The sequence below is a fragment of the Alexandromys fortis genome, unplaced genomic scaffold (assembly GCF_014885135.2).
Source record: "Alexandromys fortis isolate MF-2015 unplaced genomic scaffold, M_Fortis_MF-2015_v1.1 scaffold_183, whole genome shotgun sequence".
Taxonomy (NCBI): Eukaryota; Metazoa; Chordata; class Mammalia; order Rodentia; family Cricetidae; genus Alexandromys; species Alexandromys fortis.
The window spans coordinates 2,534,777-2,606,196 of NW_026068079.1; the positions used below are offsets into that span (position 1 = coordinate 2,534,777).

At 47.0% G+C, this 71,420-nt stretch overlaps 3 protein-coding genes across 10 annotated transcripts in view; 1 reads left to right on the forward strand and 2 right to left on the reverse strand.

Annotated features, from left to right (window-relative positions):
* Tex48 (testis expressed 48) overlaps positions 1-14,261 on the forward strand; it is an 80,254-nt gene extending 65,993 nt beyond the window's left edge. The window contains exons 2-5 of the mRNA XM_050121843.1: positions 9,211-9,330; positions 9,974-10,093; positions 12,928-13,038; positions 14,158-14,261. Of these exons, the coding sequence (XP_049977800.1) occupies positions 9,211-9,330; positions 9,974-10,093; positions 12,928-13,038; positions 14,158-14,261 (455 nt within the window). The remainder of the gene's footprint in view (positions 1-9,210; positions 9,331-9,973; positions 10,094-12,927; positions 13,039-14,157) is intronic.
* Positions 14,262-36,530: 22,269 nt separating this feature from the next.
* Positions 36,531-58,595, reverse strand: Tmem268 (transmembrane protein 268). 8 transcript variants are annotated; one of them, XM_050121825.1, is made up of 10 exons: positions 58,218-58,595; positions 54,999-55,084; positions 53,489-53,680; positions 50,547-50,656; positions 48,173-48,280; positions 46,740-46,889; positions 42,800-42,910; positions 40,910-40,990; positions 40,456-40,635; positions 36,531-37,951 (listed from the first exon to the last, which is right to left on the reverse strand). In XM_050121825.1, the coding sequence occupies exons 3-10, from the start codon at positions 53,595-53,597 to the stop codon at positions 37,772-37,774; spliced, it is 1,029 nt and encodes a 342-aa protein (XP_049977782.1). In that variant the 5' UTR covers positions 53,598-53,680; positions 54,999-55,084; positions 58,218-58,595; the 3' UTR covers positions 36,531-37,771. The 8 variants fall into 8 exon arrangements, with proteins under 8 accessions (XP_049977782.1, XP_049977783.1, XP_049977785.1 ...); XM_050121826.1 differs by lacking the exon at positions 58,218-58,595 and adding an exon at positions 57,999-58,198; XM_050121828.1 differs by lacking the exon at positions 58,218-58,595 and adding an exon at positions 56,626-57,163.
* A 7,257-nt stretch (positions 58,596-65,852) lies between these two features.
* Atp6v1g1 (ATPase H+ transporting V1 subunit G1) overlaps positions 65,853-71,420 on the reverse strand; it is a 6,290-nt gene continuing 722 nt past the window's right edge. The window contains exons 2-3 of the mRNA XM_050121834.1: positions 68,020-68,120; positions 65,853-66,576 (exon numbers count right to left, since the gene is read on the reverse strand). Coding sequence (XP_049977791.1) covers positions 66,403-66,576; positions 68,020-68,120 — 275 coding nt within the window. The 3' untranslated portion in view covers positions 65,853-66,402. The remainder of the gene's footprint in view (positions 66,577-68,019; positions 68,121-71,420) is intronic.

Below are 71,420 nucleotides of genomic sequence, written 5' to 3' on the forward strand. Positions count from 1 at the left end.
ACAAAGCTGTTATGAACATAGTTGAGCACATACCCTTGTAGCACAATTGAGCATCGTTTGAATATACCCAAAAGTGGTATTACTGGGTCTTGAGGAAGGTTGTTTCATAATTTTCTGAGAGATCACCACACTGACATCCAAAAGGGTTGTAGCAGCTTGAATTCCTACCAGCAATGCAGGAGTGTTTCCTTTACCCCACAACCTCTCCAGTATAAGTTGTCATCAGTGTTTTTGATTTTGGCCATTATTTCAGGTATAAGATAAAATCTCAGAGTTGTTCTGATTTGCATTTCTCTAATGACTAAGGGTGTTGAACATTTCCTTAAGTGTCTTTTAGCAATTTTAGATTCCTCTATGGAGAGTTCTCTGTTTAGGTCTGTACTCCATTTTTTATTGGATTATGTGTTCTTTTGGTGTCCAATTTCTTGAGTTCTTTGTATATTTTGGAGATCAGACCTCTGTCTGATGTGGGGTTTGATGGAGGAAGGTCATTAGTTAATTAATAAAGAAACTGCTTGGCCCTGATAGGTTACAACATAGGTGGGTGGAGTAAACAGAACAGAATGCTGGGAGGAAGAGGAGGTGAGGTAAGACGCCTCAGACAGACGCCATGCAGCTCATCACCAGGGCAGATGCGATGAAGCTCCGACCCAGGATGGACATAGGCTAGAATCTTCCCAGTAAGCACACCTTGGGGTGCTACACACATTAATAGAAATGGGTAATCAAGGTGTAAGAATAGCCAGTAAGAAGCTAGAGCTAATGGGCCAGGCAGTGTTTAAATGAATACAATTTGTGTGTTGTTATTTTGGGGCATAAACTAGCCAGGTGGCCAAGAGCTGGGCTGTGGGAAGAGGCCCGCAGCTCCTACAACAAAATGGCGCCCAACATGGTAGCAGCAATTTCTCAGGTCTGCTCTGCTTGCTAGAAGCAAGCAAGCGCTCTCATCTAAGAGAGGCTTCGTGACTCAGCTTTAGCTGCAAAACCCTGTAGCTCTTTAAAAGGTCCTACCAGGAAACACTTAAACACTGTTGATGAAAAGTTGAATGCATGCTTTTCGGTTTTCAGCTGTAGCAGGAAAAAAGCTGCACTGTTTAAAAATGCCAGCTTTCTGGGCCTTCCTGCCAGGGCAAACTCTGACTGTTTGAGGCAGGAGGGCCGGCTACAGAGAAAGGACTTGAGTGTTGTCTGTGGACATACTGTTGCAGCTTGCTTGCTGACAGGGACCTTGAAATGCCATAGAGTTGTGGCTACAGTCAGAACCTCAGCTATGAGGCTGGAAAGCTAAGGAATGGGCTGGATCTAGCTGTCAAAGCCATGGCTTTAACCCTCTCCTTAAGGATTCATGTAGTCAGAAAAAGAGAGATATACAGTAAAGAAAGATTCAAAAAAAACTTTAAATGATTTACAGTGTGTTAAAAAGATATGCAGGCTAAAAGTTAAAGTTCTTAAAGTAACAAACAAAAAAAAGGATGAAAGAGAGTAGTTGGGTGTGTTAGTAAACACATTTAATCCCAACACTTGGGAGGCAGAGGGAGATTGACCTCTGTGACTTCAAGGTGTGGTCGCATACGCCTTTAATCCTAATGCCTGGGAGATGTCTGGATCTCTGAGAGTTCAAGGACAGCCTGGTCTACAGAGTTATTCCAGGACAAAGATATACAGAGAACCTGTCTCAAAAAATAAAAGTAAAATAAAAGAAATAGAGGTTAAAATAAAGCCACACAAAGATGGAAAATACACAGAGAGTTCTGTGTTTAGGTCTGTACTCTTTTTTTTATTGGATTATATGTTCTTTTGGTGACCAATTTCTTGAATTCATTGTATATTTTGGCAATCAGACCTCTGTTTGATGTGGGGTTAGTGAAGACCTTTTCCTATTCTGTAGTCTGTCATTTTGTCTTGTTGACCACATCCTTTGCTTTAAAGAAGCTTTTCTGTTTCAGGATGTCCCATTTATTAATTGTTTCTCTCAGTGTCTGTGCTGCTGGGGTTATATTTAGAAAGTGGTTCCCTGTGCCAATGCATTCAAGTGTACTTCGCACTTTCTCTTCTATAATGTTCAACATGGCTGCCTTTATATTAAGGTCTATGATCCATTTGGACTTGAGTTTTGTGCATGGTGATAGATATGGATCTATATTCATGTTGATATCCAGTTATGTCAGCACCACTTGTTAAATATTCTTTTTTCCATTTGATATTTTTTCCTTGTCAAAAATCAGCTGTTTAAAGATGTGTGGGTTGATATCTGGGTCTTCTATTTGGTTCCATTGGTCCGTCTGTCTGTTCTTATGCCAATACCAGGCTGTTTTCAGTCCTGTGGCTCTGTAGTAGAGTTTGAAGTCAGGGATTGTGATGCCTCCAGAAGTTCTTTTGTTGTTCAGGATTGTTTTGGTTATCCTAGGATTTTGCTTTTCCATATGAAGTTGAATATCATTCTTTCAGGGTCTTTGAAGAATTTTGTTGGAATTTTCACGAGTATTGTATTGTATCCGTAGATTACTTTTGTTAATATTGTCATTTTTACTATACTAATTCTGCCTACCCAAGAGCATAGCAGATCTTTCCACTTTCTGTGTCTTCAATTTCTTCCTTCAAAGTTTTAAAGTTCTTGTCATACAAGTCTTCCACTTGTTTGGTTAGAGTTACTCTGAGATATTTTATGTTATTTGTGGTTATTATAAAGGGTGTTGATTCTCTGATTTCTTCCCATCCCTTTTGTCATCTGTGTATAGGACGGCTACTGACTTTTTTGAGTAACCGATTTTTTTTAATTTGTGTCTTTTGTGTCTTAATTTTTTGAAAACCTATTTTATAACCTAGGTAATTGACAGAATCTCCTTCTGTATTTTTTAGGAGCAATCTTTAATTCCCATTTAGGTAAAACTATCTTTACTTTTTTAAACAGTCTTTTTAAGGTATCTGTTTGAATCAGATAGCAAAATATCATCCATGTAATGGTAAATTATAGAATTAGGAAATCACTTATGTATTATTTCCAATGGTTGAGTTACAAAATATTGACACAAGGTGGGGCTATTGAGCATTCCCTGTGGGAGGACAGTTCACTGGTACCTCCTAGTAGGCTGAGAATTATTATAAGTAGGCACTGTGAAGGCAAAGTTTTTTGTGTCTTTTTCTTGTAAAGGTATAGTGAAGAAAAATCCTTTAAATCAATAACTATGAGAGGCCATCCCTTTAGTAACAGAGAGGGCAGAGGAATTTTAGATTGCAGAGGGCCCATAGGTTGAATAGCCTTGTTGATAGCTCTAAGATCTGTCACCATTCTCCATTTTTAGATTTTTTTCTTAACAACAAATACAGGAGAATTTTAAGGGCTGGTAGATTTTTCTATATGTTGAACATCTAATTGCTCTTGTACCAGCTGTTTTAAAGCCTATAACTTTTCCTTAGCTAAAGGTCATTGCTTGACCCATATTGGCTTCTCAGTCAACCATTTTAAAGGCAGGGCTGTTGGTACATCTGAAAGGTTATCAATTGCTTTGTGTTCTTGTACAGCCCAAACAGCTGGTGTTTGTCTTCTGTAATATCTTCTAATTTTATTTTAGAAATATAAGCTTTAGGGGCAGCAGGAATGTTAATCTGGGAATTCCATTGATGCAATAGGTCACGACCCCATAAATTTACTGTAATATTGGCTATATATGGCCTTAGTTTTCCTATTTGCCCTTTTGACCCTATGCATTTAATCCATCTCATGCTTTGTCTTGCCCAAGATAGGGTTTTAATTTCCATGAATTGAACATCTACCTCCTGAAGAGGCCAATTTGGATGCCAAGATTCTGGAGTAATGATACTTACATCTGCACCTGTGTCCAATAAGCCTTTAATAAAAATGCCATTTATACACACTCTTAGCTTTGGTCTTTGTTCATTTATAGAAGTCTGTCAGAATATATGTTTCCTCTGTCCCACCAAATATTTTGACTCATTTTCCACATTTATCTCAACATTTAGACAGTTATATTTTTGAGAGCAGGCATGGGACCTTTTACTTTTCCTGATGAGACATGTTTTCCACAGGAACTGAGAATGACTGGACCACATTTGTCATGGGGGCCTGAGAGAGACCCCCCCATGGCATTTCCCGATGGTATCGGGTTGTCTTGTCCATCTCTGTTGACCTACATTCATTGGTCCAATGTCTACCTTTGTCACATCTCCTACATAAACCTGAAGGCTGAGTCCTCCTGCTTCTGTTATTCACAGAAGAGGCATTATCTTTGGAAATCCGTTGTCTACAAGCCCTTTTTATATGTCCCATATTACCACAATTAAAACATTTGATATTTTGATGTCTTCTCTTAGCATTGGAAATTGCTTTTCCTACCCATGCTTCAGTACCAGAGTCAAATGTCTTGACATTTATTGCATACAAGACCCATTTATCCAAGGGTGTTGATCTGATCTTTAAAGGCCCCAGGATCGTTTTGCACTCTATGTTGGCATTCTCATACGATAAATATTTAATTATTATACGTCGAGCTTCTGGATCAGTTATCCCTATTTGTACGGCCCTAGTTAGTCTTTGCAAAAAGTCACTAAAGGGTTCTCTCTGGCCCTGTTTAACCCTAGGATATGATTCCACTCTCTGTCCTGGTTTATGAACCCTGTCCCAAGCCTTTAAAGCTGCTGTGGCACATACAGACAGGATGTGGTCATCATAAAGAGCTTGGTCCTGAGGATCAGAGTAAAGTCTGTCACCTAGAATTTGATCTAGGGAAATCTCAGTTCCTTTTATTCTTTCCTGTTGTTCTACAATTCTTGCTTCCTCTTTAAAAAGGCATCTCCAGTCTAATTGTGGCCCATTTTCTAGGACAGCTGAGATTAACTGAGCCCAATCATGAGTGGCTTTGTCACTGAAAGCCCAGGTTTTAACCATCTCTCTAACAAAGGACGAATGTAGTCCATAACTCACAATTGCTTGTTTAATTTCTTTTAAATCACTCATATATACGGGCTCCCATGTATATTCCTTGAAAACCTTAGGGTATTTGGAGCCAGCTACTTTTTTTTATGTTATTACTGGAAAAGCTGGTAAAACTCTGGGGAAGCTATCCCAGAAAGTTTTACGCACTGATGAAGTTAAATTTTGTCTTCTTACCTTTTGCTCCTGGTCATCAAAGTCGGTAATTTTCTCAATCTTTTCAAATCTGTTTACCATTGCCTTCTGTAAAGTCTGGATCTCCTGTCTAGTATTCTGCTCTAATGCCTTCATTGAGGATTCTAAGGTATGAAGTCTGTCCATTAGAGATAATATCTCATCCTTGGACATAATCTTTTTGGCATGTATATTACCTTCTTGGAGAGACATTCTACCAGTCAATCTGTCATACTCCTTTGATAGAGTCTGATTAATACAATCAACAGTGTGAATCCTCTCAAATAATATTTCAGCACCCACTGTCATGGACTGGATTTTATGTGTCAAATCAGCTGTTTCCTTCTCCAGCTTGCTTTATCTCTTCTTAAATGAATTACTATTAGACTGTACCTTTCCCAAAAATAGCTCAGTTGACTGAGCTGTATTAAACAAAGACCCAGTATCCTCCTTGAGAACTGTAATCTCTTTCTTGAAGAGTTTGGCATCAGTCTGTGTTGTGTGTAAAAGTACCTCAGCTGACTGAAAATTGTTAGTTAAGATGGTCGTGTCCTTCCTTAGATTTTTAACTTCTTTTTTAAGAAGCCTGGATTCAGTCTGTAAAGACTGCATCATTTTTTATTGTCAAGCCATATTTTTATGAAAAAACTACAGAATACAAGAAAAAAAAGGTGAATCCTAGAAATAGCCATTCTTTCTTTACTCTGTATATTTAGTGTTTTGACTATTATGTGGCAAGAGGACTTTTTTTTTTGATCCAATCTATTTGGTGTTCTGTAACCTTCTTGTATCTTCATAGGCATATCTATCTTTAGGTAGGGAAAGTTTTATTCTATGATTTTGTTAAATAAATTTTCTATGCCTTTGAGTTGAACTTCTTCTCCTTCCTCTATATCTATTATTCTAAGATTTGGCCTTTTAATGATGTCCCATATTTCCTGGATATTTTGGGTTAAGCTTTTGTTAGATTTGATGTTTTCTTTAACTGGAGAGTCTATTTCCTCTATTGTATCTTCAGTGCTTGAGATTCTCTCTTCCATCTCTTGTATTCTGCTGTTCATGCTTGCATTTGTGGTTCCTGATCTTTTTCTCATGATTTCTGTTTCTTTTATTTTTCATTTATGTCTTTGTCTTCTTTCTTTCTTATTTATTTAAGATTTCTGTCTCTTCCCTGCCACCGCCTCCCATTTCCCTTCCCCTCCCCCAGTCAAGACCCCCTCCCTCATCAGCCCAAAGAGCAATCAAGGATCCCTACCCTGTGGGAAGTCCAAGGACCACCCACCTCCATCCAGGGCTAGTAAGGTGAGCATCCAAACTGCCTAGGCTCCCACAAAGCCAGTACATGCAGTAGGATCAAAAACCCATTGCCATTGTTCTTGAGAGCTCAGTAGTCCTCATTGTCCACTATGTTCAGCGAGTCCAGTTTTATCCAAAGAAAAACATATAGGCATCCTCCTGAATATTAACCTTCATCAGGTGATGAAAGGAGACAAAGACAGAGACAAAGACCCACATTGGAGCACCGGACTGAAATCTCAAGGTCCAAATCAGGAGCAGAAGGAGAGAGAGCACGAGAAAGGAACTCAGGACCGCGAGGGGTGCACCCACACACTGAGACAATGGGGATGTCCTATCGGGAACTCACCAAGGCCAGCTGGGCTGGGTCTGAAAAAGCCTGGGATAAAACCAGACTCACTGAACATAGCGGACAATGAGGACTACTGAGCTCTCAAGAACAATGATTTCTGTTTCTATAATTCCTTTGGCTTGTGTTTTCTTTTTTGTTTCTATTTTAGTTTTCAAGTCCTGAATAGTTTCCTTTATATGTTTTATTTCTTTTTCTTAATTTTCTTTAAGTGATTTGCTGATATCTTCCAATTTTTTCCTCAGTTTCTTTAAGGGACTTTCTCATTTCATCTTTAAGAATTTCAAACATTCACTTGAAGTTATTTTTTAGTTCATTTTCTTCCGGGTCATCCATTTTTGGTTGTTCAGGTCTTGCTGTCGTAGGGTCTTTAGGTTTTACTAGTGTTTTGTTGCTCTTTGTGTTGCTCTAGTGTGTGATCTTAACTTTTCTATTCATCTTTTCCTCTCATAGGTATGGTTGGAGCTGTCTGAAATTCTGTTGAATAATCTTCTAGGTACCAGTGAATCCAAAGCTCAGATGGTTGATCCTCGTGGTACAGTCAGTGTCACAGTTCTAGTTTCCCCATTGGTTACTCAGTGTTCCTGGAGATAGTTCAGTGCTCCTGTGCCTTGCTCTGCTCACTTTCAGTTTGCTGTCTCAGGCCTACTTTAGCCTAGATTGCCGGCTTTGCCCTGTTTCTGAAAATCCTGGTCTGGATCCTGTCCTGCAGAAGTCCATGGCTTGGAGTTGAACCTGTTCTAGTGGAGATGGCTGACTCTGGATCTGGTTGCTGGCTCAATCCTGATCCACCAGTGTTTTGGGACTGGATTTGCTCCTGGCTGCTGCTCCCAGTGGAGCTTGTTTGCTCTCTATCCTAGGTAGCTGTTTCTGTCCCACACTGGTTCTGGTGGAGATCACTGACTCTGAGTCAGGTCTCTGGCTCAATACTGATCCACCAGTATCCCAGGACTGGGTTGGCTTCCGGGACTGAATTTGCTCCTGGCTGGTGCTCCCAGTGGACCTTGTTTCCTCAGGCCTTCTCTGTCCTAGGCAGCTCATTCAGAGCCACCCCTGTGGAATTTGTTGCCCAAGGTGGAGTTCCTTGCCTCAGGGCAAATGTGGGTTGGAGTTGGACCTGGAAAGGTTTCTGACTCTGGTCTACTGCCTCAGAGGTCCCAGACTCAGGTTGGACCTGCAGAGGTTCCAGGTTCCTGCCTGTTCCCTTTGATGTCCCAGACCAATGCCTCTTCTCAATCTTTTAAACATTTTTTCATTCTCTACTTCTATGTGTGTAAATTCTATTGTCTTTTCTGTTCCCTCAGATTCACTATATCATCTACTGTTAAGTTTGTTGTCGATCATTCTCTACATTTTTCTTTCAGATGCTGGGTGTGTGTGTGTGTGTGTGTGTGTGTGTGTGTGTGTACACAGGTACATACAGATCAGAGGATAGCTTATGGGCATTGGTCTTCTGGGGACTGAACTCAGACTGTCAGTCTTGGAAGCAAGTGCTTTTACCCATTGATTCATCTCTTGGGCTCCAATTGCTGTTTTTTATAACTAGAATCTCTACTATTCCAGGATTAACTTTTCTTTCTTCAACACTATATTTCTTCATCTACTATATCCATTTCTTTCTACCACCAGAGATACTGAGCAAAAGTGAGACATAATACATATTAACATGGGAATCCTAGCCTTTGCATTAATCATTATTGGTTAAAGAAACAGGGAAACCAGTTAGGAGACTATTGAAATAACCCATGCAGGAGATGTTAGCAGCTAGGACCAATTCAGCAGTTAATAAAAGAAACAAGTAAATTGGTTGTGATGACAGACACCTAATCAATACTATGGTAACAATTCCTTAAAAGGAATTTTTGACACAGAACATGAATGGAACATATCTAAAGGTTTAAAAAGTTGACATATAAAAGGAGTTGGAACTAAAACAAAACTTTATACTCTTGTACCATTGACACATGAAAGGCTTTTGGAGGAATCACCCAGATTAACTTCCCCTTACCACTGAGGGACTTACCCAAAGCCATATGGCAAATGTTCACACCAAGAAGTAAGCCTACATGACTATACACTTCCTTACCATGTTCTTGTGGGGCCAGGGAGTTGGAATAACTTAGAGGTAATGAGTTATGAAGAGGAAATCAGAGGAATGGAATGGCCATGGGCTCAGCACTTCCTGTATACCTACCACCACGGAGTCAGCTTGCATATAGTTAACACTTTGCTTCTGTAAAATGAGAACCACTATTCCTGTTTTCCATGCAGTAAGAGTGAGGCTCTAGAAGGCTAAAGAAAAATCCAAGACATGTCCCTAGAAATGGAGATGACACAGAGCTATCTGAAACCTGCTCCCCAGTGGCCTGCTCCTGCAGGATTCTGCTGACCAGTGGTTTGCTCCTGCAGGATTCTGCTCCCCAGTGGTCTGCTCCTGCAGAATTCTGCTCCCCAGTGGCCTGCTCCTGCAGGATTCTGCTCCCCAGTGGTCTGCTCCTGCAGGATTCTGCTCCCCAGTGGTCTGCTCCTGCAGGAGTCCTGCAGGATTCTGCTGCAGCAGGTCCTGGCTGGAGCGCAGACACAGATGAAGGAGTAGCACTTTTCAGCTATGGTCTTGTTCATCTAGGAAACAGCCCTGCTTGGTGAACTGGGCACAAATTCAACACCAGTGATTCCACTGCAAACAAAGCTGGCAGAGTAAAGTCTTCAATTCCTCTCTATGGGTAAGGAAACTCTGTATAAAACAAGAAAAAATGTCCTTAAGAGAGGGCTTCTGGGTTGGGGGGATGGCTCAGGCAGGAAAGCACTTGCCATGGAAGCTTAAGGACCCGAATCTGGACCCCAGAACCTTCATAAAAAGTGGAGCATGGCAAGGTGTGTCTCTAGCCCCAATGCTGGGGATGCAAAGACAGAGAGATTCCTGGAGTAGCTAGCCATTCTGTCCAAGTGGCAAGTTCCAGGTCCAGAGAGACCCTATCTCAAAAAGCGGAGGTGGGGAATGGTTGACACAGATACCTGATGTTGCCCTCTGGCCTCCACATACACACATGAACACACACACACACACACACACACTAGCAGCAGCAGGAGCTTAGAAAGAACCAACATGAACTTCCTGACCACAGGGAGTCACAGACAATTTCTAACAAATCCATGAATTCAGATCCAAGAATACATTGTCCCCATTCGCTTACCTCCTACAGCAACCTACCAAAACCTGGCCTCGAAGATACTCTGTTTATGCTGCCGGGACTGTGAGGAAGCCGTCATCGAGAGCTCCAAGCCTCCCAGTCAAACCCAAGAGAATCGGCCACCATCCTACAGTAGGTATCCAACAAGAACACCCTGCCTGACTTCCCTAAGCCTCGGCTTGTCTACCGTCTTCCTCCTGAAATGACCCCAAATTTCCTTCGTCATTACTATACTTTTATCTTTTGAGATTATAATTACATCATTTTCACTTTCCCCTTTGTCACCCCAAACCCTCATGGCTCTCTCTGTTACGTGCATATAAGTATATACATACTATTCCTAAATACGTAAGTACAACCTGCTCAGTCTGTATGATGTGACCCGTATGCTTTAAGGGCTGACTATTTGGTATTGAATACCAATTGTGTGTGCTCTTTCCTGAGGAAGACTTTCTCCATCTCTCAGTACTCCTTAGTTGCCTGCTTTGTGTAGGACGAGCCTGTGGACTCTCTCCACCCACTCGCACATATCATTTTCTTCCTTGTTCAGCTCATGTTTGGGCAGACGTATTGGAGAGATTTTATGGGTGTATCTTCTGGCTGACTTATTAGGAGACATGATCACATAGTCAACTCCCTGGTCCTCTGACTCTACAGTCTTTTCTCCCTCTCTTCCACAATGTTCCCTGAGCCTTAGGTTAGGGAGTGGTTTTGTAGATATATCCTTCATCTTTTGATTGAAAAAACTCCAAGCTAAACTGAGATGGAGAATGCATGGCTATGCACAAATAGTCAGTGAGCTCAAGCTTGCTAAAGTGTGAACTGAGGTCTTGCAGCACGGATATCACCGGAGAGCTTCTTGGAACACATTTTTAGGGCTGAGGATGTTAACTCAGTTAACTTAGCATGCCTTAAGGCTTAGGTCCAATCCTAGCCCCACACATAAAACAAAAAGAGTGTGGTGGCACACATCTGGTCCCCCCAAAACTTGGGGAGATGAGAGTTTCGAGGTCACCCTCTACTACTTAGTGAGCTGGAGGTCAGCTCAAGAGATATGAGACTCTCAAAATTTAAAAAGTGCATCTCCAGACCCCGTTAAAACCTACTGAGTTAGACCTGTGTTTTAGTATGGTCTCCAGGTAAATCTGGATGTACTTTGCAATTTAAGGAACAAGGCTAAAGACTCTAAGGCAATAATTAAGGCCCCCTGCCTTCAGAGCTAACACACCCCTTTGAGTTTCAGTTCTGCCACAGAGGTTGAGCAAGTCACTGTTAGAGTCAGCTAGCCTGTTGTGTAAAATAGGAATATCAATAATACACTTGGGGAATCATGGGTGTGTGGAATAAAACAAGGTCCATAGGTGCCTAGCACAAAACAGGAGGAGAAGCAACAAAGACGGATAAGTTCAGAAAGACTCCGGCAAGGCCTCTGTTAAGAAGCCTTGGAGCTCCAATGGCCAAAGTTCAGGCCACATCACCACACCTTCTTGTCTTCCCCCTCAGCATTCTGAGACCCCTTGGGACACTGAAGGCATCCCAGCCTCCAGTTTGTATCACAGCCTTCTTGATGGCCCAGAACAGAAAAGACAGGAGTCAAAATCAGCAATTTCAGAGAGAGAAAGAGCATTATTATCAAGATCAGGCAGAGCTAAGACTCATGGGGACACAGCAGGACAGAGTGCTGGTGGAATCTGCCACCATCCCACTGACAGATGAAACTGGACAAAGAGCAGGAAAAAATCCTGGAACCGAAACCTGTAGACCAGGCTGGCCTCGAACTCACAGAGTTCTGCCTGCTTCTGCCTCTATCTCCCGGGTGCTGGGATTAAAAGCACACACCACCATTGCCTGGCTGAAGAGCAAAATATTAAAAATACAGATTCTCTTTCCCCTGATGATGCCTGCGAAGTGCGATCTACCATTCGCCAGTACACCCACACCTCTGTGTTCAGCCCTAGGTGGATCCCCACCTGCATTTCCCTATCTACACTGAAGCTCTAGTGGATCCCCCACCTGCATTTCCCTGTCTGCACTGCAGCTCTAGATGGATCCCCACCTGCATTTCCCTATCTACACTGCAGCTCTAGTGGATCCCCCACCTGCATTTCCCTATCTACACTGCAGCTCTAGTGGATCCCCCACCTGCATTTCCCTATCTACACTGAAGCTCTAGGTGGATCCCCCACCTGCATTTCCCTGTCTACACTGAAGCTCTAGGTGGATCCCCACCTGCATTTTTCTGTCTGCACTGCAGCTCTAGTGGATCCCCCACCTGCATTTCCCGTCTACACTGCAGCTCTAGGTGGACCCTACTATCCCAAGCAAAGCATGTTATTTTGTGGCAGGTATGAGCAGAGGCCATTTGTTGAGTTACACATCCAGTGTCTAAGCTGTTACCCCTGCTCCAGAGACCTTCGCCTGTCTCTGAAGTTTTTGTCATTATTCTAGACGTACATAAAGGCTTAAATACAATCCATGCCTGTCTCTGCAGTAGTAAAATTTGGAAAAAAAAAGTCTAAACACAAAATAGTCCATTGGATAAATAAATCTTGAATTATCCATAAAAGAAAATTCCATCCATTTACTACTTTTTAATGTAGTGACATGGGGAAAAAGTTTATATGAAGAAAATGAATCACATACATGGAACACGCAATCTGATGAACTGTGTTAAAATATGCTTAGGTAAAAGTAATATCTGGGAGGAGAGGAGTTGGATCGTTTTTTCTTTTGTAATGGATATGCATTGCATTTAAAAATAGAAAAACATAAAAATATAGAAAAACATTGATCCTTTAAAATATGTATTTCTAAATTCAGCACCTGCTTAAAGGAGGAAGTTTCAAACTCTGCCCATCCTATAGTATCCCTCATTCGCCTGTGTGCTGCTTCTACCGGCTTAGTGCCCTCACTTCTGTGATTGGCCAAGCTTCCCCACGTGACACCCATGGAATTCTCATTGTCAGGTTCGCAGACTCAGAAGAATGAGTTAAACAAACCAAATCACAAGTACACTAATACCCAGTTCCCCACTGGTCAAGAGAAGAGATTCTCTTCCAGCAGCAGCGAGTTTGAAGGTGAGTCCCAGACACTGGCCTCTGGGAAGGGGGGCTCCGTCCTGATGGCCAGACCCTATGGGTATGTGAGTTAGCTGTCCACACTGCAGAGGGCGCTGTGCATCCTACAGCACCTGGCCTAGCTCATTATTTTCCATGCTAGACGCTGTATTTGAAGGAGCGGCTCTGGGAGGAAAGGACGCTCCACACACACTCTCTATTCTGGGCACCACAGTGTGGTCTGGAATGTGCATTTTGTGTAACACTGTTTAATCTTTACACACTGAGCTCCAGACTGGTAGGTCCGCCCTGGGTTTGTTTTCTGATATTCCCCCAAACCCAGCCAGGTACAGGTCAAATGAGCAATATCTGAACATGCTAATGAGCTGAGCACAGCTCAGGTGGTTGATATGTCTTTGGGTCAAAGAAGAACTGATGCCCCACCTAGTTCAGTAGCACAAACCATGAAGAAGAAAGGCAGTCATGTTGAAGGAAATTTATCCTGTGCCCAGGTGGCCTCCCAAAGCTCACTATCCCCCAGGGACCACAGAGAGATAAGGATCACTTACATCTCCCCACTGTGGAATCCACCTGTCACTCAAGCCCTTGTTGCAAACAGGAGCCCATTGAAGGGTAAATTTTCCTACAATAGCCTACCTGTTCTATTTGAATCAAGAGTGAGGAGCTGAGGGTCTCACTGGCTCATCAGTCCCTCCATTTCTGATATTCCATGCCCAGGTAGGCTGAGATCCACATTGGGATAGGGACTTTGAACCAGGAAACACCATCCATGTCCAAGATCCCTGTTTCCTACAACTTGTGCTTTGCAAGACTTTCTGTTGTGACTCCACCATGCAAAACAATACCATGCCCGACTAACTAAGCTGGGGTGTGCCTGGACTCCCAGAGAGCTCATGGAATCGGGGAACCTGTCCCAGAGAGATACAGTCACAGCAGTCCGTCCCAGAGGGATACAGTCCCAGCAGTCTGCCCCAGAGGGATACAGTCCCAGCAGTCTGTCCCAGAGGGATACAGCCAACCCATCCCAGAGGGATACAGTCCCAGCAGTCCGTCCCAGAGGGATACAGTCCCAGCAACCCATCTGGGTCTTCACCCACCAGCATGCTTTCCTTCTTTCAGAGCTGACTGCATACAACATACAAACAGGATACCCTAAAAAAAATCTAAACCGCTACTGCCAGGAACACTGGGCCTTCCGGCCATGCCTCATCGGGAGACCCTGAGGATTCTAGTGGCAGTATCACACGGGCTCTGAGCTGTGCAGCTGCTGGAGGGTCTGCATGAGGATGAAGAAGGCAGTGGACAGGATTCATGAAGACTGATTCAGAAACTCCACCACAGGAGGGAAGAGGTCTGAGCCATCCCTGTGCCAACAAGAGTCCCTGCAGCTCCTGACACAGCCAGGGAAGGGAGGGGCTGCCTGCATTAAAGTCCTTGATTGCATTAGAGGACGTGTCCCTCCTCTTTGTCCCTCCCCCACACCTTATAAATATCTTATCTCTTCTTATATTGTCACTTCTAAATAGCCTATAAAAAAACTTGACTTTGTGAATAGCTTTTGAAAATATTTCAAATAAGCTGGGCGGTGGTGGCTCACGCCTTTAATCCCAGCCCTTGGGAGGCAGAGGCAGGCGGATCTCTGTGAGTTCGAGACCAGCCTGGTCTACAAGAGCTAGTTCCAGGACAGGCTCCAAAACCACAGAGAAACCCTGTCTCGAAAAACCAAAAAAAAAGAAAAGAAAAGAAAATATTTCAAATATATAGAAAAGTTGTCTTAATAGAAAAAGTAGATAAAAAAGAAAAAGAAAACTCTTTCAGATTCATCAGTGTCTTACACATCTCCACGTTCATTTTATAATTATCTTATTTTTTTTTCCTGAATGATCTGAGAGTGAGAATCCTGCCCCAATCCTAAACCTTCATGAGCAATTCTTATAGAAAGGGTATCCTCCTTTAACTCCAGCAGGGCCCAGAACAAACGCTGCTCACACACTAAGAGCACCCTATTCAAATGCCAAAATGCCTCAGAGCTCTCTCACCCAGGACCATGGATTCCATGCAGTCATCAAGAATTTCACATATTTCAAGTGCTCCGTTTAGATTTTTCTGATATTTTCACTAGATCAGAGCCAAGGTTCCCATTTGGGGAGGGAATGGCCCAAGAGAAGTATTGTGTCCTCCCTAGTGGGGTGGTATCAGGAGGTGCAGGGCACACAGAGCACCACATGAGTGAAAATATAGATTACTTGCTGAAGGGATTTAGTGTGGAGCTCACTGACAGGCCACTTGCCCAGCATGCAGAAGGCCTGAACTTGATCCTAATACTACAGAGATAAAAACAAAGTCACTTGTTAGATTCAGTTCTTACTAAACAAATTTTTCCACTTTATCGGTTTGTAATTTTTTTTCCAAAAGATTTATTAACTTGGTTTTGTTACTTTGGTTCTCTGGTGTGATTTCTGGGTTCAGTCATGGGCAAACTTTATTACTTGGTTGTATCTATCTTGATTTTCATTACATCCCATTCTTTGTTTATTGAGAGGGCACAGGACAGGTTGTGCAAGTGGCGATCAGAGCACAGCTTGCAAGAACTGGTTCTATCTTTTCATGACGTGAGTTCCAGGGACTGAACTCAGGTCATCAGGCTTGGCAGCATTTTTAGCTACTGAGCCATCTCAATAGTCATGTGCTTTTTCTTGACTCTAGACCTAGGAATTTATTTCATTCTTTTCATTTCCTGATACAAGCACTTAAAGTGTATGGTGGGCAAAACGGCCTCCAACCAAGGCCGCCTTTCCTCCATTTCCTGGAACCTGGGGGCATTTTACACTGTAAAATAACCAGACAGGGTGCTAAAGTGTTAGGGTGCTAACATGAGATGAAGTTAAACCCAGGTGTGCGACAGGCCTAGTCCTCTCAGTGTAGACAGTCTTCCACCCAGTCCCGAGCTTGTTCCTGACAGCACAGAGGCCAGGACAGAATTGAAGTGATGGCGGCAGGCAACGCAGACTTTCCCTCCAGGGAAGACCTTAGCTAGAATGCGAAACAGGGCAGTGCCTGACCCCTGAAATGCTCACCGCTGATGCTGCGCCCCACTCTCCTTGTCTCTGGCGTGCCTACGTAATACTGAGTGCGTGGAACACGGCAATGCTGAACCTGAACTCCATCCCCTTCACTGCCGTATCTTCTTGAGTGCCCTGTGCTCTGACTGGCTCAGCTGGGACGATATGTCTTTGAGTTATGGAAAGAAAGATGTCTGACCTAGGACAATGGCGGAAGCCATGAAGATGAAAGTGGCCTCACACAGGAAACTGAGGAGGTGGGACAGTAGCCGGGACCTACACCTGCGTCTACGCAGGTAGACTGTGTAGACAGGTCCAGCTGTCTCAGAAGAATACATCCTAGCTGGCCCAGTAATCCAAGGACAAGAGACATCTCTTCTAACAACCTAACACATAGTGGGCAGTGGGACAAACCCCTGCATAGGTCAGCAGCAGCCCCCTCCTCCCAGACCTGTGGTCCTGTCCAGAATCTGTTACCCCCATTCCCTGGTTCTCAGTTCTGTGACATCACAGCCTCCTATCCACTTGGCCAGCCTAAAGGTAAGACCTAAGAGTAGGAGAGGGCAATCTCTATGCACTAAAGGATGACAGTGTCCCCACTGAACACCAACAGCAGATACTACACTCCGGGCCGTCTCCATCAACTGCTTCTCCTTCTGGCTCCTGGCTCCTCTCCTGTACTAGATGGCCCCAAAGTGTTCCCTCAAATCTAGAAACCTTCTGGTTTAACATCAGTGACCTTGTCTCATCTTGCCAAGATGGTGTGGGGTCTCTAGAGACCTCAGACTTAGACTCTATTGAATATAAAACAGAAGTTCTCCTCTTCGGCTCCTACATTCATCTAAGGGGGTCACAGGTGGTGCAAAAAAAAAAGCCTCTAAGTCCCCTATGTCACTGTATTTTGGTGACATAAGCGCTTATGTATGCAAGATGCTATGCTAATCCTTTAGACCTTCACAACCTCGGACAGGTCTTATCACCCCATTGTACAGAGATGCGCTGAACTTTAAGAAGGAAAAATTGCTCTGGATTACACAGAAAGGTGTTATGGAAATTAGGACACACCCCTACATCCACTTCAGTAAAAAGTGTGCATGCTTAACCAAAGTGTCACTCTGTCCATCTGCAGGTAAAGTCTTGCTATTTAAGTCCCCCACCATCAGCTCTCAGAGTACTGGATGCTCCTGACCATGCCATCCTGGGACAGCCTTCAGGGGGTGGTAGACAGCAGCAGCGCTGGCTTCCCACAACACCACACTAACAGTACTCAGGCAGATCAGCTCTGTGGTAGAGGATCTGCCTACCGTACGCAAGGTGCAGGCTCCGTCCCCAGTAATGGAAAATAAAACAGAATCACTGAAGTCCAAGCTGTTTCTTTGCCTGTGGCACCTTGAACAAGTCGCATTTCTGAGGCTCAGCTCTCTAAGAGGTAAGAGTTCTCTAGAGGCTGCTTTGCTCAATATCTGTCTCTCAGTTTTTATTAATCATGCTACAAGTTGTTGCCAAGAGCCAGCAGCTGGCTGTTTTGCTTTTCTGGCCTCCAATATCTGTCAATCATGCTTCAAAGGTCCCTCTGACAGAGTGGGTCTCCATGCTGCATCATAGATACAGACGAGATGAAAGAAAAAGGATCCTCAGATGCCACAGGACCTGCGCTAGTTAACCAGTGAACACGAGCATGCCTCTCTCTGAGGCTGGCTCTCTTCCCGTTAACTTGAATAGTGAAGTCCCAAATGAAGCTGTTTTAAAACTAGAGAGTACAAACCCATTGGCAGAAAGTAACCTGCGGAGGGTTGAGTGTCACTCAACAGAGAAGCTCCAGGCATTAACTCTACCAACACAGAGTGGCTCCCACTCTGCCCTGAGTTAGGGTGTGGCCAGAGACCCAAAGGTGCTACTGGTGATCCATCCTGTCTCTGAGAGCAAAAATGTTGCTCCTGTCCAGGATCCTCACACAGGACTTGACACCAGTAAATCCCCCAGAAATACTTGTCCCCAGGTACCCAAGGAGGATTAGTCCCAAAGCACATGGGCTTCCAAGGCCCATAAATAGGTCATAGCATTTGCATCTAACCTACACACACACACACACACATGCGCACACACATGCACACACGTATACACATATGCACACATGCACACACATATGCATACACATGTACACACACACACCACTACCTTTTAAACCATCTCAGGCTACTTATAATGCCTAGTGCTACAGAAATGCTTGTTATGTCCTATGGCTTAGGCAACGATAGGAATCTGTATGTGCTCAGCAGAGATGTACATTTACTCAGAACTTTCTCATCCATGGCCGACTGAAACCATGGATTCAGAGTCCACAAAGGGTTAAAATACATATATGTTGACGATGTGTTTAGAACCATCTGTTTTAGCTGGGCATGTGTCATACATCTGTAACCACAGCAGTTGGGGGGACGGAGCAGCAGGATAAAACATTTGAAACCAGCTTGGACTGCATAGCCAGAACCCCTCTCTAATTGGCCAATCACAGAAATCACAGATTTCTTTCATGGGCAAGTAACCATTCAGCAAATATTGCTGGGCACTTGCTAGAGATTAGGCAGACACAGTTCAGTGGCAGGTAAAGGCCACAATCCAGGGGGGTAAAAGCAGAGGGACCACAAAGGAGAACCTGATTCACCTCAGTACAAGGATAGCTTCCTGAGGAATGTGGGGCAGAGGGAGGAGAGGACCAGGAGGGGAATCCTGGAGAGAGCAGGTTAGACCCCCTGCACAGGGAGTTCCTGTGAGCACAGCAGGTAGTGAGCCAATAGCAAGCAGAGGACAGGTGATGTCTTCAGAGCCTGAAGCAAATGCAGCTGGACAGGAAGCCCTTGTGACCTCACAAAACAGAGTGGCAGGTAGCAGATCTTCTGGCTGCAATTGAGCCCAAGTGATGGGGGGAGGGGCATCCGTGATGGTGAACCAGAGGCAGATAGGGTAACGGGGAGGGCAGTAGGCATGGGGAGGCATTGGGGGTGGGGGGAAGCAGGAGTGCGGAGCAGGAGGAGGAAGGCAGTGGGCCAGACAAGGCTGGACCAGGCAGCCTGAGAGCACAGGCTTGGAGTGCGAAGAAGGGGGGAGCACCGCCCTGAAGACATCTGGGAAAGCACTGCTGGCGGCAGATGTGCTTGGCTGCTGGAACTGAGAAAAGGGAGAAGAGGAGACAGCACTCAGGTGGACAGAGGCAAGCTGAAGGCGCTTCTGCACCTCTCCCGAAGAGGCCCAGGCCAGGGTCGGCTCTTACCCTGCATGGTAAGAAAGACTGTTTTCTTTTGCTTTTCTATTGCTATGACAAACAACCATAACCAAAGGCAACTTAGGGGAAAGAGTTTTAGTTTGCAGATTTATAGTTCATCCTCATGGGAAGCCAAAGCGGGGATTCTTCGGGGACAAATGAAGCAGACAGCCGGGAGAAATGCTGTTTACTGGGTTGCTTCCTCCTGCCTGTGTTGGGCCAGCTTTCTTACACAGCACAGGAAGGACCATGGTCGGGTAACACCACACACACTGGGCCAGGCCCTCCTTCATCAAACAGCAATCAAGAAAATGCCCTCAACAGACATGCCCACAGGCCAATCTGATGGAGGCAATTTCTTAATCAGGGTTCTGTCTTCCCAAGTATGACAAGTTGACAGTCAAAATTTGTCATCATGGTGGCTACTAGCAGGCTGTGGGCAGAAGAGATATGATTGACTCACTCAAGGAAGACCACATGGAAGGAGCAAGCGAGAATGTGCAGCCAAGGCAATAACGCGGGAAGGAAACTGGAGAGGCAGATACGAAGCTGGAGCCCAACAATGACACCATAGAGAAGACAGTCAACAACTGTGATGTGAGTTTCCAGAGTGGGGCTGTGAGATCACGGTCACTCTGAGACTCTGGTCACTCTGAGAGGCCACATCCCACAGCTTGAAATCGGGTCTGTCCACCCCCGCCCCTACCACTGTTTCTCTGGAATAGAGAGTCAATAAATCATGCTATGTCGAACATCACCTAATTTTCTAATCTTGCCCAGTACCTGGCATCTCCAGTGCTTTGTCACATAGACTGTGTTGACCTAAATCACACCAGTGCAGATCCTCCTGATACCCCCTAAAAGGATATAAAAGCCACGTATTTCCCGTAGTTCAGGGCTTTTTCTCTGAAGGTTTCTCCTCTGGGCCCCCCTGACTTATGTTGTCTAAGACAGTTATCAGTCTCTTCCTTTAAGCCATCCTCTCAATGAAGCTCCTTTCCAGGTCTGAAAGGGAAGTCTCTCTCTCCCTTTGAGTCCTTATTGTGCAGTATCTGACATAATATGCCGCCCCTGTCTGATGCTCTCCCACCTCAAGGCTCAATCATGCTCTCACAGTCTGGACCATCTCTCCTAATCGAGTCCATTCCTGAAGGGTGTTTTCATGCCAGTTCCTTTCCCGTACCAACCAACCCATCTGTCATCCCTTTTCTCTACCAAGGTCTTTGTGATAGAAAAGAGGGATCTAGAGCAGGACATGGAAGAGAGAAAGGAGACTGGAATGTGGTAGACTTAATGCCTTAGATCATCAGACCCAGTGAACCATCTGTCTTGCCGATGTGGCCAGAGACAGGCATGAGCTAGCCCACAGTCACACAGCAGTTAGCAGTGAGGGGGGGACTTGAATGAACTTCATGATCCTGCTCCCCTAGACCTAGGCCCAACTGAAATAAACTGGAGCCAATGAGGCCCATGGGAAAAGAGGACAGTGAGCAGAGGGACTTCTCGTGAGCACCCATGCCACCATCACTGCAGCAGGTGACAGGTAGACACCCGCTCCTCTGGGTTAAACTGTTCTTCCTGCTTTCCCGATGAGAAGCAGAACCTCAGGTCCTGCAGGCCCACTCAGCATCCTTGCAAGCAGAAGATAACTCACCTGAAATTTGTGCACGGGCTGCAAGTGCTGAAGATCTGTGTCGGCGAGGCTGGCAAAGAACGGATGGGCATAGGTGAGCTCTATGAATCTTGGGCTCATTTGAGAAAGAACTCAGCCAGTGAGCCATAAAGAAGGACCCCATCACCATCTGCTGGCTGAAGGAGGAGCTCCAGAGTACAGGCTTGTAACCCTTCTACTGACAGGTCAACTCTGGCCTTCAAAGTAGTAGAGCTGGATAGGTAAGTGACTTGACAGTGGGAGGGGAGTGGGCCAGTGTGACCCACCGCTTAGCCAACAATGGGCTTCTGGGATTGGGGCTACACATCCAGCTGCCCAGTACCTTTTCCTCTTTCCAACGCATGGCTTCCAAGATCTTCTGTTGCTGTTGCAAGGCCAGTGAGTCGACTGTCAACACTGCTGGCTGCCACTCTCCAAGAAATCCCCAACAGGAACACCCTCGGCACTTCAGTAAGTCCATACTTGGCACAATGGGCACAAGCCTGAGTTACTTCTTGGCAATTCAGTCTTCCCGGCCACTTCTTGCCAGGACACTTTCTTTAAGACTTTGTGGGTACAGAAAACTTATAATCCAACTGTCTACAGACTCTACTATATTAGGTATTTGATATTACTTACTGGGTCTTAGAGACGATCCCCAGCTACTATCTTACTGGGAAGCCTAGAGTCAGCCACTTAGGAACTTGGGTGTGCTGCTGACAGCCCTCCATCTCTGCAAAATGAGAGTGATATCTACTGTGCAGGTGGTTGGAAGGTGAAGTGAGACATATAAGCACTTAGACTACGACCCAAACAAAGACAACACGGAATAAGTTACATGTATGTATATAAGTCAAAATAAGTTAGGTTATGCTGTGGTAACAAACCATCAAATCTCAAGTACTTAGCATAATTTGGGGTCAATCTTAGCTCAAACCAGCAGAATCTACTGTTTTTATTTGGGGAATTATTTTATTTGAGACGGGTCTCATGTAGCCTAGCCTGGTCTCAGACTTACTATTTAGCTGAGGATTGACTATATTAGTTCGCTTCCTATTGCTGTGATTAAGACCATGTCAAAAGCACATTAGAGAGGAAAGAGATTGCCCTCAGTTTACAGCTTACAGTCTATCACTGACGGAAATCAGGGCACCTGGAAACAGGAACTGAAGCTGAGGCCATGGAGGCGTGCTGTCCACTGGCTTGCTCAGTCTGCTTTCTTATACAACCTGAGCCACCTGCCCAGTGATGGCACTGCCTACAGTTGGTTTGGTCCTCCCATATCAATCATTAACCATGAAAATGTCCTATAGATCTGCTGACAGGCCAATCTGATGGAGGCATTTTCTCTATTAAGGTACCTTCTTTCCAAATAACTGTAGCTTGTGTCAAGTGGACAGAAACTAACTAACAAGATCACCATGAACTTCTGATTGCCCTGCCCCCATCTCCATGGTGAGATTACAGACTGGCACCTTCAAACCTATTTACCATAGAGTTGGCAATTGAACCCAGGTCTTTCTCTATGCTAGGCAAGCACTCTACCAACTCAGCTATGTCTCCAGGCCTGTTTTCAGAACCATGAACAAGCATAGGAATCCTAGGTAGAGTATGATTAGACTTTTTATTCATAATAAAAAAAACTTTGTCCAAGCTGCCTTCTTCTCTGTTCTTTCAGATATGAACACAAGTGCTCATCAAAGGAGTTTTCAAAGGAAACAGTTATTCAACTGCTCCGATAACTGGCCAGTATTTAAGGCATGTAACCCTGTGAGACCCTGAAGGTTCTAGAAGGAGCATCCTGTAGGCTCTGAGCTGTGCAGCTGCTGGAGGGTCTCCAGAGAATGAAGAAGGCAGTGGCCAGGAGTCATGAAGACTGATTCAAAAACTCTACCACAGGAGTAGAAAAGGTCTGATCCATCCCTGTGCCATCAGCATGAGACACCCCAGCTCCTGACACAGCCAGGGGGAGGGGCTGCTTGCAAGTAAAGTCCTTAGTCGCATCAGATGACGTATCCCTCCTCTGCTCACTTCTCAGACTCCTTCTGATTCCCATGAATGTGGAATAAGATGTGCCTGCCATCTCTTGTAGGAGAGGTAGTTTTACTATTCTATAACATTTAAGCTTCTCTCAACCAACCCTCAAGTACCTAGGAAAGCCATGTAGTGGGGAGGCTGTGTAGATGGGCGCTACTGTAAACATCTAGAGCCAGGGGACACGATTCTGCTCACAAAGACAGTGAATAGTGATGCCGATCATGGGGCACCCTGCCATCAGCAACCCCCAGGAGCTCCCATCTCAGGCAGAAGCCTGCCACTCTGGTAGCGCAGGATAACTTTGGAAGCAAAAGAAGAAAGAGCATTTTGCACCTGACTTTGGGGTTCAGGTAAGGCTTCCTGGAGGAGTCAGTACTTGAAGGCTCTGAAGGTTGAAAGGGAACTGACCAAGAAGAAGGAGAAGCAAAATCAGAAAATCTTGGAAACAGACCTGGGGAAGTGCCAGGGTCACAAGTTTCAAACTCTGTACTAACTCAAGAAAAATTCTGCACTGGGGTGTGATATAGGGAGAAATGGGCAACAAAAACTTTGTATTTCAGGGTTCCCTGAGGGAAATGAAGGCATTCAGAAGCAGGATGACACAGCCAGATTTGTAGGTTTTGAAATACCGTGTCTTTGAGCCAGGCAGTGGTGGCGCACGCCTCGAATCCCAGCACTTGGGAGGCAGAGACAGGTGGATCTCTGTGGTTTTGAGGACAGCCTGGTCTACAAGAGCTAGTTCTAGGACAGGCACCAAAGTTACAGAGAAACCCTGTCTCAAAAAGAACGAGAAAGAAAGAAAGAAAGAAAGAAAGAAAGAAAGAAAGAAAGAAAGAAAGAAAGAAAGAAAGAAAGAAGAAAGAAAGAAGAAAGAGGGAGGGAGGGAGGGAGGGAGGGAGGGAGGGAGGGAGGGAGGGAGGGAAGGAAGGAAGGAAGGAAGGAAGGAAGGAGGGAAGGAAGGAAGGAAGGAAGGAAGGAAGGAAGGAAGGAAGGAAGGAAGGAAGGAAGGAAGGAAGAAGTTTGGGTCTCTGCCCCTGGAGTTGGCTGTGGCAATATCTAACAGTACACACCAGGAAGGGATGGTGCATAAACAACAGGAATATGTGAACTGCTCCTGCCCTGGAAACCGGAAGTGAGGCTGAGGCACCAACAGGCACAGCATCTGACAAGGAAGCACACGCTTCTCTCTGTGCCCCCACAGAAGGGATAGAGAGTCTCTGTTGAGCTTTTATAAGGGCACTCACTAGTCCTAATGCCATCCCAAGGGGTCCCCAACTCCTATGCCATTACCTCCAGAGTTAGGACTTCAACACGAAGCCTGGGGGACAGTCACAAGGTGAGTAGGTAGTCAACACCCTGTACTTGCACACCCTGTGTCTGTCCCGCCTAGAGAGAAAGAAACCCGACGCTCTGTCACCGACTGTGTTCACATCTACGCTTAAAATCACATCTCTTTCTCAATGCCATGACAAACCACCTGGCAAATGCAACTTAAAGGGTTATCTCGGTGTACAGCCCATCGGGGGCTCCACGGTGGGACCATGTCCACACTGCATCCACAGGAAGAGTGATCCTTCTTTCCCTTGTATTTAGTCTGGGATCCCAGACCCTGGGATGACGATGCCCACATTAAGAGTGTGCCCCCTCCTTATTTAAACAGGCCCAGGGTATGTTCTTTGATGGTTCTAAATCCACCCATGCAGATTAACCATCAGTGTGAATGGTGAGTTTGAGTGTATTCATGCAAACATCATGGGAAGTTTGGCTACAGCTTCCATTTCTAAGACTCCGTGAAAAGCAGTTCAACCAAAACAATAAGGCAAAAAGGTTAGCAAACCACGCAGGTTTCGCAACCTAGGAAGCTGGCACAATGTGAGGAAATTAGAATGTTTGCTAATAGTAAGAGGCAGGCTGAGACTCAGACTCGGGAAGTCTGTCCACACTCTTCACACCTCTGGTCGTGTTGCCCCTCATCAAAGACAGAATGGCATCAGGTATTGTTCTTTTCCTCAGGTTGGCTGTTCATTGCCTGCTTTTAAAAATGGAGCTGAAATGGTTAATTTTTTGTTGGCAGCTGCTCAACAACTTTGGCAATGGCTGGAGCTAAAGATATAAGGAGCAAACAGCGTCCTTTCCTGGTCCCACAATGGGTCTCGTTTTGTGGGGTGTTGCAGCTTCGCAGCTTCAGCTTAGGTGACTTTTTAGCTCAGGGTTCAGCTGCACTGAGGACTGGAGACACGTAGTATCTGTGTCTCCTTGTGTCCCTTACGAATGGAGTAGCCCCAATGAGACATCTGCCTGTAACAGCACCTTAGAAGGCATGCTTCTAGAACATTCTACAGATAAATTTCTCTGTGATCGTGAGCCATAGCCATAGCCTCAACAAAAATTTGGCTCTCAGTCCTAGGTGGGGCTCCCCTCTCTCTGCTGCTCACATGCCCACAGATCTTTCTGCCACCACTGCCTCCTTACACTATCTCTTACTAGCGTTAACAGTTATTAGCACTAGAAGTTCCTTTATCCAAACTAGTGTGTGGTTTTGGACCTGACTAATACAGAAATAAAACCAGAGCCTGCCCTAGCAGACAACAAAAACTCATGGGCATGATCGGGGCAGCAGCAGCATAGGAGACTGGAGAAGAAGCCCAGGTCACAGTGTTTCTTGGGGAAAGCTGACCTCTAGCCCAGACCATGTGGGAAAAAAATAGAGAATGAGGTTCTCATAGTGTTGGGGACACTCTGACAACACTCATTGTCCTGTTCTGGGCTGTGTCTAGGTGAAGGAGCCTATGGGGAGGGGAATAGAAGAGAGGAGAAGGATTGCTGAAGAGGAGGGGAGGGTAAGTAGAGGAAGGGAAGGAGAAAGAGCCAGGAATGCTGATGTGGGCTTATAATTCCAGACACAGGAATATGGCAATTTAAAGACCAGTTTGGGGTATACAGAAAGACCCCATGCAAAACAAGCAAGGATGTGGGGAATATTTAGAAGACCTACCAGAACAATGGCCGTAGAAAAGCAGATGGGTTTATGGCCTGGGAACAGTGTAGGGGGTGGCTAGCAGTTTAGAAGCTGACTATGGTGTAGCCCAATGCCCTGGGCCTCCCTGAGGGCCAGCTTCCTCTTCATCTCCAGTTCTCATAATCAGGCGCTCTGTACCGCCTCCCAGGCCAGTCTTCTTTCTTTCCCAGCACACTCCATGCTCTGCCTTTGACTCTGCTTCCTGCAACAGTCAGTGGGCACTCTGAGCACCAAAGAAACTTTTCGTAATTTAGAAGAGCCTCCACAGAAAGCTTGCGAAGACGTTGCCAGCCTGTGGCTGTTAAAGGGCCCTCGGGCTCGGTACAGCATGTGAAGGGTTTTCAAATAGCAGTAAAGCGATCCAACAGAAGTCAAAGAAGCCCGATTCACATGATCACAGCAAAGTAGCCTAAACTCACAACACTCCACAAAGCTGTTGAACATGTCAGAGAGATGTTCTGCCACAACCTCTGCCAGACCCTAAGCAGAGTTCACAAGGACATAAAGCTGAGAACTTTCCATACTCAGAGTGGGGTGATAGAAATGATTATTACCCTGGAGGAGTTTCAGCTCTAAATACACACACACACACACATACACATATACATATACATATACATATACATATACATATACATACATACAAACATACATATATACATACACACAAACATACATATGCATATATACATACACACATATACATATAAATACATGCATACACACAAACATACATATATACATACACACATATATATACACACTCATGCACATACACATATACATAGATACATACATACATATGTATAGTGGCATTTCATTTATATTTTAATAAATAAAGCTTGCCTGAAGATCAGAAAGTAAAACAGTCCCATTGGTCAGCCTTACAGACCAAGCAGTTGTAACACACAACTTTAATTCCAGTGGCCACACTAGTTGCCACAGAAAACAGGCAGTGCATATCTTTAATCCCAGTGGTTGCACGCCTTTAATCCCAGTCCTAGAGAGTAATATAAAATGGGAGGAGACAGTTCACACTCTCGGTCTTATTCTGAGATTCCTGGAGGCAGGATCGCCATTTCAGACTGAGGTAGAGGTAAAAGCCAGCGGCTGGCTGCTTTGCTTTTCAGATCTTCAGCTTGAACCCCAATTTCTCTCTCTGAGTTTTTATTAATTGTTTTTCACATATGTGTAAATATAAATATACATACACACACATATAACGTATACACCTATAACCCCTAAGGAAATAGAAGCAGTCATTGAAAGTCTCCCAACCAAAAAAAGGCCAAGACCAGGTACCTTCAATGCAGAATTCTACCAGAACTTCTAAGAAGAATTAATACCAATACTCCTCAAATTGTTTCACAAAATAGAAACAGGAAGGACATTGCCAAAGTCTTTTTACAAGGCGGCAGTTACCCTGGTACCCAAACCACACAAAGATGCAACTAAGAAAGAGAATTACAGACCAGTCTCCCTCATAAACATGGATGAAAAAATACTCAATAAAATACTGACAAACTGAATCAGAAAAATCATTTACCATGATCAAGTAGGTTTTATCCCAGAGATATAAGGATAGTTCAACATATGAAAATCTGTCAATGTAATCCACCATATAAACAGACTGAAAGAATAAAAGCACATGTTCATCTCATTAGATGCGGAAAAAGCCTTCAGCAAAATCCAACACCCCTTCATGATAAAGGTCTTGGAGAGAGCAGGGATACAAGGAACATACCTAAACATAAAAAAGGCAATATACAGCAAGCTGACAGCCAACATCAAACTAAATGGAGAAAAACTCAAAGCGATCCCACTGAAATCAGGAACAAGACAAGGCTGTCTACTCTTTCTATAAATATTCAATACAGTACTTGAAGTTCTAGCTAAAGCAGTAAGATAACAAAAAGAGATCAAGGGGATACAAATTGGAAAGGAAAAAGCCAAATTTCACTATTTGCAAATGATATATAGTTTACATAAAGTGACCCAAAGAATGTTACCAGGGAACTCCTACAGCTGATAAACACCTTCGGTAATGTGGCAGGACAGAAGATTAACTCAAATCAGTAGCCCTCCTACATATAGGTGATAAATGGACTGAGAAAGAAATCAGAGAAACATCATCCTTCACAATGGCCACAAGTAACATAAAATATCTTGGGGTAACTCTAACCAAACAAATGCAAGGCCTGTATGACAAGAACTTTAAGTCTTTAAAGAAAAAAAATGAAGAACATATCAGAAAATGGAAAGATCTTCCATACTTTGGATAGGTAGGATCAACATAATAAAAATGGCAATCTTACCAAAAGCAATCTACAAATTCAATGTAATCTGCATCAAAATCCAAGACCTCAAATGAACAATATTCCACTTTATATGGAAAAATTAAAAATCCAGGATAGTCAGGAAGTCCTGTACAAAAAGGAACTTCTGGAGGCATCACCATCCCTGCCTTCAAGATCTACCATAGAGCTATAGTAATGAAAACAGCTTGGTACTGGCACAAAAACAGACAGGCAGACCAATGGAATTGAATCAAAGACCCTGATATTAATCCACACACTATGAACACCTGATTTTTGATAAAGGAGCTAAAATTATACAATAAAAAAAAACATATTCAGGGGGCTGGAGAGATGGCTCAGTGGTTAAGAGCATTGCCTGCTCTTCCAAAGGTCCTGAGTTCAATTCCCGGCAACCACATGGTGGCTCACAACCATCTGTAATGGGGTCTGGTGCCCTCTTCTGGCCTGCAGGCATACACGCAGACAAAATATTGTATACATAATAAATAAATATTTAAAAAAAACATATTCAACAAATGGTGCTGGCATAACTGTATATCAACATGTAGAAGAATGCAAATAGATCCATATCTATTACCATGCACAAAACTCAAGTCCAAATGGATCAAAGACCGCAACATAAATCCAACCACACTGAACCTCATAGAAAAGAAAGTGAGAATGTATTGGCACAAGAGACTACTTCCTAAATATAACCCCTGTAGCACAGACACTGAGATCTACAATAAATAGGACCTTCTGAAACAGAAGCTTATGTAAGGCAAAGGGCACAGTTAACAAGACAAAATGGCAACCTACAGAACGGGAAAAAATCTTCACCAACCCACTTTGGACAGACAGCTGATCTCAAAAATATACAAAGAACTCAAGAAGCTAAATATCAACATATCAATCCAATTAAAAATGGGGCACAGATCTAAACAGAGGAATCTCCAATGGCGGAAGGCACTTAAGGAACTGTTCAACATCCTTAGCAATCAGGAAAATGCAAATCTGAGATTCCATCTTACACCTGTAAGAATGGCCAAGATCAAAAACACTAATGACACCTAATGTTGGAGAGGTTGTAGAATAAGGGAAATACTCCTCCAATGTTGTTGAGAGTGCTAACTTTACATCCATTTTGGATGTCAATACGGCAGTTTCTCAAAAAATTGGGAATCAATCTACCTCAAAACCTAGCAATACCATTCTTGGGCATATACCTAAACAATGTAGATCCATACCACAAAGACTTTTGCTCAGCTATGTTCATAGCTGCATTATTTGTAATAGCCAGAACCTGGAAACAACCTAGATGTCCCTCAAGTGAAGAACAGATAAAGAAAATGTGGTACATTTACGCAATGGAGTACTACTCAGTGGTGAAAAACAATGACTTCTTGAAATCTGCAGGCAAATGGAAGGAATAGAAAAAAATACCCTGAGTGAGGTAACCCAGAAACAGAAAGACAAACACAGTATGTTTTCACTCATAAGTGGATATTAGACATAAAACAAAGGATAACAGATAACCAGCTTATAGTCCACTACCCCAGAGAAGACAAGAAACAGACAACCCTAAGAGAAACTGTCAGCGGAGGCTGTTAGTTTGTTCCTGGCTGCTTGGACCTGAAATAATCACTCAGAAACTATGTTATTTGCAATACTGTTTGGACAATAGCTTAAGCAAATTGCTAGCTAGCTTTTATATCTTAAACTAACCCATCTCTATTAATCTGTGCATCACAACGAGGTCATGGCCTATCCAGTGTCAGCGGGCTCAGGCAGAGGCATCTGTTTCCTGGGGATGGCCACATGGCTTCTTCTTGACTCCACCTACTCTCTCCATAAATAACCCTTTCAGCCTAGCTATACTCTGTTAAGCCATTGGCCGAAAGCAGCTTCTTTATTAATCAATAAAAGCAACACACATACAGCATAACTTCCCACACCAAGAAACGTACATGGATTGTCCCAGGAAGGGGAGTTAGACAAGGTCTCTTTAGTAAATTGGCAGCATAGGGGGAGTTGGTAGGAGAGGGGGGAGGAGAACATGAGGGATGGGAAGATCAACTTAGGTAAAGGACAGAGAGAAAGGGGGAGGAAAGAGATACCTTGAAAGAGAGAGCCATTGTGGGGTTAGCAAGAAACCAAGTACTAGGGAAACTCCCAAGAAACCACAAGGATGACCCCAGCTAAGAATCTAAGTAATGGTGGGGAGCGTACCTTAAATGCCCTTCCCCTGTAATCAGATTGATGACTACCTTAATTGTCATCACAAAACCTTCATCCAGTAACTGATGGAAGCAGATACAAAGATCTATAGCTAAGTGCTGGGACAAACTCCTAGAGTCCAGTCATAGAGAGGGAGGAGTGATAAGCAAAGAGGCCAAGATCATGATGGTGATACCCACAGAAAGAGCTGACTTGAGCTAGTGGGAGCTCAGTGACCCTGGACTGACAGCTGGGGAACCAACAGAAAACCTAACTAGGCCCTCGGAATGTGACTAGCAGTGGGGCCAGTATTGACTTATCCCTAGTGCATGAACAGAGTCTCTGGAACCCATTCCCTATGGAGGGATACCTGCTCAGCCTAGAAACAGAGGGGGGAGGGAGTCTTGGTCCTCCCTCAAGTGATGTGACAGACAGATGTGAATGAGGGAGTTGGGGGACAGGAGGAAGAAAGAACTGGGGTTGGTATGTAAAATAAGATTGTATTAAAATTAAAAATCCTTAAAAAAATAAGAAAACTATTACAGGGAATTCTCAATATCCTACCTACACTGTACAAAGATTATGTCTAAAATCAGTGCCAGGAGGAGAAAGAAACATAAGACATAAGCTGGAAATATAAAAACAATAACTTTTAAAGGTGATAAAAAGCAATAAAAAGAAACATGGTTAAACATAAATGAATACTGACTATAGCATTTGTAATAGTATCTGTTGTACTTTCAAATACAGAGAGCTGAACCCAGAAAAGAACAGCCCCAGGGGCAGAGTGAAGGACAGTGTGGGCTTTGTCTGCCCAGCGACCAGTGCGAGTACTAACATGGCAGACCTCAGGCAGCCAGGGACAGTGCTGAAATCAGGGACAACTAAAAGAAGTGGCTCACAGAGGCTAAGTGATTTTTTATATTTACACAAATAAACAAAACTGAAGAGGAAAGCGAACAACTTGGGGAAGTCAAACCAATAGAAAAACTGTAGGATGGTGCATTTTAACCAGGTACTGTGGGGTAAGACTGTGATCCCAGCAAGCAGGAGCCTGAGGCAGGAGGATTGCAAGTTTGAGGTCAGCCTGGGCAATGCCATGAGATCCTATGTGATGGTTAATATTCATTGTTAACTTGGCCAGTTCTAGAATCACCTAAAAGGCATACCTCTGGGTGCATCCATGAGGCCTTTTCTAGGAAAAGTTAACCAGGGAGGAAAGCCTCACCCTGAATATGGGTGCCACCAACACAGGGTCCAGAATAAACAGAGGAAAGAAAGAGGCTGGATGGGTGTCAGCATCCCCCTCTCTTTGCTTCCTGAGATGCTAAGGCGTACAGAGTCCTAGCAACACACTCCAGCCACTGAGAGCTCTGCTGTGCGTGCCCCACCAGGAAGGACTGGCCCTTCAAACTAGGAGCCAAAACAAGTCCTTCTCCCCTCAAGCTGTTCCCCACCGAGTGTCCTCTCGCCAATTCACTGTCTCAAAGATGCGCAGAAAAGTAGTAACACCAAAGGTGCGCTTCCGCCAAATGCTCTAGACATAGGGTAGTAAATCATATTTTTAAGTGACCTAGTATTTCTTTAACAGTTCAAATGTTGCATGTCCAAGATGGAAGAATGCAGATAGATTGAAGCTGAAGGTTACTGAGCAATAACTAGTCAGAAGAGAATTTGTTTTGGTAAACTAGAAGTAGGAAACTTAAGCAGCTTGAGAAAGTATAATAACAACAATAACAAAAAAAGAAAAGAAAAGCACATCTTTTACTCGATATTTAGAAACCAGCAACTTTCCTAACAGGGAAACAAGACAAGGATGCTCCTTCCCATCGCTTCTCTTCCACTTCATACTGGGAATTCCCCTGGCTATAGCAATAGGAAAAATAAAGAGGAGGTATACAGATTAGGAACATATCACTTTGTTTACAGTCAGTCTGACTGTTGATGTAGAAAACCCCAAATAACCAAGAAGGAAACTCCTAGAGTGGAGAAATCCCTGTGGCAAGGTTGTACCAGAAGGCTATTCACAAACTTGGAGAAAGTATTTGCACAAGCTACACTGAGTACAAGCCTGTGGTCCAGAGGAAATGGAGAACTACTAGCACATTAGGAAAACAAGCCAGCGTTCTTCACAGGCGTTCTACTAAAGAGGACATGCAGGTGGAGAGTAAGCCAGGGGGAATGGAAGTTAAAACAGGAAGTCACCACACACCTGTCAGCATGGCCGAGACTCGGAAACTGACGACACCAAATACCACCCACAAAGCAGGACAGGAACACTCATCCACAGCTAACAGTAATGGGAAGCAGCTTGTGAAACCCACACGTCGACTTGACAGCTTCTGACAAAACTAATTACACTTTTATTATAAATGAAACAATGACGCTCCTGTATGGGCAGGAGCAAACGCTGTATGGATGTTTAAAATAGCTTTCATTCATAATTCTCAAAACTCGGGAGCATTTCGGGTGCCCTTTAGGAGGCAAGTAGGTGGATAAGGTGTCTGTCACGTGTCCAGGCAACAGAAATCTATCAGCTGGGTATGGTCTCTGGGAGTTTGAGGCCAGCCAGATCTACACAGTCCAGCCAGAATTACACGAGCATCTCCGCAGTCCTCTGACACTGTTTATATAGTTGAGATATAACACACACACCGTAAGACGCACTGTTTGAAAAGACACACTAGATGGCTCCCTCAGCAGTCTCTCCACATTCTCCCTCTCAGCCTCCAACAGACATGAACGCAGTTTGTCTTGGGTTTTCATGCTGGACCTTTCATGTATGAAATAATGCAGTGGACAGCGTGCTGTTGCGTAGCATGTTTGCAGGGTTTATCCACGCTGCCATATGTATCACAATTTTGTTCTTCTTGATGGCTGGGTATTATTCCATTGTCTACATATGCCACGCTTTGTTATCCTGCTGGGCTGCATGGCCTCCATAGCTGTTAAGAGCAATGCTGCTTCTAATAGTCTTGAATACTTTTTATAGATGGACATTTTCTATCTATAAATAGCCTACATTTCATATTCATTTCTAGCAAGTTTTCTTTTCTTAAGACCTAATTTTTATTTACCTATATGTATGTTTGTGTATTTGCCACATGCATGCAGTACCAGAAATGGGCAGCAGAGGACTCTGGCTTCCTTGCAGCTGGAGTAAGGAGCAGGTGAACCTTGTGACCTGCTTGATGTGGACACCAGGAACCAAACCAGAGACTCTGAAGCCAGGGCACGCCCTGGAGCTTCCCTTTCCACAAGTTGCCCCTTTGCTCCTGAGAAACATCACCCACCCTTTATTTTCCAAGTTTGATCACTGTCTTGCTAGATGACAATTTGATTGCCACTTTAGGTTCAAGCCAAATTGAGAGGACAGCAGAGAGATTTGCTGAGCATCCTGTGCTTCCTGTGCTGTGCAGCACCCTGGTGAGCAGCACAAGCCTGAGGACCTAAGTTTGAATCCCCAGCATCTGTTTTCATGTTTTCTCTCTTTTTAGTTTTTTTTATGTATATATGTGTGTTGTCTGTATAATGATCTGTCCTGTCCCTTTAAGAGACAAGCCACACCCACTCCCTCCCCTTCCTTTTTGGTCTTCCTCTGGAAGAGGCAGCTTCTGTCTCTTCCTACTTTCTTTCTCTTTCTCTCTACCTCTCTACTCTTCTCTCTCTTCCCTTCCATAACCCATTAAATAAATCTCACTCTGCACAGCATGCCTATCCATGTCTCTGTCTCTCTCCCACCGCATGGCTCCCTGCCAGGAACCAGCAGCCTTAGGAGACTTCAGCATGGTCTCATGGCGTGTCTGTCTGTCTCTCCTTGTGAGACTGGCTGCCCCATTGAGGTCCCTCATCCACCATGCGGCTCCCTGACTGGGACTCATGGCCCATTGCAGCCACTCAGGAAACTGTGTCATCCCTGCCTGGGACTGGCTGCTCTCAGGACCTGCTGCCCATTGCCTGCACTGCTGCTTGGGGACCTGCAGTGTTTCTGCTGCTGCAGTCACTTGGGGATCTGCAGCACGTTTATTTAATCCATTATAGTCTGTATGTATGTCTAAGCACCACATGCATGCCTGGGGCCCACAGAGGTGAGAAGAGGGTGTCAGATCCTCTGGAACTGGAGTTACAGACAGTTGTGAGGAACCATCTAGGCCTAGCACCCATGTTTAAAAAGCCAGGAAAACATGATAAAGGGGGGAGTGGGGGATTGCTGGGGCTCTCTGGCTGCCACAGGCCAAACTCTAGGCTCGGTGAGAGACCCAGTGTCACAGGAGCATGGCAGAGAATGACAGGACACCTGACTCCCCGTTTGCCACACATGTGCACAGGCACATGCACCACTCCAGACACACACACGCATACACACACATACACACATACACACATACACACACACACATACAATGTGCCTAAAGTCAAGAACACCACACCACATAATACATACATACACACACATACAATGTGCCGGAAGTCAAGAGCACCACACCACATACATACATACATACATACATACACACACACACACACACAATGTGCCTGAAGTCAAGAGCACCACACCACATACACACACACACACACACACACACACACACACACAATGTGCCGGAAGTCAAGAGCACCATACCACACACACACAATGTGCTGGAAGAGCACCACACCACACACACACACAATGTACCGGAAGCCTGTGTTGTGCGCAGCAGACCCTGAGTTCCACCCCAGCACTGGACACACAGGTCACCTCAGCATTTAGGTGTTGGCAGGATTAGGAATTCAAGGTCATCCTCAGCCACAAAGAGAATGTGAGGCCAGCTCTCATTTACATGAGACCCTAACTTAAAAAGAAAAAGTAGAAATCAAAGAAAGGCAAAATATATATTCATGACTAGAGTTTTCCCTCACTGGTACCAAATGAAATTATTAATGAAAGATTTCAACAGCCTGTTAAAAACCTGTGTTTATGTTCAAGTAAAAAACCATCTGGCAGCTACTAAAAGGAAAAAAAGCTACCCCTGAGGGCTGAGTTGTGGCTCAGCAACAACCCCCTCCACTTCTTTCCTGCCAGAGGCCTGACTTTCAGCCCAGCACCACAAAGAAATGAAGCCTGGGGGCTGAAACCTCAGACACACACACCAGGAAACAGGTCTTGAGTCACGTGACAGCACCTCTGTCATGGCCATTACACAAGCAGTCCTGACAGATAAGGAAGTGAGAAGCACAGAGAAGGCTGATCTGCTGCTAAGTCACAGCTTGCCCCCCCTTTCCCTCACCAGGCCATCAACCCTTCCTGAACGGGAGATCTGACCAAGCTTTATTCCTATACGCAGCCCTGTGGTGATGGAATAGCAGGTGAGAGACAAGAGTCAAGTTAAACGCACGCAGGCACCTACTACAAACCCAGACACCAAGAATTTAACAAAGAAACCATGACCGGCTATTGAGTTCCTGCTACAGCTTGTGACTTGGTGTTGCAAACGCCAAGTTGTTTCCACTCATTTTCGCAACCATCTGCCAGGCAGGAACACTCCTCCCGTTTGGACTGACGGGCGGAGACCAGAAAGCTGGAAGGATGAGTGGACTTGATTTTGAATGCTCCTACCTGCATGGTGCTGTGTCCAGGGCCCCTGCCTCAGATAGAAATAGAACCTTAAGACCGACCTCGGTACACCGGGCTGTAGAGGCGGCTCAGCAGTTAAGAGCATGGAGCGTTCTTGCAGAGGACTTGAGTTTAATTCCCACACTTACATGTGATTAAAAATATTTTTTTTAAAAAAAAATCTTCACCCAGGAGGCAGAGGCAGGTGATCTCTGTGAGATGGAGGCCAGCCTGGTCTACAAAAGCAAGTCCACCATGACTATCCCCATAGCCCCCAAACAGCAGGAAGGCAGAACTTCTAGAGAGAAAGTGGAAGGACCACACCGAGCCTCCACGAGCCGGGCCGAGCTGCTCAGTTACCAGACAGTTTTATTCTCTATCGTTATACTGAAGGGGTTTATGCCCAGATGACAAGCACAGGCTTCCCTGGTCAAATTCAGGGACACTTCCCGCAGTGGGTCAAAAGACCGTGAATAACTCCACATGCAAAGCTCCCCCAGGATATGGCTGGCGATTCTTCCACAGGAAAAGCAGAGGTAGGATGTGTCTTACCCAGTAGGTCTCCGCACGGTGCCAGTTCAGTCCACCACAGGGCTCTTGAAGGAGTCAGTGGACACACCGAGAAGGCAGATCACTCAGCCATGGCCACACAGCCCTAGAGATGGCAGATGTGCTCCCTGTGATGGCATTTCACCAAGGACACCTTAGTTTGGGGTCAGGGGTTAGGGGAGCACTTTGTGCACTGAGGTAAGAATAAGCTAGAAGTGACCAGGACCATCCAGTAAGTGGGGTGGACAAACCGCAATGCAGCTCCACCACGACCCGGGACTTTTCAGAAGTATTTTGTTTTAAGCAAGTTCAGGTCATTCACAAAAGGAAGACAGGTACAGTGTTGGACCCTGAGGAGTTTACAGTCTCGATAGAAAAAGAAGTATGTACAGGAAAAGTGGATAACATAAACATCAATAAAAGGCGCGGTTCCGTGAGGAATTTCCATGAGGGAAAAGCAGCAGAAGGGACAGGGAAGCTGCCCCTGCCAGTCCGGGGAGGAGTTCCAACTTAGGGTGGTGATTTGTGGGGAAGAAACCGCGAAGCTGGAACTCGGAGCTGGACCTTCACACCAAATGAGGGCTTTGAACATGGGGCTGGGGGCAGTCTTCAAACTCTTGGGGAGCCTCTGAGCTTTCTGCTCAAACCCAGCGTGTCTGACGACACTTCACTCCAGAACAGTGGGGTGTGAGGAAGCACTGCCGCTCCGCAGGACAGAAGCATGACACAAGCCCGCATGCCGCCCACAAAATGAGCCTGAGTAGCACCAATAGGGTCTTCTTTTCCAAGTGCCTGCTGATGACCACCAGCCCTGGTCTCCTCGCCCCATCCAGCTCAGCCACCAGATTCAGCGAGGCCAAGACAGCGTGTGATGCTGACAAGACATCTGGTGTACACTTGGGGACCCCATAATCAACATGACAGACACTTCCAAAGTGTCCCCAAATGCTGATCTCATCTGAGCTCAGGGTCAGCCACACCAGGCTCCTGACTCCTCTGCAATTTCTCAGTCTTGGAGGAAGATGAACGTCTTTGTCCACAGGTCACCTGGCCAGGAATGGGCAGCACCCTGTGCCCAGAACGTGCACTTCTATGAGCTGACAGGGGCACGGGACCTGTGCAGAGTCTGTGTGTCGGGCTCCCATTGGCTGGGGCAGCTGGGAGGTCACCAGGAGCCGAGTGTAGTAGCCACCAAACACTGCCAGCAGCTGCCGGGCCATCTCCTGCAAGAGTCACGGAAGCAACATGAGCACAGCAGACAGTCCTGGGGGTGATGGGGCGTGGCCACAGGAGAAGCCCAAATCCAGGGAAGAACAGGTCAGACCACTCACTGCCTAGGGCTCTTGGAAGATGCAGTCTGGCCAAGAACCCCCGTTCTGCAATTCACTGGAGCTTCTGTGGCCCTGGCTGCTTCATCCCCAAGGAGGTCTTACTAACAAGACACACAGGGTTCTTCTTGGAAGCAAATCATGCACCTAGCATGCCTGATGCCCTGGGTTCCATTCCAAGCACCACAGATGTTAGTATGCCCCAGAAGACCTCTACCTTCAGAGCACTGGAGAAGTATCACCCCGGCCCCTCTTCACACTTCTAAAGCACATGAATCTGTACGGTCCATGAGTTCAGACTGACTCACGTGGAGAAAATCACTAATGGGGCTGGATGGGGAGAAGCATCCCATGACAGGAGACCTTCGGTTCACATATGGTGCCTGGTCGGCATCCTGCTACCAGATGTAATAAGGGTTTGCTGATGGAAACTGAGTACCACAGAGGAACAATACTGTGCACAAAGGACACAGTGGCCCCAGGATCTGGGGGAAGCAGAAGGGAGGTTAGCATTGCTGGGTGTGGGGTCCAGAGGGGTTGCACTGTGCAGCTACTAATTAAAAACAGGTGCTCAGATCAAGGACAGAAGAATTCCAGCTCCTCCACGCCGCACTCACTGGGCAAGTGTCAGCCTGGCTGAGGCACTGTCTTCACTGGCAGGCAATATGTGCTGCGTGAGGTGGGCGAGGCCAGCTCAGTAAATATCACTGGATCCATCACCAATACTGAGAGCAGAAGCCAGGCTCACCCCTGGAACCTCAGCATTTGCTCAGCCTGGCCTCGCCAATCAGCCCAAGATCAATACTGTAAGAACCAATGCCCTCTCCTGCCTTCTCCCTCGTTCTGAGAGCCAGGCCAGTCTCACTCCACCCATCAAAGAAGGGAAGGTCATCGAGACCTCAGGGATGTGCTGACATGACCTTTGCAGGATAAAAATCCTTACAAATGTGAGAGACTGTTCTGATTCTTTCCATCTGTCACAGACTCTGGGCTCCTCCAGACACAGGGAGTCTAGCTGCCCATTGAGACCTGAGTAGGGGTTATATTTTCCCTAGCTAACTGATAAGCTACTTTCAGAATGTGTATACAGAAACACACACACATGATATTCATGACAGGAAATTGTGTTTCTAAGGGTTTGAGGAAATTTGAAAGAACTTGAAAGGGCCATATAATGAGCTACTGCACGCCAACCCAGACACACAAGCCCCTTGAATAAAGCATGTGACCTTATCAGTTCTTCTCTGAAAAAAAAAGTGAAAGACTAATCATTTTCTCTCTTAAGTAACCCTCTGTGAAGCCCCAGAATCCCACCAATGCAAAAGGGGGAGGCTGGGTTGGGCTAGACCTTGATTCTCTGAATCCTAGGAAGGAAAGAAAAATGTAAGTAATCGCCAAAGCTCCAAATGCCACCTAAGGTCATCCTCTACTTGGGTCTGTCCTCATAGCTCACATAGCTACCAGGAAGGAACCAGACCCACACAGAACCAAGGACAGAACCTGGCAAGTGTCTGGGGCTGATGGAGCCAGAAATAAAAGTATTCCCACAACAGCTCCAAGCAGTTTAAGACTTAAGTAGATAGGTGGGTGGATGATTGATGGATGAAGATAGATAATGAAGATGGACAGATGGATGGATAGACGGGTGGATGGATGACGATAGATGGATGGATGGATGGATGGATGGATGGATGGATGGATGGATGGACAGATGGATGGACGGACGGATGGAGGTGATGGATGGATGGATGGATGGATGGATGATGGATGGAAATGATGGATAGATACATGAACATGTAATTGATCAACAGAATCTTTTTCTTTGAGACAGGGTCTCCCTGTATAGTTCAGACTGGGCTTAGACCTGCAATTCTCCTACTTCCGCTTCTTGAGTGTTGGCATTACAGGTATGTGTTACCATATCATGTCTAGCAACAGATTTTTAAAAGACCAATATTCATCTAAATGATGACAGGCTATGACTCATCAACATGCAACGGTCCTTGCAGTCAGTGTAGCTATCAAAAAGGATGGCCAAGATATTTAAACATGCCAACAAAAGTACCAGAAGTACAAAGTTAATTCCCATAAGTGCTTTAAAGTACTGGTGTAAAGATAAAGCCTGCCATTGCAGCAGCTGGGAGGTTTATGGGTATGCCAATCTAGGCTACAAAGCTAAACTCTCTCTCAAAAAAGAAAGGTGTCAGAATAAACAAAAATATGTGTTGACGTGACAACAACAGCGAATGTGAAGACATCTCTGACCTACAAGGTATAAATGGTTTGTAGCAACTCAGAGAGGCTACAAACCCCAAGACCTAAACCTTGAACCTTCACTAAGATCACGACCACACACGGGCCCCACGGGAGGACCTTACCAAGTGCTGTGGTACCATTACCTCCGGCTCAGCCTCCGGAACAAGCTGATAGAGTTCAGTCTGCATGAGTGGTCTCTCCGGAGGACCAGGAGTGCTGGGTAGCAGGGGGGCGTCCTCCAAGTCCTCAGGCCCTTCCACCACAGGGCTCACTCCTGTTTCCATGACAACACATAGCTGGCTTAATTTGTCTCTCAGCACGGACTACAAAGGAAACAGAGGGGACACAGGTGTGGTCTGAGTCTGGCAGGCTGTGAAAGGGTGGACCAGCTAGAGAACCAGACAGCTGATCTCAAGAAGCCACGCCAGTGAGATCACAATATTCCCCACAAAAGCAGGGTCCTGGGAAGCTGCTGAAGGTTCTGGAGGGCAAACCCAGGTCTAGACAGCCAGGAGCAGGGTGCACGACAATCCTGACCTCAGGATGCAGAGACCCCAGGACACGGCTGATCCTAGGGAAAGGTGCTGGTCATCTTACCTCTTGGCTCCTCTTCATTTCCTGAATATGATCAGACAAAAACTGCACACAGCTCTCCAGGTCGAAGTAGACAAACCAGAGCTGTGGAGAGAAGCAGCAGTGGCCTGACCTTAAATTTCTAACCCAAGTTAATCCCGAGCTCCGGCTCTTCATCCTTTTGACAACCACCCGGCAGTGTGATTGCACTCATCTGTATGGCTGCAGAGGATAAAATGGGGGTACTGGAACTGAACCCAAGACAGAATGCTAGGGGGACACACTATCACTAAGCTAAGGGGTCACACACACCCGCCCCCCCCAAATGGCTTTGCAACCAAATTCAGAATATGTCCAACCATGAACAAAATGGAGAGGCCCCATCTCCCACAGAGAATCCCACATGTCCACTGGGGCAAAGGACCAGCATCCTCACCCTCAGCAGTATGGGTACCATTCTGTCTGAGACCCAGATACACAAAGGAGAAAAGCCCTCACAAATGACATCGTCACCAACCAGAACTAAACGATGTGGAAGGAGCGTAGGTAAGAAAGATGTCCTGGGGATACTCCCGGCCTTTCCTCCCACCTCAGCTCCAGAAGCCCCCTGGCCAGGACATCCTTACAAGGCCCAAACCTTCCATTTCCATTGAGATGCCTTGATGGTGCCACATTCACAATAACCAAGTTCTGAAGAACTGTAAAATCCTGAGTCTAACATCTGCAAGGTCGTGACCTTGCTCCCTGCTCAGGGCAACTGACCCATGAGACCAAAAGTCACAGCTCCTGCCACATAGTCTCTCTCTCCGGCTCACCCCAAGAAGGATCTGTCCACATACCTTTTTTAAAGTCTTTTCACTGTGAAAAAATCTCAGCTACACACAGGAAACGGAAGTCTCTATCCTTTAACAATTCAACTTGTGCCCACCCTGTTGAGCACCACCTCTCTCCTTGCCCATCACATCACCCAGCAGCCCCAAGGACCCTAAAAGACCTCCAGACACTGCATTATCTCATCCCAAGATGGCACTGTGACGATGGGAGGAACCACTCTGAAAAGATGTGTCCCTTCATTAGTCACCTGGAAACCAGCAGATTCAACGACATTCCAGGGTCCCTCCTACACGTCAACTGATAGGGAAGACTGGGAAATCAATGAGGCGAGGAACGAGTTGTAGACTTGAGAGACGCAAAAGTGCCATTTGAACGGCCAGGAATCTTGTGCCACTATCCCAGGTAAGGTAACTTTATATTGCATGCTATCCCAGGTGTGATCAGCTCCACAAAACTGACCCGTGTGTCCTCAGCCCAGCTCTGCCCAGAGAGCAGTGCTTAGCATGCGGAAACTCTCAGCAAACATCTGTCAGACTCATAGAAGGCACACCTCCTCACACTCTAGGCACCAGCTCGGCTTCCTGGCTATGAAGGCTGTGTCCCTCCCTAAGTCCTTCTATCTTCATCTGTGGACTAAGAATAAAGGACACCGCTGCTCCACAGAGCGAGGAGAGATCCTACCAAGACTTTACTTTGGACGCAGACAGGATCAGACCCTGCCTCAGCCATGTCCCATGCACGACTCCTACTGTAGGATCTCTCTACTCCCTTAGGGACACAGAAAGCTACTGAGCGTCACACAGCTTCTCCAGCCTCGTCTCTCCTGCCATGAGATTTCACAGTCCCTTTAAAGCCACTGCGACTGTGTGCTGTCATCTTCATGGGTATGCAGGTTTACACTGGACAGGGACACTGATTCCTACAGTGCCCAACCGCAGGGTTCAGCACAGAGGAGTCCTGAGGAGAGGGGAGGGCCACTCACAGCAGCACAGCAGACACTGGACCTCACAGGGCAGGCCAGGACAGCGCAAGGCTACCTGCAAGTGGGCCACCAGGAGGAGTCACTCTGAGACACAGTACCTGGATCACATTCTGGCATCCTTCCACTGTGTCTGTCACCCCGAGCAGCACGCGGTGTCTCAGAAGGGCTTCATTGGCGGCCATCAGCCTCAGGTCTGTGTTAGTGTTAGCCTAAAAGACAAGTGCCCGGCCCAAGGCTGACTTCCAAGGAGGTCCCAAGGAGCTCCTCAGCCATGGACATTACAATTGTCCCTCTCCCAAAGGCCACACAACAATCTTCATGCTCAAGACAACTCTATTCTCCCCCTAAGGTGAACTTGGTGTTAAACAGCTAGAGCCAAAGCCTGGCTCTGGCTTCCTGGCTGGACTGCCCGTGTCCCTCCATTGTGTCTCCCTGTCTTAAGTGGCAGGTTAATAAAAAAGCACACCCCCTCCTCCCAGGAGTGAGGAGAGAGCTCACTAAGCTGTGAAGGAAGTCTTCACTTAGCCTAGGCTAGACAACATCCTAATGCAGTGGTCTCTGAGGGAATACAAGGGGCAGACAGATGGTCTGTTTGCATGGACAGAACCAACTCTATTAACAACACACCTTTAAGATCCCCTGGCCTTAGCCTGCAGCAAGCCAGGGGTGAGGCGTGTTCTCCCAGGCCATGTGCTAACAGGTTCGCAGCCCTCAGAGAAGCTGTCTCCTCCAACTCCCACCCATACGAGGCAATGTCAAATCTGCAGCTGGCAGACACCAAGGAGACCAGAGAGGGGGAGAGAGAGGTATAACAGACCCAGAGCAGTGGCCTGGGGAACAGACCCTCGGGGTCTTTAGCAGCAACTCCTAGAGTAGTCGAAGGGAAGCGCTCACAAAGAGCAGGACCCACAGGGAAACGGGACATGTGCAGGGCTCTCCCGCAGGGCCACACAGAAGGGTCAGGGTGGCCAGCACATGCCTCCTACTGCAGGACTGGCCCATGAGAAAGTTCTACATGCCCAGGGCCTGTCCTCTGGAAAAAGATCACTGGGCATGGAGGAAGTAGAAAATCTCTCTAGAATTCTCAGTTTGTCATCTTAACTCCCCGCACACATGGGTTCACCCGGGGTCACAGTGCACTGGAATGCCCCCACTGTCTCTGATCAGGACTCTGGGCAGTCTTGCTCGCCTGTTGAGAAACTCACTCACTGAGAGTTCAGTCCCTGCCCCCACGGCCTGTGTCACCCTGTGGAAACTGCCCTGACTGAACAATGACAAAAGGAGCCACCGCATGTGGACCACTCGAGGGTGGACGATCCAGACATGTGACAGGGAACCTGTGTTTTCCACTGTGTCACCCTGGCCACACACGGGCATCTCCGGGGGTGGACATGAGGTGGAGTCTCAGCTATTGTACCCACCACCCTTCTATTCCTGAGAAGGGCTAATCACTCACCACTGAGAGGAGAAAGCAATGGAGGGGATGGAAGCTTGAGACCCTCACAGGCACTAATCCGCAGGGGCACAAGCAGGAAGAAGAGGTCTGCCAGGTCCTGATGAGAAATCCCCAGGACAGCTGAGAACCAGGGAGACAGAGGCAAGTCTATCTTGAACTTCCCTGAGCTTTTCTTCACGGGCAAACAAAGTCAACAACGATAACGATTACTGCTTATGGAGCGGTCACTGTATACCAGTGCTTTCCACATAAAACAAGACCTTCAGTTCCCACAGTCGCCCTATGACAGAGCCAGAGGAAACAGGGCCGAGCAGTGCAACTTAGCCCGCCCCAGGTTATGGAGCTAACAAATCACAGAGAGTCCGTGTCCCTACAACACTGCTGGGCACAGACATCAAGCTGGGCACAGAGCACACAGTGGCTTCCCAGAGAAGGGACATCAGGACTAGAAAGACAGGACCCTGGCAGGGTTTCTCAAGTAACCAAAGAGCCTAGAGAATAGTTTCTGGACTCTTTACCTAGCGCCCCTGGCTGCACCTGTGAGCAGAGAGCAGGTCTTTCTCTGTGACCTGTGTCACAGCACCTCACCTGGCTCTCCCTGACGTCACAGAAGGGGCGGGGAGGAGGCCGAGCATCCAGCAGGCACCCTAGACTGCATGAGTCACTCATGGGTGTCAGTGAGAGGAAGTGGATTGCCAGCTTTTCTCTTTACCTCTCCCTCCTGAGGCCGATGGCTGGCTTTCTCCTCCTCCCAAAGGAAGCATCGCCTAACAGAAGGCACAATTTATTTTCATAGACCACGGACAAGCATTATAAAGGCCTAAACAGAGTCCAGGGGCAGCATTATCTTGTCGGACGAGGAGCAAAGCCTAACAAAGATCCTTTCAGAACAGTTTGTCCCTGTGTCACAGGCATGAAGCCAAGCCATGCCGAAGTGGAGCACTTGCTAAGGTCCACAGATTCAGGACATGGGGCAGGAGCTTCTCCAGGTACCCAAAGATAGCACCCTGAGCTAGGCAGAATAATAACCTAAATCCAAGCATCTTCCCCGAACTTGAGAATACACTGTCACACAGCACAGTGAAGCAGAACAGAAGCTGCTCAGCTGACTTTACACAGGGAGAGGGTCTTGGCTGCTCAGCTGACCTTAAGCGGAGAGAGGATCTTGGCTGCTCAGCTGACCTTACGCGGGGAGAGGGTCTTAGCTGCCCAGGTGGAGCCACATAACCATGGAGTCCTGAAAGAGGAGACACCCCAGGAGCCCTGCCAATCTCTGCAAGAGTCTAAGGAAAGAAGTTTATATTTGTGACAGCAGCCCTGGAGGCCACACACTCAGTGCTCTCAGAGTCTTCCTGGACCTCTGCTCCCTGTCCAGAGTCACAAGGTGTTACCATGGAAAGCCTGTGACAATCTGCCATCCATACACAGCAGGCACACACGGACACTAACCTACCGTCTATACACAGCAGCACACACGGACGAACACTAACCTACCATCCATACACAGCAGGACACTAACCTACCTTCCATACACAGCAGGACACTAACCTACCATCCATACACAGCAGGACACTAACCTACCTTCCATACACAGCAGGACACAGGGACACTAACCCAGTAAGTGCCACCGGGAGCTGGGAACCAAGGATCTCCTCTCTATAGGTGATGGGGGATAATATGCTTGGCTTTGAACCCTGCCTCTCCATTACAATGAGATCCAGGACAAGTTCCCTAACTCTCTGAGCCCACTCCCTGCCTCTCAGGTTGCTACAGAAGTTAAGTGAAGCCAGGTTGTTAATGAAGCACCAACCCCACCAAAAAGGGACAATGGCCCCACCTCCCCAGCCCTCATCCTCCTGCCCCTGGCACTACAGTGAGGTGGGCTGTGACCTTCCCTCCCTGACATTCACAAGCTATTGTGCAGGTCAAGGGAGAGGTGTGTGAGCAAGCTCAGCTACCTAGAGTGCTGCAGGAACAGGGGCTACTGGGAACCACTCTTGAAAAACAACAACATGCAGCAGCTGGGTAAGAAAACAAGAGAGAAAAACAAAGAGCAATTGCTCCTTGGCCAAGAGGCAAGTGGCTCTGCACAGCACATGCAGTTTCCCCAGTGAGCAGCCAAAGGCCCAGGCCATCAGGAAGTGAACTGTAAGCACTAAAGTGCAGCAGAGTTGCTCCGGGGAGCAACGGAGAAGGGAGAGGAGGGAAGGAAGAATGTGGTGGCACAAGCCTGTAATCCTTGCTCTTATGAAAAGAATCGTGAGTTTGGGGCCAACCTAGGCTACATAACAAGACCCCACCTCAAAAGAACAAGCAAAACAAGAGCAACATGTGGTGCCTAGAATCCGGCACTCAGAAGGCAGAGGCAGGCCAACCTACACAGAGCAAGTTCTAAATTGTGGGCCTAGGTGGTAAGAGCCTGTGGAAAGAAGAAAGGGAGGGAGGGAGGGGCAATGGAGAGGACCCTATTTCTGTTAGTCAGGGGTGTGCAGCCATCGGGGAGCTCAAGGAGCTGTCTGCAGCAGAATTACGGCATCAGACTGTCCAGCCCTCTGGAGGGACAGACGGGCCCCACAGCTCACCTTCCTTTGCTGTCTCTCAAACACCAGCACAAGAGTCAGGGTCAGGCTGACAGCGGTCAGGGTGGCAAGCAGCACGCCTGCCCATGGGCTGCCCAGGGCAAACATCTGGCTGGTGGAGTAGATGTTGGCCCACACCACCACATAGAACACCTGTAGAAGACACGGGAAGGCACGGAGCTGTCAGGGAGGATTCACACCAACCCTGGGACTGAGCTCCTGCTCCCTCTTATTAAGTGAACTATGACAACAGGCTGTAACCAGCCTGGCAGAAATGAAGATATTCTAGAGACACTGTGTCTCTCAATCTGATTATCAGGCTGCTGAAAGTACGGACCCCAAAGAAATGGGAATTCTGCTAGGAATCTCATGTTGGGAAATGGCACCAGAGGCAGACTTGTCTCCCAGAAAGAAATTTTACACAACTCACCACAGTTTCTCAGACCACCTCCCAGGATAAGACTGAGACCCAGATAAAGATGAGCCAGCGGTGGGAGGGCCATATCTTGACGACTGCTCAGAGGTACATGACCTTGGCTATCTATTTCAACTTTGCTCTCCCTTCAGGACCTCTGGGGTGTTAGCCAGAGCTCCCTGTCACTTCCCACTTTCCACTGTGGCCACATTTGCAGAGCCTCCTTTTCTACACCCCACTTTACGCATAGTTCCTTCAGCTGGCCTACTTGGGGTAAAGTGTGTGAGCACTCAGGTTTGAGCCCCCCACTCCTAAACCCTCCTGACGGAAAGAATTCTGTATCTAACCCCTTGTGGAATGCCTTTATCCTTGCCTTGTGGTATAGCATGGCCTGGGATGAGCTATGACCTCTCTAAGACTGGGTTTCTCCACCTGTGAACTGGGAATAACCACGCTTTCCTCACAGGACTGTCTCAGGACTAGCAGGGTAACATTTCAAAGTCCAGTATTTGTTAGGGGGTTGTTAAATGCTAGTCCCCTCTCTTCTGTCTCCCCTGAAATGGGAGGCAGGGTCAGCTGGGCCGTAAACACATATAGAAGCCAGAAAACAGAATAGCTAAGGGTTCAGCTAGACAGCCTGGGTTCACGCACTGCTGGCCACATGTGTACATGTTTCTGGTGTGGATCTGTAGTCACAGGTGTATGTTTGCAAGCATATGCACATACAGGTAGGTAGGTACATGCATGCATGTGTGCGTGTGCATGCTATGAACACAGGAAGCACACCTACCTGTGAACAAAGGAAACCACATCCCCGGGAAAAAAGCCTTGGCCAAGGTTAAACACTGACTCCGAAGCCTGGCTCCCAGTCCCTATTCCCATCCCTACTGACCCCTTCTACAGCAAATCTACATCTTTGCCACTGGGCTTTCAAAGGCAGCTGTGTTCCCCAGGACATACTGCTGTATCCGGTGTGCCTGAGGCCAAGGAGGAAGGCAGTGTGGGCCTAAGTACTACTCACCACAGCAAAGGCCAGCCGCACGGGCCTCGAGTTGTAGATGATGTACCTCCTCACCTGAGGCTCCAAGAGAGCACTCTCGGCCAGGTTCCTGTATTGCTCGGCAGGGACCTATGGTACCCAAGATAAAGAGGTCATCAGTTACAGGACAGCTACTCCCCATCTCCTTCCTGCCAGCAAGTATGGTTCCCAGTCCACAGGACTGCCCATGGGAGGAAGGGAAGGCAAATTCAAGGCACCGTGGAAGGTAGGAAGGGAGGCTTAAAGCATAGATGGGGAATCCTGGGTTCAGTCTAACTGCAGGAGCCTGAGAACGAGGGCATCGTGCAGAGGAGCCACACAGCCTGAGTCATGGTACCTTCCAATAAGCATAGGCAGTCTTGGGCAAGACACAGGCCCTGGGCCAAACTCCGGTCATGTCACTCAAGTACTGGGTGACTTGGGTCAAGTGAACCCTTCTCTGAGCCTTGGGCTCCTCCTCTCTAAAATGAAGGAGAGACAGGTGCATGTTCAGTGGGGCAGTGCACAGGGGAAGTGGGCAGAGTGAGAGTCACACAATGAACACTGGGCACCCAGAGCCAGCCTATCACGGCTGCCGTTTACACTCTGCACGCGATCCCAAACACGGAGGGCACAGGTCTCCCCGTCCAAAGCAGAGTGTTTGCAGAGCACACCAGCCTTACAGGTGCTAGCCACTTAGAAATTACATCTTGACATGGGACATCTCAAGGACTCAGGAGTAAAGGAGCTTGCCAGTGAATGATGCAAGTCCGATGACCCCAGATCATCCCCCAGAATCTAGAGAAAGGTAGAAGGAAAGAACAGGCGTCACGGAGTTGTCCTGACTTCCACACACGCACCCTGGCACACACACACATACCATCCACCTACATACACATGTTGACATCATTATAAATACATTTTTTCCAAGTGGAAAACATGTCATCCAAGAACACAGTGCAACAATATACACACAAACTCTCTTCAACTAATCTCAAGATAATAATTTTAGAAAGATTTGGGGTTTGAGAAGATGGCTCAGTAGGTAAATCTGCTGCACAAGCCTGAGGACTTAAGTTTGGATTCCTAGCACCCGTGTTAAATAGCTGGGTGCTTTGGGAAAATCCCTGGCACCCAGTCTAGGTAGATCAGTTGGCTCCACATTCAGCAACAGACCCTGTGTCAATAAACAAGGTAGAGAGCAAACCAGGAAGACACATGACCTCTGACCTGCACACGTGTGTACATATGAACACATACACATGCATACACCACACAAGGAAGGAAGGGAGAGAGGGAGGGAGGGAGGGAGGGAGGGAGGGAGGGAGGGAGGGAGGAAGGAAGGAAGGAAGGAAGGAAGGAAGGAAGGAAGGAAGGAAGGAAAGCAGGTAGAGGGAGAAGAAAACGAGGAGGGGGAAGTTCTGCACAAAGATGGGATGAAAACATGGAAGGCAAAGGCAGCCCGTCCAGAGCAGGAAAGGCTCAGTGCTATCTGCAAAGTCTTCCTTCGGGGTACTGAGCCACCTGCACCCCTATTGGCTAGTCTAGGAAGACCTCACCTTGAGGGCTCTGGGGAGGAGACCACACCATTGTCCTTTATAGCAACAGCAAGTGCTAAGGTTCACTGAGAGCCTGCTATGTTCCAGAACATCTACAAATGCTCTTGGCGTCACACACGTAATCCTAATGGAAGCCCTACACACCAGGCCTTAACATCACCCTCTCTTACAGACAAAAGTGAGGACCAGAGAGGCTAAGTCTCCTGCCTGAAATCACGCAGGCAGCAGGGAGCAAGCCTGGATCCATATCCACACAGCGGGTCTGTGAAGCGCAGGCCTGGATTCACTGTTTGAAGGGATCCTAGCCATTATGTGGTAAGATCCAGGAACTGTCACAACGGTTCCCTCCCCTACAATGTCTTTCTCCTGCCCAGTATTCTTAATATAACCCTCAACAACCCCGTCAGGGTCTAGCCTTCCATGAAGCTTTCGTGACCACCCACCATAGGGGCGTTCAAAACTTCCTCCTATGCCGTCAGTACCTGGTATGGTGCTCTACTGTGGCGTCCATGTCTGGCTGACCTTGTCTGGCTGACCTTGCTTACTGGTCCGTGTCTAGTTCCTGCTGGGTAGTGTGGTCACTAGCACTGGGTCCTGGTCACCTGTGCACAGCTTAGCCAGCTCAAGGCCTGGACAGAACCCCAACACACACATTCGGAGTGAACACGCTGGCAAGGAAGGATTCTTCTAATATACTTTCCTATGCGCCTGCCCACGGCCAGCTCAGGTAAACGTTAAGGAAATGTGTGTGAAGAGACCGGTGGGTGGGCACATAGCCAGGTGGACAGAAAGAACAGACTCAACCAGCCAGCACTCACCTGAATGCCCCAGGCCTGGAGCTGCTCTTCTACAGCTCCCAGGTCAAAGGAGACGGGTGCACAGGTATTGTCGATCCGGAGGACTGTGAGGACCTGGCCATTGTGCAGCTCTGCAAGCAGAACAGAGGATCATGGACCAAACAAGTGCACCTCTGGAGGAGGTCAGAACTGACGGCATCACACCTCAGGAGGGGAGTCCCTTCTCGTGATGAGGAACGTGGTAGCTGTCCCACAAGCCTAAGGAGGTAGCTTGACTGGCAAGTTCCCAGGAGGCAAAAGTAAGACCCATGCTGGTTAACTATATAATTTATAACTTCCCAAAGCAGAAAGACATCAAGCAAAGAATGGGTGGTATTGAGTGCCCTGTCACAAGGCTGGAAACAGAGGCAGAAAAACAATAGGGGCCTGATGTTTGGGCAAACCCTGAACAGGAAGTTCAGTTGAAGAATTTAAATCCCATCAATGAGCCAAATATCAGATCTAAATAGTTACCATGAAACATCAACCCCAGATGGCCACACCTGCATCCCCAGACTGCTGCCAGGGCAAAGAGGAATGAACACTGCAGATGGAATGCAGGGCATGGATCAGCTGGCCGTAAGCAGGAACCGCAGCTTGCAGTACCCAGGGGGCTGATGGAATCACAATGGTCCTCAAAAGGAGGCAGGTCACAGAGAGCTACACCAGTGCTAGCTTTGACCACAGGATGAGGAGTCACAAGCTAAGCACTGTGGGTAGTCTGTACCACTGGGAAGAGGAAGGGAAAGGACACAGAGCCTTGTCTGCACACATATGGGTATACGCGTGTGTAATTGTTCAGACTGAGCCCTTCCTTTACACCATGCTTCCATGCTGGTCTGTTCTTCGTAAGAGTGCCTGAGCTGGTTTAGTGCCCTGCATACATGTATGACACATGAGTGAGTATGACAGGACTCTGATCCTCAGCACTGACAGGCTTCTCACAGCCTGGGTCAGGAAGGAAGAACACTCACTCTTAAAGATTCCATCACAGAATTCTAAACTCGCGATTTTGCCCTCCCCCTTACTTTTTGAAAGGAGTGCGGTACATGGATAAAATACAGGCCAGCCCTTGAGGGATCAACTGTGACCCCGTCTATTACTCACAAGGTGAATGTAGAGGAGAAACTATTTCCTTACCTACCAATGGTCACAGCCACCATGGAAGACTGTCAGCCATTCAGAGGACAGCCTGGATGTCACCTCAAGTGTGTGAATCACTGGCCCCAGTGGATCATAACTCAGAAACAAGCTGTTCAGAACTCAGAAGTCCTGATAGACAACACTAATATATCTTTTATGCCCCGCCCCCACCTTGATAAAAGTATACATTAAACTGAAGACTACTCAAATGGAAAGGCATAGACAGAAAAGAAACAAGAGCGGCTAACTAGACCCCTACTGGAGAACAGGAGCCCACACTATGCGCTTGCTCCAAGAGTTCTAAGAAGTGGATGCTGTTCACAGGGAAAGAGAAGCCAAGCCCCTGGAAAGCAGTCTACCCAGCTGACCTCGGGGGACGGAGATGGAACAAACAAAAGGAAGAGGTAGTGCCCAAACACAGCCACCATCCCGTGACGTCTCCCAAAGGAAGAGGTAGTGCCCAAACACGGCCACCATCCCGTGATGTCTCCCAAAAGAAGAGGTAGTACCCAAACACAACCACCATCCCGTGACGTCTCCCAAAGGAAGAGGTAGTGCCCAAACACAGCCACCATCCCATGACGTCTCCCATTGGTGCCCTCGCTGCCACACTGGATGAGCCTCCCCCAGGAGAGTCTGGAACCTTCAGACAGCTACATCCTGGGCTACAAGCATTTGCCCAAACCCTACAAAGACCTTTCACCGAGTCTCTTATTTACTTTTCTACTAGGAGATCCTGGATTCTTGGTAACATGAGTCCTGCACTTAGAAATGCTTGTTTCTAGACCTAAGCAAAGCAGAGAGAGAGAGAGAGAGAGAGAGAGAGAGAGAGAGAGAGAGAGAGAGAGAGAAAGAAAGAAAGAAAGAAAGAGAGAGAGAGAGAAAATGCACAAAGCAGCAAGGGGGAGTTTACTAAAATTCAGCAGAGGGATGCCTTTCAAGTCTTGAAGAAAAGAAATGCTTCATCCTGTTCCTTTCTACTACAGCATGGACAGATGTTTAAATTGCTTTATAACAATTAATAACACAGTCATACAGCTTTTTTGAACAGAGTTTCAGGCCCACTATTAAGCCCACATTTCTATAGAACACCCAGTTTATAGTGCTGTTTTTCCTTGCTACACCCAGCTACCACCCATCCCTTCATTGAGCACAATACTGACTCCATGTCTCCTATGGAGCAGGCCTCCTGCTGGCTCTACAGACACGGGAAGGGTGAGACAGTACCCAGCCCTACCCTCCCTGAACTTCCATTATGGCAGGGAGGCTGGACACTCAATATTTATCACATAGATAATTGGTATACTAAATAAACTGTGCTGGAAGAATACATCAGAAAATCCCAACTAAGACTAAGCCATCAAATAATTTGCCATGGGGAGGAAGGATAATTGAGGCCCAAAGGATGAATGGTAACCAAGCACCAAAAAAGCATGGGTAGAAAGAACATCATGTACAGAGGTCCTGAGACTGAATGCCCTGGCAAAGAACAGCGAACAGGGCAGCAGGCAGAGCTGTGGCTGGCCTGGGGAATGATGGCTCTTCACAACATGTCCCGTGGGAGGCCTGGGTCAGAATGTGCCAGCAGGCTGCACATCTAAAAAAGGTCGTCTAGTGGGAAGGAAAGGTGGTCACAAGAGGTGGTGGCAGAGAGAACAGGGTAGAAACGACAGAAAGTGGCCTGGAGCTGAATCCCAAAGAGACCCCAGTTATAGGTGTGAGTTCAGCACACAATGGGACACAGTGAGAAGGGGATCACGGGGTAGGGGTCATGACCTTACCTTGACCCCAGCCAGGAGGGCTCCTTTGAGGCAGGGTGCTGCAGCCCTGGATAGAAGTGGGCAGGGGACCAGCTGCCCCACCAGGGTCTGTGGGAGGCTCACAGGCCATGGCAAAGAGGCAGCTGCTCCCGCTTCTACTTCCTGTTTCTGGGCGTACCGTTCATGCTGGGGCAGTGTCTCATCTCCACTCGCCTAAGAAAAACAGCACAAGAAAGAAGGTGAGCTGGGCTCCCTGGCCTTCCCTGGCGCCAGAGCTGCTAAAGGCCAGGGACGGCCATCAGGAGTCTAAATGCTGACTTTTCTGTCCTACTGAGGAAATTCTTTCTCAGAATGAGAAGAGGGAACTAAAACCTTCCCCAGGCCTCCGCTGAGAATTCCCCTTCCAGCTGTGGGTCTTCTCCGTCTCGGCCACACCAGGCCCAGTCATTTCTTCCTGAGATGCCCAGGGAGGCAAGACTGAGGCAGACAGCACCTCAGACAGACATCCATGGTGGGGAGGCTGTTTCTGTACAGCTTCCTACAAGGCACTGCAAACCAGCGGACACAGAGAAAACAGAGGAACAAACAGGAAACACAGATTACAGGCAGAGTCCTGACAAGCGCGAAGAGGAGAACTAGCCAGACAGTTAGGCTACACTCCAGTTCCTTAAAGGGGTGCGGTCCATGTTCAGGGTTCACTGTGGTCCCGCCACCTCCGATTTCTATTTGTATAAGCTTGGATGTGTGTGGCTTAACCCCAGAGCTTCAAATAGGCTTCTCCAGATCTAGCGGCCCTTCCCCCACAGGCCCACTACAAGGAATCAGTGGGCATTACACAGGAAGGCATGGGGGACAGAGATCACACTCCATGAATATGAACTCTTTAACCCTTCAATGCCAGCACTCTTGAGGCAGAAGCAGACAGATTTATGTGAGTTCACCAGCCTGATCTACATAATCCCAACACTGAAGGGTACATGCGGGGAAAGGCAATAGGACGGACAAGCTTAGGGCAAGCCTGGGCTACACAGTCAGCTTCAGACAGGGGTAGGCTACCGCAAAGCCCTGCCCGAGCAGAAAGAAAGACAGCAGTCCTGCTGTGACTGTTTACACACAGCTGACTGAGGCAAGGGCTGGGTCGCTGGGGCTTCCAGGTGGCCAAGCCAACACACACACATTGGTGGCTAAACTCGTATCAGAGAAAAGCCTGTAAGGAGAGTAAGCTCTGGCTTTGCAGCTCCCTCCGAAGGATAATGAAGACACCGCCAATGCCTCCAGTATCAGCTGGCCCACAGGCACAACAGGCATCAGTCAAAGCAGGGATGCTCCTGGGTCACCAATCTGCTGCAACCTGTGCCATGTGTCCCCAGGAAAATCATGTTCCACTCAAATACCCAGGAGTGGCACACTGATCCTGTGAGTGTCTGGTGGACGGTCCTTTGCAACATTCACTCGCTACCAAGGAAGGTGACACTGGAGGCCACATAAAGCTTCCAGATGACCAAAATGGCCCCAAGGCCTACCCACTGACCTCTACTGGGAGAAACTGATCCTTCTGTCCCCTTCACTGTTCATCTTCATTCTTCAGCAGGAGCAGCTGCATAGGTGAGGGACGCCCTGCAAAATGAAAATGTGGGGCCCAAGGACCCGGGGTCAGGGAGGCGACCCAGTAGCTGGTAGCACTTGCCTCACAAACCCGACGACCTGAGTTCAACCCGGGTGCCCACATAAAAGCCAGATGATGTGGCAGACATGTCTACAACCGCAGTGTTCCTATGGTGATGGGGGGCAGAGGGAAGAGAGAGCCTGGGGCTGGACAAATGGCCCAGAGTTAAGAGCACTTGATATCCTTACAGAGGACCAGGGTTCAGTTCCCAGAACCCACACAGTGGCTCACAACCATCCATGACTCCAGCTCCAGGGAACCCACAAGGGTAATAGACACACACACACAGTATAGACATACATACAGGAAAACACATAAGGTAATAACTCTATAATTTATTATAAATATTAAATGTTTTTATTCATTTAGAAATATTATAAATATAAATAAATCTATTATAATAATATATTATTATAATAAATAAAACTAAAAGGAGCAATACAGACAGACCCTGCCTCAAAAAGGCAGAAGGCAACAACCTATTCTCAAAAGTCGTGCCCTGACCTCTGCAAACTGAAGAGATGAAGATGGTAGCAGCGGGCTGGAGAGATGGCTCAGTGGTTAGGAGCACTAACTCCTCTTCCAGAGGACCCAGGTTCAATTCCCAGCACCCACATGACAGCTAACAACTGTAACTCCAGTTCCAGGGGATCTGACACCTTCACACCAATGCACATAAAATAAAGTTAAATAAGATAGATAGATAGATAGATAGATAGATAGATAGATAGATAGATAGATGGTGGCAGCATAATAAAACCAAACTGTAGGGAAAGACAGCTCCATACGAGGGGGCCCAAATACCTGAAGCCAGCCCAACATTAAGCTCTAGAATGTGGTTCTCAACCTGTGGGTCGTGTGATGAACTGTACTAAAGGGTCGTCGCTTTAGGAAGAGTGAGTCTAGATGGTTCCTTGGGAGCCTCTCTTCCAATGAAAAACAGACAAAGGATGAATGTTACCAAGCTGGGAGCCTAAGGCCAAACAGTAACATAATGTTGGGAAAATACATGAACGCTTTGGAGCCAAAGTCTGGCTGGATCGATGTAGTCACCTTCAGCACCCCCACCACCACCACCACCATGGTCTGAACTCTGCTTGAGCATCTGTGCAGTGGGCAGGGAGGCCTGCCTCATTTGGCTGCTTCAGGAAGAGCATGGTGTTCAGTGCTCTGTCCCCAGGGTCCTTCCTTTCCTCAACATGGCTTTCCTGTTTCACGGCCAAGACACACCTCTCCACATCTGAGTGGCACAGGATCCCCTGCGTCTCCAGGGTCGGGCCACAGTACCATGCCTTCACGCCTCTGGGCCTGCTCTGCTTTCCTTCAGCTTATCCACAGACACCTTTGAGTAGACCCAAAGAAACCATGTTTCTCAGCATGATCTAGAAATAAATTCCAGCCACCCTGCAATGCTCTTCAGGGAAGACGGAGTCTTGTCTTTGCTCACCGTCGACCTGGCCCGCAGCAGCATTCTCACACACTAGGTACTTACCGGCCAACTTCACCGTGCCTGTTTTCTTTCTTATACCCCCAAGAGGTACAAAAGCCACAAAAACAGCCACAAGGTTGCGCCCAGAGTCGACACCCCTCTGCTTCCTCTGATCAACTACTGGACCACAAGGCAGACACAACCTTGTCTTCTGTCATCCAGGCCACACTTCAGCCTCACACCACCGGAGTGCTGAAAAGGCTGGGAGGAGCTGACACTGGCTGGAGTTGAAGCCTGGGACTACACAGAAGGATCCACTGGTTGCAAAATCCCACAATGAAGCATTGTTTGGGGGCAGAAATCACAGCACCCACAGCACCCCTCGGCTGCCCACAGAGACCCAATCAGCAGACTCCAGTCATAGGCCTGTCACAGGCCCACAGCTGCGTGGGCCGGCTGGAAGCAACCTGGCCAGCCCAACTACTTCCCACCTTGGTGGCCTTGAGAAAAGGCACTGGACTTCTCTCTACCGCCATTTCTGGAGCAGGGACCAGGAGAGTAATTTAGGGTTACGCTGCGGCTCCCGGTTCACAAAATCTACCTTGGAGAAGAGTGCTTACTGAGCAAAGGCAGCTGACATCGACCACAAGCCTTCCTTGAGAACCTTCTAGGGCCAGCCCCCGACTGTAAAACCAGGAATGTAACGTGAAGAATCTGCTCAGTCCTCCCTGCAGGGATCATCCACTGGGAAAGGCACGCACCAAGAGAACTGCCAGAAAGATGAAGAGGCAGTCAGGCAGCAAAGGGGCTGCCTAGATGTTCCTAGGCTTCACCAAAGTGGAAACTGAAAGAAGCCATGCCAGATTTGAATCTCTGTAGATCCTCATCCAGCCCAGGGCCTACAGGGCCACGAGGATGAAGGCAGACCCCCCAAGGGCAGATGCTGACCATTTACCATCCCCTCAGCCCTGCTCCAGGCTTCAGTACACAAGTCAGGGAGCCCGACGCTAGGGTAAACTGAGCACAGAACGAGCAAGCGCTGAGACTCCTGCCAGTCCCTTAGGGAATCCACGTTTCAACCAGATTTTCCAGGCTGTGCAGACGACTCAAGCTCCCAGGGGCCCCATCGCTGCACAGTGCCTGCCAGCCTCACCGACAACTAAGCGCCTGCCCAGGCTGCCCTGAAAGGAAAGAGAAAGTGTCTTTCCTTCTTCAAACTCAGCTTCACTACACTGCAAATCCAACAGATCAGAGGGGCAACAGTCCCAAAAGTTTAGGACAGAAAAGGCCTGGCTAGACAAGGAATCCAAACTACCCATTTCAATGATGTGGACATTAAGCCCCGGAAGAGAAAGCTGACTATCCAAGGTCAGGAAGCAAAAACCCAGAGGGAGCCAGAAAGCCGGCTTAGCCCGGCCCGGCGCCTCTCGTCGTACCTGGCCTTGGCCTTGGGCAGCTGGCTCCCCGGTCTGCCCTCTGGCCTTGGGGCTCCCTCACCCCAGAAATCACTCGCCCTACCCCGCAGCTCCCACGCCTGACGCGTGGGTAGGGAACAAGTCACCCGAGCCTTAGCGGCGGGACGCGCACGCAAGCGCCGCGGCCCCAACCCCCGGAGCGCGGGCGTACGGGCGCGCGCACGGTCCGCGCACACTCACCGCAGCCCGGGGACGCGCAGGGTCGGAGGCCCCTTCTGCGCCGCGGCGCCCCTGTGCCGGCGCCCCAGCGTCCGCCTCTCGCGCCTCCCGCGCCCCGCTCGAGCGGTCTCCACCGCCAAGCCGCCCTGCGGCCGCGTCTCCCGGGCCCAGCCGCGAGCGTTTCATCAGCCGCGCTCCCCTAGGGCACCGGAAGGGGCCCCGCGCCCGCCACGTGCTTGGGATCTGGGCTCGTCCCCGCAGCGAAGGAGCGGCGGGGCGGGCGAGGAGGCCGATCCCGAGTGACCGAGAGTCACAGGATCCGGTGCATGAGGCACACTCGGGACCAGAAGTTTCTTCTGGGCTTGTTATTGAAAAACGGTATGCACTACTGAGAGCGTCGGCGTGAGGAGACGGCCTAAAGGCTGGTTCAAAGTCTCTATTTATCCTTTCGATAAATTAAACTTTGCGTTTTCTTTTAAAAATATTTAGTTATGACTGTGCCATGTGTTATTTTTAACGAAATAATGTGTGAGCTGTTCAAACTCACACTTGCTCATCCTAATCTTGGAGATTTATGAGGCTCTGTGATGACCTTTCCAAGTGAATCCCTGGTCTTGGATTCACCTTGGTTTGTTGTTCTGACAAAAGGGGTGACACCAGGCTAACTGCACGTACTTTTTCTTTGCAGTACGTGCTTATATAAAAGGAACAGATTCTATTCTATTGGCCACCTTACCTCGTCTTTCAACAAAGAGCCTGAATACTTAGCTCCTGCTACAATGGCCTCATTTCTTAAGGGGATCATAAGCTTCTGTACTTTGTTAAAAATGGGCCTCTCCTTGCCTTGTTCCTCCCCTATGATGGATACATATGTGGTTCCTACCCTTACTTGCAAAAAGGGCTAGGACACAAACACCACTGCCCTTTTTCTACATACACGTGGTCTTGCACAGGCACACAATCACATTTTGTGTTCAATCTTTTGAGGACTTTTGGACCACAGGACTTACATGGGTGCATACCCAAAGGAAGGATGTTTGGAGCAGCAAGAACGAATTGAAAATCCAAGTAACATCCCATGTGGGTGCCCAGGGAGACAGATGAGTCAGATCAGGGTGTCAGGCTATTAAAAATAAATTTCACTGTGAGCAAATCAATACTGAGTACCTGCTCAGTGCCAGCACTGTAGAGAATAGTTCGTAGAAGGGTCCTATGTAGTATGATCAATTTGCTAGTAGTAATTTAGAGGCCTGGAAAAAAAGAGACTCAAGGGGTACTGAGACTTCTAAACAAAATGCTGACAGGCTATTGAAAGGGAACATGCAGCAAGCTGTGGTCTAGCCCAGGTCTCTAACCCTGCCTCTGGAGCAAGGCCTACTACCTCCACGACGAGGCAGCCTGTCTGCCCTTTCCACCATGCTTTCTTGCCCATGTTCCAGCACAAAGTTTTCTATTGGCACATCAGCCTCCCACAGGCACGGAGATGGGACTTGGAAGCTGCCGACAAGGTTAGGGGAAGTAGCAGCCTGAGTTTAGTCTGCCCTGTTCTCTCATTGATACCTACTGATGTGGAAGATGTCAAGAACCGAACAGTGGATGCTTACAGTGTTCTGACAGCATCCCTGAACCCTGGGCATGGTAGAAAGGACCATCAACTCCAGGGAAGCGTACTGCACAGCTGACTTTAGTACTGACAGCTTGGTGGAGCCTCGGGGACCTTCGTGGTGACTTCAGCTTCACCACCTGCAGCCTACCCTGGATGAATCTCCCCAAACCCCAAGTTCCATAAATAGAGCTGTTCTCAGTTCCTCCTGTGCCCAATTCTTTCACTTCCAGGTCTCAGTGGTTGCCTCAGGTCTGGAAGTGGTTCTCATTATCTGGAAGACTACTGCCAAACCCATGCTTCTCACCGGACTGGCCCGTTCTCGGGTCTTCCCTCTTCATCAGGAAGATTAGTGTCAAACCCATCCTTACCTGTCTGGCCCATTCTTGGTCTTGATTGGCAGGGTCCTTGTTCTGAAAGCCCTATCTTATCCCTATCGTAGGCCAAGGGCTATCCCCTTCTTGATGGCTCTTGTTTAACCTACAATTACACCTACCACCCACTATGGCCACTGCCTCTTTCTTTCCACCAAAGTACAAACCTTCAAGTCCTATTCCTGCAGGTGTTCATAGCTGCCCAGGGCCCAGCCCACAGCCTTTTGCTAAGTACATCTGAAGAAGTGATTGGACAGGTAAGTCAACCAAACACAAACCCCAGCCAAAGACACCCTTACTCAGCAGCTGCTCCATACTGCTGTTTACAAGGGTCCAGCAGCCAATGAATTTTACATGAAGTAAAACAAGGAACTTCTCCCAGAATGGCAGAAGCTGGAATGTAGCAGCAGATGGGAACCACTGGGAGAGCACTTGAAAAGCAAAAGGTAAAACACTACATCTTGGTTTTTGGACTTGGCCTGAAGACATCCATTGAGTTTCTAGCTGATGTTGGGAATGCTGCTTTTAGACATTGCCATGGGGCGGTCACACAGCAGCTCAGGCTGGAAGTCCAAGAGTCACAGATTCAAATGCAGCATTGCCACTAATAAAGTTTCTAATTAACCTCTCTGAGCCTGTCTCCTCATTTACACAATAGAAGATAACTCTGCAGGAGCATTTATATCAGTACCCTGAATTACTATTAATCCTGATACACATGTACTAGTCAAACATTTACAAAAGTGTTTCTTATAGAAGATGCCACTGCCAGAGGCTCCATAATACCTCTTCCAACTCCTGGAGGTGGCTTGACCTAATGAACTCCACTGCGAGATGACATGGGGTGGCAGCAGGCAGAGCACAGAACCACACAGCTGCTGTCCTTGTCAAGTGTGCTGAGAAACTGGGTCAAAACCTGAAGAAAAACTGCTGAGTTCCTGTCAGGAAAGACAATAATCCCCCCTGGGCACAAGAGCAGCAGAATGCCAAGAGCCAGCGGCAGGTACTAGGGACAAATGGAGTGGAGCCACAGAATTCCTACATGGCTGAGCAGAGGGTTCAACTAGTATGTGTGACTCTTTTTTTCCTTAAAAACCACAGAAGATGACAAGAAGCCCCTTTGTGGGCTCTGTGTAATCAGCCCGGCTTCTCTTCTGAAGTGATCTGCAGGTGTTGCCGACTGGTCAGAATGCCGCCCGCCACTCTTCTCTTCTTCCAAGTAGAAAGAGGTGGAGGTGGGTGGGTGGCCCCCAGCAGTAAGCATGTCATTACGTTCACACTTGATGCAGGAGCTAGTCGGCACCACTTGACATTATGAACCAGAGAAACCGTATCTTCTCCCAAAGTCACCAGCCAAATCTTCCCATGAAGACTGTGCCCGGCTGCCTATCTGCACAGGGAGAAGACCAGAGCAAAGCTAGAGCTGCTTGGTGGTACACAAGCTTTGGCAGGAACTCTGGAGCCACTGAAGTGATGGGAGATAAACTGACGTGGAAAAAATATCTTGGCCTCTGCCACATTGCTCCTAGGGGGGAGGGTGAACTATGAGAGGCATACAAAACTCATCAGAGCGCCAACCTCTGGAAGGACAGCTTCAGTTGACTTCTGGTACCATTAATCATCTTGAGTGGAGACAGGTTGAATGTGCTCAGAAATGCAGGAGTTGGAAGAGGTATTATGGAGCCTCTGGCAGTGGCATCTTCTATAAGAAACACTTTTGTAAATGTTTGACTAGTACATGTATATCAGGATTAATAGTAATTCAGGGTGTATTGCAGGTGAGTAGAGCTGCAGTGGAGCTGCTCTGACCTGGCTCTGTCCCTTCCTTGTTCTGCGACCTGCAAGCCTCTGGGCCTGGCTTTTCTTGTGCATGGAGGGTCACACCTCTAACCTGCAGGATCTAAAGGCCTCAGGAACAGAATGAGTTGCTTGCAGTGATTAGGATATCTGAGTGTAAATTACTTCTTCTCTCTTGAGTTTCCACCACTCCAAGTGAGTGGCCATTCAGGAAACTGTCAAGATTACCCACAAGGTTACACAATGTGACTTTAAGCTATTTTATGCCTTCTATAAGAGACTGTGAGGAAGGCTAGCTATGGCATCAAACAGAATGTTCTCATGTTTGTAACAAGTAATTAGGACATCCTTTCTAGGAAACTTGTGTAACCACTGATGAACAACATGGGTGGGGTGGGCGTGCGGATGAACACAGAAAAGATACCAGAACAAGATACACAGAAAGCTCAGCAGAGACTAACAAGCTAAGGCACTGAAGATCTTGGCTCTACCACATAAACCCTTGCCTGGTTCCTTAATGCCCATACCTAAAATCTGGTAAAAGTTGCCAAGCAGTCAATTGGTTAAGGACTGGGGAAGACAGCCCAGCCGTTCAGAGCACTGGGGCTGGAGACAGACAGCCCAGAGGTTCAGAGTACTGGCTGCTGCTCTTCTGGAGGACCAAGGCTCCATTCCCAGCACCTAAATGACTCCCTCTTCTAGGCTTGTGGGTACCCAGCACCAAATGTGGTGAACATGTTTTTTAAATACTTTTTTAAAAACTTTAAAGTATTGGTTAATATATAAGCAAACATTCTTAATGCATAAGCTAACATGGAGAAACGTGTCATCATCGACTGATGTGGGATTCCTTCCCCTTAGTATGCTGTGAATACCACTGGTTAATAAAGAAGCTGCTTTGGGCCTATGGCAGGGCAGAATATAGCCAGGGTGGTAGATAGAGAGTGGAGTCACGGAGATGCCAGGCACCTGTCGAAGGAGACAACCACCAGCTGCAAGCCAGAACCTTACCAGTAAACCACGAGCCTCACGGTTAAATATAAAATAACAGAAATGTGTTCATTCAAGATATAAGAGCTAGCTAGACATAAGCTAGAGTCATTGGGAAAAACAGTATTGTAGTTAATACAGTTTGTGTGTGATATTTCAGGTCTGGGCAGTTGGGAAACAAACAAGCAGTCTCTGTCTACAATCAACTAACTGTACCAGACACATCTGTCAATAGCTCCCTCATTCCTCAGTCCCCTGCAGATAGGCTGGGTCACTGAGAAACAGGTACAGGTGTTATCTAAGGCCTGAAGCTAAGAACTGGCTCTTGGCGTCCCTCTCTCTTCTACCTCTGCAATGGTGCAGGCTGTGCTGAGGTGAAGGCACACAGTAGAACGGCCTCAACACCCACTCACCACATGTCCAACAGCTGCCCCCAAGAAACTCAGCTTGTATCAAACTTTTAAGAAGTAGGTCTTTGTTGTATTTCAGAAACAGGAAACATTTGCTGAGCACCTAGAATGGTCCAGGCACCATATGTAGTGCTTTGATGTATTTTTAATAATTCTTTTCTTGTTACTGTAGAACAACAGTTCTGAGCTGGGGATAATTCTGGCACCCAGGAGTTATGGCAATGTCCAGACACATTTTTGCTTATCACTATTGAGGGAGAATTAGATCATCTAGTGGGTGGAGACCAAGACATTGCTCAACACCCCTCTAATAAAAAATAAAATGTTACACCAACCCAAGGAAAACTCCTCCCGTTGAAGCCAAACCAGGTGTCTCTTTGAAAGTCAGTGTTTCTTTTTCCAGATTTACATACACATTCTGTGTCTATACATACACACCCATATTTCATTATTTTTATGCTCAAATGGGGACAAATCCCACACAATGCTGTGTGAATCTCAGGTTCACTCTGCACCAGAGCCCACACACCAACAGGTCTGTGGGGCTGAGAGCCTTTCAGGTGTTCGTTCCTACAGTGCACTGCAGCACAAGCCCTTTCCCTTTTACTTTCCTAAAGCTGGCCCCACCCTGGATTCAACCTGCCTGGGAGAAACCAAGCACCTCCAAATGCCTGGGAACATCAATCCGGATTGAGGACTAGAGGAAATCCCACTCCCTTGGCATCAAAACCTCTAGAAACCTCAGGAATACCACTACTCCCAAAATACCATGTCACCTTGCTCTACTCCTTTCCTCACGATGCTCCATCAACCGCATCATCTCTCTCCACAGCCGTTCTTCAAAGCACTTAGGTGGCTCCCCCCGAAATCCCCAAACCCTCGCCTGCTCATGTTCGCCTGTGCCTCTTGCCTGACCACTGACTCCACTCCTCTTCTGAAATGTCATATTCTGTTGGATTCTGTGCCATCAACCCTGAGCTGCTTGGCTTGTAGTACAATTCTAGTAATACAGGATAAACATACTGGGCAGCAAGGTTAAGAGTGTAAAGGCTGAGTTTAGAGTAATCAGCACTGGGAAGTAATCCGAGCACTGGGAAGGCAGAGGCAAGAGTGTACATAACAAGTTCTAGACCATCCAAGGGTGCATAGTGAGATGCACCCTTGGATCTGAGAGAAAAAAAAAATACCAAGGCTGAGAATGTAGCTCAGTGTTACGAGTATTTATCCAGTGTTCCCCAGTACCACAGCACACAGGTCTAAACCAGTGAGGACCAATGTTGTTGATGTTCCTCCAGTATCGGAGAAGCAAAGGTGGCAACAGGTAGAAGTTAGAAACCTTTACACTTAGCAGATGGAGACTGAAGTCTTAAAATGGTGCATTGGAACAAATTAAAAAGGAGAGAAATCGTGACTGCACAGATAGAATAAAAGTCCAAACAAGCAATATGATGACGAAGAGATGGGATGGAGAAAACCATGTGGGTGGTAAAGTTCGGAAACGGTAATGGTCTTACTAAAGAAATGCAGACCAAGAACCAACCCTTGGGCAAAGACAGAGAAGCAAATCATGCCCTGTGAAGCTGCAAGATAAGAAAGTGGTGCAAGCAGGAGAGACTGACACCTCAATCAAGCAGCCCACTCTCTCCATCTGCACAGCTGAGCCGGACAACAGAAACGCACCAAGAGCTCCAGGGCAGTGGCAAGCCTCAGGAAAACTGAGGCAGTAAACCCGGGGCCTTCAACTAGTTAAAACACACACACACCACACACACACACACACACACACACACACACACACCACACACCAGAATAGTGACCAGAGACCAGAAGTGGGGCCTATGAGAAACCCAGAGGCACAGAAAACTATGTGCTTACTAGCTCAGACTGCTGCATGAAGAGGAAGCCCCTGACGTCTTTTGACTGTTTTACCCACCACAAATTACTCTGCAACCAAGGAAAGACTGTTGGCCTCAAAAGGGCCACTAGGCAAGTCAAGTTAGCCACACTCACTCTGCTCACCAGAGAGGCACCCTCATTTGCCCAAGGCTGGCTAACACAAGGTCCTCTAGAGCAGTGGCTCTCACCCTTCCTGATGCAGCGGCCCTTTAATACAGTTCCTCGTGTTGTGGTGACCCCAACCATGAAATTATTTTCATTGCTACTTCGTAACTATAATCATGCTACTGTTACAAATCGTAATGTAGGTATCTGATATGCAGGATATCTGACACACAACACTGTGAAAGGGATGTGACACCCAAAGGTGGTTCTCAACCACTGCTCTAGACAAAAGGCAAACTTCAGTTGCTTGCTGCTTTTTAAAACAGAGGATCAAAGCACAAGCAATTTCCTTCTGAATAAAATGAACACAAGTATTTACTAGTAAGGTATACAAATCCAACACATGTTGAGCCTAAATGAAATTCTATTCAACATCCTGTCAAGATGCACTTTGCATTATCAAAAAGAGGAGCCAGAGGGATGAAAGGCAAGACAGTTTTACTTTTAAATGATTACAAGCAAACCAAGTAACACGTAAGACATTCTTGAGTCCTAGCATCTAGTAATTTGGGCTAAGCTACACTAACAGCAACCTGAAGAAGCTATTCACTGTCCTAATCAGCCAGAATGGACTGCTGTAAGGCTGGCTGCTGCTTCCCAGGAGTTACAAATGCTACTTACTACTTTTTCATAGAGAACGCCCCTGACCTTTAAGAAAGTAGAAGGGAACAATTTACTCCCTTTCTTTCTTCAAAGAATTGATTTTTTTTTCTACTAGACTAATAAAAGATAAATCAACAGTGATACCTGCTGCTTGCACTAACACACAGGAAACATATATTCCTTAAAGACACACATAAAAAGATGAAACTTCAGGTACTTACTAAGTGGTACAAAAAGCGAGATTTGATACTCTCAAAAAGTGAAGGGAGCTACAACAGCATAAAGAAATAATTTAATGCCTTCCGGAACAGAACTCAGCGCTGTGAGGGCATCTCCCATGCCAACCACAGAGCAGGAGTCTCCACCGCTTATCCGTTTATGCGGTAATTTTCATGGATTTCTGGCCGGATGTCACACACAAAAGCCAAGAGGTTATCAAGGACTTCATCCCGGTTTTGCTGGAAGTACTTCTGGAGGATGGTCATCTTCTCCTGGGTCTCCTTCTCCACCTCACTGCTACAACTGCCGTGGGACCCCAGTGCCTGCAATGGAAGAGATGGGATACAAGGGGACATCAGGAAGATTCTGTGCTTGAGCCACTTAACAAGCAACCTCCTGGCTTATGGGAAAGCCCCAGTTCCTTAACAAGAAAGCAATATTTTGATGGCAGGCAAAATAACCCGTGAGCAAAGCTATGTGACAAACCAGGCCCTCCAGCAGAGCTCACTGCTATCCACAACAGTGTTCCAAGGTCTAATACACAGCCTTAGTAAAGACTGGAACCAACCTAAAGAGTCGACAACTACGGCACCACCCACAGTGTGCACACTTGTGATCCCAGCTACTTGTGAGATGAGAGCACAAGAAGAAAGCCAGAGTACATACAGAGGAAGGGATTCACACAGTTCAGTGCCCAGCAGTAGCAACAGTAGTGCTGCAACCAGCCAAGTGCACACACAAACCTCAACAACTGAAACTGATTACACTAGAAATGCCCAGTGTTTTATAACCTCACTGACAATATCCCACAAGCAACTGTGGTGCATGAGGACACAAGATGGCTGCTCTGACAGAGAATTTAGTGTGTGGTGTAACAATTTACAGTACCAATCTGCCAAGAAGAACAGTGCATACTTAATGCTCTTTGTGACTGCCAAGTGCAAAGAAAATGGAAGCCTGTGTTACTTAATGTTAAGAAGCAGGTACAGGTGCCCATGATAACTGGACCTTGGCCTGGATAAGTATAGGCCTAAAACCATTGGAGAGCACCACGCAGGGCTTGAGATTGAAGCACAGAAATGAAGACAGGAATGAGAAGAGCTCAGAGCAGTCACCACCACACCTGGATGAGGTAAACTCAATCTTTCACCTGGGTTTTTAACTAAGTCGATGAACTGCTAACCACTGTTCCCTGTATGGAACACCACCAGCTCCATTCCCCTCCCCCTTCTACAAATTCATCTGCACCCTTTGTTCCCCCCAAGATCTCTCAGTGCGTCATCTTATGCATCACCGTTGCCTACCACAGTGATAAACTCTGCTCTTTACTGAGGTTCAGGTTCCATTTTGTTCACATTTAGATGTCACAGCAGTCTTCAGAGCTGTAGGTTTGTAGGACTTAATGTAAGCTAAACTCTATGAAGGCAGGGTCAGAGCCTACCAGTTTCTGTCTTTCCCTAAAAGATTGCTAAACAACAAAATAAATGAAGACTAGACTCTGATACAGTAAATAAAAGTAACCATCTCAAGAGACAAGCTGAGTATCAAACAAACCACATAATAAACAGGGGTGTGGATAGGGGGAAGGGTCCTGGTAGCAGAGAACGTTACAGCAGGCAAAGGCCAAGGATGCAATCCCAATCCCTGGGACCATCAAAACCAGACAAACCCAACCCCTCAAAACTGCATTCATCTCCAGGCTATGCAGAGTATTTTCAGATCTACACAAGAAAGTAAGGCAATAATGAAAAGAAACAGAGGCCCACCGCAGCTTCCTTGGCCTTGAACTCCTTCTCCCTCTGCAGGCGATACTGTTCAATCTCAGCCTGGGCTTCTTCTTTGGCCTGCTTCAGCCTCCGGTTCTTTCCTGTTTTTAAAGAGAAAGACATCAGGAAGTATTTCAAAGCACAACAGCAAGTAAATGCTGCTGCTGAATCTTAACCTGATGAAAATAATTAATGTTAGGCAGCGGGGATGTGCACCGTTAATCCCAGCACTTGCACTCAGAAGGCACAGGCAGGTGGATCTCTGTGAGTTCAAGGCCAGCCTGGTCTACAAAGCAAGTTCCAGGACAGCCAGGGCTGTTACATAGAGAAACCCTGTCTCAAAATAAATAGATGATAGATAGATAGATAGATAGATAGATAGATAGATAGATAGATAGATAGATAGATAGATAGATCATACATAGATAAGCAAGCAAGCGATAATAATAATAAAAACACCCGAGAGACAGACAGGAAAGAGAGAATACAGATCTAAATTACAACGTAGGTTCTACCTCCAGCCTGTAAGTGGAGACAGCAAAGGAACGCCCTTTAGAGTTGTGAGCAGTGCATGAAGACCTCAGTTCAATACCCAGAACTGCACACACACTCCAAAGGGAACCTGTGAAAATGAAGACATGCTGTGGAATGTCAGCACAGTCTCTCAGTCTCAACTATTAACAATCTGGTAACATAAGATGGGTGACAGCGTCTGGGGAACTCTTCCTCATCCCAAATAGTCAACAGCTAGCTGTGTCACTGCTACAACTGCAGGTCTTAGGAGTCTGCTGGAAACTAACGCACTCAGGGAATATCACCTAAATGTAGTTAAGGAAAGAGGTGACGTAATAGTGGAAACAGGCACCAGGGCTGTGGAGAATGCTAAGTGCACACACACACACACACACACACACACACACAGCTGGGAGGGAAGAGAAGCAGGGGTTCGGGTCTCTGGAAGACAGCAGCTTAACATGGATTTGCAAAGTCTCCAAGTTGTCAGAATATAAGTTCAGCCAAGAGTCAACAGTCAACTCTGAGAGAGAGAGAGAGAGAGAGAGAGAGAGAGAGAGAGAGAGAGAGAGAGAGAGAGAGAGGAAGAGAGAGAGATCTGTGTAGCCTTGAATGTCCTGAAATTCACTATTCAGAGACCAGGTGGGCCTGGAACTCACAGAGATCTGCCTGCCTCTGTCTCCCATGTGCTAGAACTACAGGTGTATGCCACTGTGCCAAGTTTCACCAACAGAGAGTTCTAGATTAGCTTAAATAGGTTAAGTAATTTATAGTGAAAGACAGCATACATCTTTATAAAAATCAAGACATTACTGTATTATTAATTGTCTAAGGCCCACTCTACCCAAGTGGACAAAAGAAAGTGAACTGACTTCACTGAGATTAGGAGAATTCTGGACCTGTAATGATGACTGTGACATCAGTACTGTCTGACAAGTCTGAAACAGTTTCCCTACACTCCCCGAGGATTATTTCTGCAACTCCACACTTGTACACAGTGCTTACTTCAGCTCTCTCCTCTTCTCCCCCATCAGCTACATGGGCTACATTTAAAGCTGAAGACCTTTCCCAAACCAAGACTCTATCAAAGACATCCGTGGCCCAACCATTATGCAGAAACTGCAAGATAATTTCATAACTCGTCATTTCCAACTTCCACAGCTCCCTGAACCAGTCACTAAGACAAGACAACCACTGCCTTTTGGCAAATACCTTCAAAATTGTATTGACAGACTTCTGAAAAATCAATACCAGTAGATCACACAAATACACATTCCATTGGACCAGGAAGCCTGCACACTAAAGCAAGTTCACCACACTTCAATTCCCAGAGGTTCCCCCACCTCCGCTTTTGGGTTTTCATAGCCTGTGTTGGCCCCCAAGTTGGGGGTCCTCCTGTTTGGGATCAGCCTCCCTTACAGTTAGGATCATCGACCCCAAAGATTTCTTTTAAATAATGTCTTTCTCAGACCTTCTAAATGGGAACCAGGGTTTTTGTTTCACACCAATGAAATAAATCATGGAACACTTTTATTCTCAAAGTCCCAAAGTAATGATCTCACGAGAAACATAGGCTTGATTATTTTACACCATACACCGTTCCTTCCCAGCTCTGAGTCAAATGTGCTCACAAATCAAGAAGGGACAGTTTTCAAATTTTAGCTCTTTTCAACACGTCTCTTCCCAGTATTGACAGTCTTATAATGTGAGTTAACTGTAAGCTAAGCCCTTTAAAACAAACTCCTCCAGCAAATAACAGCTAGCTGACCCACACGAGCTCCTGCAGCCGAGAAAGGTTGAAAAAGTACAAGTCAGTCCTTCCCACCAGTCCAAGTATCTGTTCTCGCGCCTCCTCCAAAAGGTCTCACATGCTTCCCCCCCCACACCTGCTGTGGCCCCTGAGTCATCTCTGGACAAACTGACAAGTCACTCTGGAAATTCTGGATCAAGAATATGGCGACAGACTTGCCAGTCACCCGAAAAGGCTGCACACCATCCCCGCACTCACAGAAAACTTCTCCAGGAAATAAAGAAGAACACAACTCCTACCAGAGCCACACCTGAAGTCTACTTGGGGGTGGGCGTGGTGACACACGCCTTTCAAGCCAGCACTGGGAGTAGAGGCAGGCAGAGCTCTGAGAGCCTGCCTCAAAACACACACATAAATGGGTACAAGTTTTATACTAAGAAAACTTCCTTGTACTGTTTTCTAGGGTGTGTTCAAATGAGTCATGCTTTTTCCACCTATAAATAGGAGTAAGTAAGTATATTGCCTGCTTACCTTGGAAAACTGATAGATAAAGTTAGAAACACAGTCAACATTTTCCTAAAGTTTAGTCTAGAGACAGGGCCAGGCAAACCAAAAATTTACTGTAATACTATGTCAAAAATAAGAACCGGGGGAGGGACTTCCAACCTTGTCTGAGGGCAGGAGAGGCTGCCCAGGAACAGCTGCCTACATTCTGAGATCCAAAAGACTGGCCGTTTGGGTACGGGACACACGCACACGCGCACACACACACACACACACACACACACACACGGAGAAAGGTACTTCCAATCAGAGGGAACAATGTGCAAAGGCTTGCAGGAACCCAAATGAAGCTGCCATGAAGGCGCCCAGTGATTCAGTACGGCTGGAAGAGAATGCCACACGGAAGAACACAAACGCCTGATTGAACGAAGCGCTTTAATTCGTTATGAAATACCAGCTCCAATCTGCGGGCGCTATGGCACTGCCTGGAAGGAAGGGGAGTGGGGAAGTTATATGCACATTCTAAGCAGGTGTGAAAACACTGGTTGCAGAATACGACTGGCCCCTTCCACCCCTCACACGGGTTAGACCGGTGTGGTAAAATGACTTCTGACCGCCTTGCCCCTCTCAACAC

Excerpts from the sequence above, each read along its gene's own strand:
- Tmem268 (XM_050121825.1), bottom strand. The coding sequence starts at position 53,597 with ATGGCCTGTGAGCCTCCCACAGACCCTGGTGGGGCAGCTGGTCCCCTG. Across the intron at positions 48,281-50,546 it reads TCCAGGCCTGGGGCATTCAG|GTCCCTGCCGAGCAATACAG; the intron begins GTGAGTGCTGGC and ends TGGGTACCATAG. Across the intron at positions 42,911-46,739 it reads TTGAGAGACAGCAAAGGAAG|GCTAACACTAACACAGACCT; the intron begins GTGAGCTGTGGG and ends CTTGTCTTTTAG.